The sequence below is a fragment of the Cavia porcellus genome, unplaced genomic scaffold, assembly GCF_034190915.1.
Source record: "Cavia porcellus strain 051 isolate PalLab524CR breed Dunkin Hartley unplaced genomic scaffold, mCavPor4.1 scaffold_6, whole genome shotgun sequence".
NCBI classification, from domain to species: Eukaryota; Metazoa; Chordata; class Mammalia; order Rodentia; family Caviidae; genus Cavia; species Cavia porcellus.
This window is the reverse complement of record NW_026947489.1, coordinates 77,015,582-77,072,500: the sequence shown is the minus strand read 5'-3', so window position 1 is coordinate 77,072,500 and position 56,919 is coordinate 77,015,582. Positions and strand designations below refer to the sequence as shown.

The window sequence follows — 56,919 nt, the reverse complement described above, 5'->3', positions numbered from 1 at the left end:
AGTTAGTTGATGAAGTTCAGTTGGGTAGAAAAGTAATAAACCCAAAAAGGGATCTGAACAGAAAATACTAGCTTGCCATTATTTTGGCCCATACTTCGTAGCCAAAGCAGCCTCCTCATGGACTGAGGAATTGAACACAGGACTGAGAGAGGACTGTGGCTCCTACAAACAATGCTTTCCCATAGCTGGAAATACAAAAGCAGCAGTCTAGGGCCCAGGGGAGAAGCTGAATGATGAAGATGAAAGTTGATGGTAAACCCAGGAGAAAGTCAGGGGAAAGAAAGTCCACAGCGGGAGGACTGAGAGAAGAGCAGATGAAGAAGGCTCAAGGCACTCACAGGCAAGAGGCCAGAAAAGCCAGGAAAGAAAGAGCTTCAAGGGAAGGAAGTCTGCCAGGGTGCCCCAGGGGGGTCATGGTAGCCCACGCCTGTAATCCTAGCACTCTGAGAGGCAGAGGCAAGAAGATTACAACTGTGAGTCTAGCCAGAGCAATTTAGTGACTTAGTAAGACTTTGTCTCAAAAATAAAACATTTATTTTTATTTTATTTTATTTATTTTTTTTTGCGGAACCGGGGATTGAACTCATGACCTTGTGGTTGCCAGGCAGGCACTTATGCCATGGAGCTAAATCCCCAGCCCATGTCTCAAAATAAAACATTTAAAAGAAAGGAAGAAAAAAAAAAACCTAGCTAGGCGTGGTGACCCATACCTGTTATCCCAGCACTTGGGAGGCTGCGGCAAGATGATAGCCTTGAATTTGAGGCCAGCCTGCATAACAAGACCACCAAAAAACCCCAAAATCAATGAAGAAGAAGGAGGAGGAAGAAGAAAGGAAGAATTTTCTTAATTTTTTTTTGCGGTACCACGGATTGAACTCACGACCTCGCACTTGCCAGGCAGGCGCTTATGCCACTGAGTTAAATCCCCAGCCCAAAAAGGAAGAATTTCCAACCTACAAGCACAAATTCAGAAAAGTAAGAGAAAGAAGACTTAGGACTGAAACATCTCGCCTCAGCCTCCCAACTGCTGGTTGCAAGTTCGAGATCAGCCTCGGCTACAAAGTGAGCTCAAGGCCAGCCTGAACTGCATAGAGAGGTCCTGTCTCAAAAAGATAGAAGAAGAAGAAGACGAAGACGAAGACGAAGACGAAGAAGAAGAAGAAGAAGAAGAAGAGGAAGAAGAAAGAAGAAAAAGAAGAAGAAGAAGAAGTAGAAGAAGAAGAAGAAGAAGAAGAAGAAGAAGAAGAAGAAGAAAGAAGAAGAAGAAGAAGAAGAAGAAGAAGAAGAAGAAGAAGAAGAAGAAGAAGAAAGAAGAAAAAGAAGAAGAAGAAGAAGGAAGAAGAAGAAGAAGAAGAAGAAGAAGAAGAAGAAGAAGAAGAAGAAGAGGAAGAAAGGCAAGAATCTGGATCACAACAAAAGGATTAAGAGCAACTGCTGAGGAGAAAGCTAGAATACAATCAAAGCGCACACAGCCTGAAGACTTCTCCAAAGACTGAATTTGCACCTCCAGGTGCCTGGCTTTACCAAGGTGCCAGGCTTTACCAAGATGCCAGAGTTCAGAGGAGCACAAACCAAACCTAGACTGCCTACTGGGAGTTTATGTTCTGGATGGGGAGATGGACACTAAAAAACCAGTCCACTCAAAGGACTCATGCTTTTAGTTTCAGTTTCTACAAAGTTATTTGGTCTCTTGGTACAAAGATTTGTTACCAAGAACAGCAGCCTAGAGATTCTTCCATTTCTCCATCCTCAAAAGAAACCATTTTCACTAATTTTAGAAAACTATTTTGGCACTTATTTTTACATCCTATTTCCATATTTGTATATTATTTCTAAATAATAACTGAGTATTGCTACTTGTTGACTTTTCACTTTTAGGATTAATCTGTTCATCTTGCACAACAGAAATAGAGCTCCAGCCCTCCTCCCCCCCTTCCCATGCATAGGTGCTCTCAATCCGCTTAACCTCTTCTAACATGATGAAAATATGGATGGGATTAATAATCAGTTTGCTAACTGTAATTGCAGACACTGACTCTGTGTTAGGCACTGACCTAAGGAGCTACACATCTTGATTCATTTCATCCATGCAATGATACTGTTACCATCATTGCATTGAACAAATCAGAGTGCTGGAACACAGTTGCAGTAACTTCCTGTAATGATTGATACATTGTCTCAAATTCAGAAGTTTAGATTAAGTGATTTAGGGTTCTACCTTCCCTACTGCCAGATGTTTAGGACCAGAATGTTGTAAGGGTTGATTCCTTGTGTCAATTTGAGAAGTCTAGAAGTTTATCTAAGTGACTCAGTGGGGGGGCCAGGGTCCTCACTTTGTAAACTCCTGAACCTGTCTAAGAGGAGGGCATGGAGGTGACTTGAGTGCTTCACCAGCCCTAGGGCGGGCAGCCTGCGTACAGTGTGGGAGGAAAAGAGGTCTGCTTTCCCTTTTTTGCTTTTGTTACTTTGGGTGTCTTCTGCTGCTATGAACTGTTGCCTCTCTGCCACACCACCTGGCCTCAGAGCCAACTGTTTACAGACTGAAACCTCTACAAACTGCGAGCTAAATAAAATTTTTCCTCTTTAATTTTGGGTATTTTGTCTCAACAGTGAGGGAAAAGCAACCAAGACATTTCCCCAAGACTACCTAGCTAGTAAGTGGTAAAGCTGGGATTTAAATCTCAGTGGTCCGGTTCTAGGAGTCATTCTCTTAACCACTTTATTATGTCTCCCTATGCAATTGGTATTGATGAGTATAAAACTCATTAATATAATAAATGATCACTTCTCCTTTCCTAAACAACTGTTTGCTTAATAAGTGTATTTACTTGGTTTTCTATGGACTCATCGCCAATCCCTCATGTTTCTTGAACAGGTTGTTTTGTTTGTTTGTTGTTGTTTTTACCCTTTCTTCCTTCTTGAGACAGAGTCTCACTCTGCAGTTCAGACTGGCCTTGAACTCACTTTGCAGTCCAGACTGACCTCAGCTCACAGCAGTTCTGCTGCCTCAGTCTCCCAAGTGCTGGGATTCCAGGCATACACCATCATATTTGGTTTGAGTAGTGTTTAATTCTCTGAGTTCAGAATCATGAGGTGGTCTCTCTTCCCTACCCCTCACCAAAAAGCAGTCTCTCCCAGCACCAGCATAAGCACAGCACCATTTGCCAGTTTTCTCCTTGCTTGGTACACAGTTTTCTTCCTGTAATTCTCCCTCACTCATCTCTTGGGAGGCCCCTTTCTTTCCTTCCGTGTTGAATCTCCTGATTTCTGTATCCATGTCTTCCTCTATTTTGGGGGAATTCTCTCATTCTAGTGGAGTGTATCCTCCAGGAACTTTCTGAGAAGGGTGCATGGAAGATAAATTTGTTTGAAACTTTGCCTATCTAATAATATCTTTACTCAGCCTTCATGATTGATAGATAGTATCCTATTCTAGTTTGAAATAAGTTTTCTTCTTGAATAATTATTCTTCTCCAATACTTTTTTGGTGGCATTAATCTACTACTTTTTAGTTTGTAGAACTGAAGAGGTGATGCTGAGAAGCCCAGAGTTATTTTGATACCAGGTATGTATATTTAACTTCTCCTTCCTCACTGGGACATTAATTTCAACTTTCTAAAGTTTCAATATGATTTTTTATGTGGATCTGTTTTCTTTCATTGTTCCGGACATTCCATAAACAGTTCAATGTAGCAACTCATGTCATTTGAGTTGAGTCTTTTTGTTTGTTTTTGTGTTGGAGATCAAACCCAAGGTCGGTTCCGTCAGTACATCCCTAAATCTTTTTTTTTTTGTACTGGAGATTGAACTCACGACCTCACGCTTGCCAGGCAGGCGCTTATGCCACTGAGCTAAATTCCCAGCCCATCCCTAAATCTTTTTATTTTAGACAGAGGCTCCCTAAGTCATTAAAGTGTCCCAACTGGGCTCAAGCTCAGTATCCTCCTGCCTCAGCCTCCCAGAGCACTGAGATAACAGTCATGTGTCACCATATCTGGTAGTTTAAGTCATTTTATTTCATTGGTGATTTACCTCTTTTTTCTGTTTTCTCTTTCTGGTCTTGCATTAATTTGATATTTGGGCCCTTAGTCTGATCCTATGATTGTGTCAACTTTTCTATCTCTATCATTTGATTCTCCTTCTGGGAGATTGCCTCAACTTGCTTTTCCATTCTTCTATGAAATTTTTATTTCCAACATCAGGCTCTTAATTCCCAAGGACCCCTGTTAGTTCTTTCTCAATACTTCTTTTGGCAGTATCATGTCACATTATCATAGTTACAACACATTACCCTGTCACTCTGAAGGACATAGTATGAGGTGTTTTTTTTTTTGATGTTTTATCTTCTATGCATGATTTATCTTTTTATTTTTCCCTTTTCCCCTATACATTTCTTTTTTTTTTTTTTTTTTTTTGTCTTTTTCGTTTTCATCGGTACCAGGGATCGAACTCACGACTGCCTGCTTGCAAGGCAGGCGCTTATGCCGCTGAGCTAAATCTCCAGCCCCAAATAAATACTTTTTTTTTTTTTTTTTTTTTTTTTTTTACTGGTACCAGGGATCAAACTCACAACCATGTGCTTGCAAGGCAGGTGCTTATGCCGCTGAGCTAAATCCCCAGCCCCTCCCCTATACATTTCTTATTAAAGATTTTCTACAAATGCACATAATTGGTTATTTATATTTTTATTTATTTATCTATTATTATTATTTGTACTGGAAATCTAACTCAGGGCCTCACACTTGCCAGGCAGGTGCTATGCCACTGAGCTACTTCCTCTGTCTTTGGTTATTTAATTAAAATTGTAGGGTCAAGGATATAGCTCAGCAGCACAGTGAGCTATACCTAGCAAGCACAAGGTGCTGAGTTCGATTCCCGGTACCAAAAAATAAATAAAGTCATAATAAATGCTTCCAATAAGAATTACTATTGTGGGAGAGTTATGGAAGGTTCTTTAGAAAAAACAGTGTTGGGAATCAACCCTGAATAATGAAAATATGTAAGATAAAATGAGTGGATGAGGTGGAGGGGAGCCAGAAAGATGGAAATGGAAGAGAAATAGAAAGCCTACTGCCCACCTGAGTTTCTGTGAAAGGAGGGAGCATGTGGTGTGTTTAACAAACTAAAGAAAACACCAAGAATGGAGCAGAAGTGGGGCAAAGTGGCATGTGCTAGGGGCAGTTGTGCAGGCGCCATCACAGTCTGGTCATGTCTGTGAGCGCACATTTCAGGCAATTTTTAAAAATTCCTTAAGTTTATTGGTACATTTTAGGTACACACAATGATCATATTATCATAGGGAATTTGTACCTGTGTACAATGCGTCTTGATTCTTTTTTCTCATTCCCCTCCCCTCCCTTCAACCTTCCTTCACCTCCTTATTCACCATCAGGGATCTGGCCTAGGTCCCCAAGCTCCCAAACAAGTGTACAGTGAAGGCTTAAATCAGTGAGGTAAATGATATGGCTTTAGGGCTCCAGGAGGAATGATCCCTCTGCACAGTTCAGGGACTCTGTGGCTAACACAGGGGACGTCTCTGGGCAGCCTGTGTTTATTAGTTTTTTCAAACAACGGAGGAAACTGAACAGACCTTAGGAATGGTTCAAGGGCTTTGCAAGGAATAAATTACGTTAACAAGGAGAAATATCTTAAGAGAAGATCTCCATGTTGGATTTCACTACAGGAGCGGAATGCCTGAGGCTACAGTCTTTAGTTAACTGGAGTTGGAGCCAGGTGTCCTCAGCCATTGCCTATTTTGCCCTGGCCATGCAGTAACTCTGCATGTGTGTTCAATTTCCAGTTTCAAAGGCTCCCAACAATTTACAAAAGCTTTGTTTCCATTTTATCAATTTTTTCCTCATTTGTTTTCTTTTCCCTTCCTTCCTTTTTTCCTCCCCCATCCCTAGTTCCTCTTCCTATTTTGGGCAATTATTATACATTTCCCAGGTCAACAGTTTTGTTGCAGGTGTCTGATTCTTTTTTTAAAGATTATTTGTGTAGGGGCTGGGGATTTAGTTCAGCGGCATAAGCGCCTGCTTCGCAAGCGCATGGTCGTGAGTTCGATCCCCGGTACCGATGTATAAAAAAAAGAGATTATTTGTGTAATGACCGATAACCTGACTATGAAAAATAGTGGCTTGCAGGCATGGAGTGCACACCTGTAACCGCAGCACTCAGGAGGCTGAGGCATAGGATTGCTGTGAGGCTGAGGCCAGTCTACAAAATAGGAAGTTCAAGGCCAGCTTGGAACACAGCAAAATCCTATTTTGATTTTCTTCAAAACTCTATCTTAAAAAAAAAAAAAAAAAGATAGTGACTGTGAATCCCAGCTACAGCTACTCAGGAGACTTAAGCAGGAGAATTACAAGTTGAAGGCCATTTTGGTCAATTTAGTGAGACTTTGTCTCAAAATATAAAATAAAAAAAAAGGGTAGGGATGTAGCTAAGTGGTAGGGCACCCTTGAGTTCAATTTTTTGAACTGGGAGTTGGGTGTTGAAGAAGGAAGTACCACAAGTCTGAAAAATAGACAAAGGAAAGCCATTTGGAACCCTACAAGCCATATAGTGAAATTTGTCTTTAGCAGGAGAAGCCACTGACCAGATGGAATAAAGCAGAGACATGGACTTCAGCACTCACCGACTGGCTACCGTGAGCAGCACAGCCATCACTGGATCACCAAGGCTAGATGCTGCTGCTCAGACCAGGATGATACAGCAGAATGGAAAGAAATGGATGGATGGAAAAGCCACTCTGCACTTGTTGAGTAAGAATCTGTGTGTACGGGGGTGGAGACGGGAGATGATTTAAGGGTAATTCTTACGATTCTGTCTTACACAATGTGTCTGTGGTGGTTCTCCACACAGCCTGGGAGAACGCTGGAAAGTGCAGGTTTAGGAGAAATAACCTAAGTTAGGTACTGGACAACTCCTTGGAAGTTAAAGTTGATCTGCCAGTTCTCTCTATGTTCATTCTCAAATTCTAGAACACGCTCTCATTCTGTAGTTCAGTTTGGCATTGAACTTGCAGCAATCCTCTTGCCTCAGCTAGGATGATAGATGAGTCACCACGCCTGTTTTTTTTTTTTTTTTCCCTTTTTTTGAGACAGGATCTGACTATGATGTAGCCTAGGCTGATTCTGAATTTATTGCTTAGCCCAGGCCAGCCTCAGATTCATCGTATTTTTGCCTTAACCTCCTAGTCAGGCTGTGGGTCTTTGAGGGAGCTGTCTCTGTATCCATCACCTCTGGTTTTCCTCCCTTAGGTGACTTGTATTTCCCAATTTTCCACTTTGACATAGTCCTGATTGCAGGCTCCCTAAGGCCAGGGATCTGACTCACTTATTTGCTGTTATATCTTGTGCTGTGTGCTTGGGACATAGTATGTCCTTCATAAATATTTTTTGAAAAGACAATAAGGAAAAGTAAAGCTTACTAGTGATACTTGGAAGCACAGAACAAAAGAATAACTCTTCCTTAGATTGCAATACTGACAATTTTGCTAGACATTCTGGAAAATTTTTTAAAATCAATATTACAACTTTTAAATCTTTTTTTTTTTTTTTTGTCTTTCTCATTTTTATCGGTACCGGGGATCAGACTCACAACCACCTGCTTGCAAGGCAGGTGCTTATGCCACTGAGCTAAATCCCCAGCCCCTACAACTTTTAAATCATTTAAAATGGAATTGTATTTATTTATTTATCTTAGGTACTGAGAGTTGAACTCATGACCTTGTGCTTTTGAGCCAGGTGCCTATGCTGCTGAGCTAAATCCCCAGTCTCAAATGAAATTTTATATAAAGCTGATAGGGAAAGTCTTTGAAGCAAAATACAAAGTACAAAGTCATATGAATTTTAAACTTTTTTTGGTATCAGGGATTAAACTCATGACCTCACACCTGCCTGGTAGGCACTGTGCCACTAAGCTACATCCCTGGCCACCTCATATGAATTTTAAAGACTTGGTATCTATCAAGGAAACAATAGCATGCCTGCTTTAGAGCTTGCCCTGCTTTCCCTCCCTCATTTCCCAGGTTCCTAGCATCCCATCTGTGATTGCTCTGCATTGGGATGAACAATTGGATTCTTCTGATATGATTTGGAGTTGGCACCAAGTGTGGTGGTGCACACCCATAATCCTATCAGGCAGGAGGCTGAAGCAGGAAGATTGTGAATTTTTTTGATAATTTTTCTTTTATTTACATAATTATTACATGCAATATTGTAATGTGAAGTAGAATTTAAAACTACAATACTGTATGATACAGTACAACTGTAGCAGAAAATTCCCCTACCCCAGCACGTCAGTTTTTCTGTTGCCCAGGTAAGAGTTCCAGTTCCTGGGGCTGGGGATTTAGCTCAGCGGCATAAGCACCTGCCTTGCTAGCAGGTGGTCGTGAGTTCGATCCCCGGTTCTGATAAAAATGAAAAAGACAAAAAAAAAAAAAAAAAAAAAAAAGAGTTCCAGTTCCTGTTACTTTTCTTTCTTTCTTTCTTTCTTTTTTAAAGAAAAAAACAAGACAAAACAGAAAAAAGCATAGAAACAATACAGAATTTCAAAAAATATTGACACTAAGAAATCACTAGTTGATAAATTACATATTGTCATCTTAGAAATAGTTGTGCAAGTTACAAAATTGAAACATAAAAAGTGGACAGGCAGTCAGACATTGACAGTGCAAACCACTCTGCTCAATGATCCAACAAAAACTTAGTATATGGTCATTATCTTATACACTATACATACAGTTATATCCTTTAGAGCACTTTCCTTCCCTTTCATTTTAACAATATCCAAAATTATACATTTTGGATCTTATTACTTTCAGTTTTTATTATTTTTATACTAGAGAAACAATGTGATACTTACAAATGTGAGTCTTATTTATTTCACTTATGAGGATATTCTCAAGTTGCCTCCATTTACCAATAAAGGCCTCAAGACCATCCTTTTTTATAGCTGAGTAATATTCCATTGTATAAAAATACCACATCTCTTTCATCCACTCTGTGGTTTATGGGCATTTTAGTTGTTTCCAGGATTTAGCTATTACAAATTGTGCTGCTATAAATATGGGTGCACATACATCACTGTGACATGGTCTTTTCAATTTTGGGGGGAAAGTACCCAAGAAGGGAATAGTTGGGTTGAACAGAACTTCTAGTCTTAATGAATCTGAGGCCAACCTGAGCTACATAGTGAGTTCAAAACCAGCCTGAAATACACAGTGAGACCCTGTCTCAAACAAACAAACAAAAACACCAAACAATCAAAAGCTTTGGGATTAGAAAAGGAAGGGCTGGAGTTTGGGGGAAATTTTGTTCAGACAGTGCTAAGGAGAGCTGGGTGTGGTGGCTTATGCCTGCAATCCCAGTACTCAGGAGGCTGAGGCAGGAGGATTGTTGCAAGTTCGAGACCAGCCTAGGCTAACAAAGTAAGCTCAAGGCCAGCCTGAACTGCATAGTGAGACCTTGTCTTAAAAAGACCAAAAAAAAAAAAAAAAATGTGCTAAGGAGAAGCAGGTGGCAGTGCTGGCCTGGACTGGCATATGTGGCACTCCAGTTTTGCTGGCTTCACTGTCCTCCCTGACTTTGGATCTATGGCAGGGATTCACCATGCAAGTCTATCCACTTTCGGGATCAGCGGTGATAACCAGTGAAAAAGAGATGAAAGAGTTCCCTCAAGAGGGGCTGGGGATTTAGCTCAGCAGCATAAGCGCCTGCCTTGCAAGCAGGCAGCCGTGAGTTCGGTCCCTGGTACCGATAAAAATGAAAAAGACAAAAAAAAAAAAAAAGCTGACTCAAGAGTTCCCTCAAGGGCACAGGGCGGGCAGGACAGAGCGGGAGGGCAAAGCTAGCCCTACGAAATTGTTAACTGTCCCTGGGGTATCAGATGCTATTCCAGGGTCTGTGTGTTTGTTGGTGGTAAACAGGGAACACTTTCTTGTCATGCTACATGAATGACCTGTTATTCTTCTACTTCCAAAGCCCACATGGCTTGCATTCTTATCTCTGCAGAAAGTGCCCCCCTAGTCTGAGTGGCACTTTTGTGTACAGGTCCTGCAGAAAGTGTGGCCGGTAAAGTGCCGACTTTGCCAGATCAGAGGCAGATACTGTTCCACAATACCAAGCTAAGTGCAGGAAAGCTGAAATGAACCTCTGCCCTGCACAATTACTGCTTTCTTGAAAAGCACAGAAATCAATATTCGGTGAATAGAAGTCTGGTCTTCAAACCTCCTGACTTATTTTAAACACTACTTTAGAGGCAATTTAGCTGACTTGATTGATCTGTAGTTGTTAGCAGGATCCTACAGTCCCGCCTTGAAGTTTCTGTACTCATCAGCCTTTCTATAGAGGTAGAGACAAGCTGGAATTCATGAATGATGTCCGTGTCTATTCAAAGATCTGGATTCTAATTCTGGCTGGGCAGTGGACAACTCGATGTGCTAGGCTAAGTCAGGTAACTTCTCTAAGCATCAGTCCTCTGCGAAAGGCAACAGTAAGACTAGATAGCCCTTTTTATTTTTGTTTTGGTACTGGAGATTGATCCCAGGGCCTTTGTACTGAGCTACAATTCCTATCCCTTTTTTATTTTGAGACAGGGTGTTGGCCTGTTTCCTGGAGTGCTGGGATCCCAGGTGGGTGTCCTGCCCATCAGGAAAGCTTCTTTTTTCTTTCTTTCTTTTTTTTTTTTTTTAATCTTTTTATCAGTACCGGGGATCGAACTCACAACCGCCTGCTTGCAAGGCAGGTACTTATGCCGTTGAGCTAAATCCCCAGCCCCTTCTTTCTTTTTTACTAGGAATCGAACTCAGGACTTTGTACTTGTCAGGTAGGCACTTGTGCCACTGAGCTATATCCCCTGCTCCAGGAAAGTTTAAACTCATACTCATGTAAGCAAATCTGAGAGATGTTGGTGCCGTCATTGTGCTGTTTTGTTCTTTCTGAATTGAGATTCTCTTTTCCAGGGTCCCAAATGACCATTTTTCTTTGACTCAATTCATCTTTATCACACTTCAGTTGATTCTACTCCTGCCTATTCAATTACACTCACAATTCAGGCTAATCTACTTAAAATGTGCTAGAAATCTCTGTCCATATAGTGAATTATCTTTTTCTGTGGTGGCTTCATGCTTAGGAAGTTTCTCTTGCATCCTAACTTGGCAAGTTCGACACATTTTAGTAAAAACTCCTAGCCAAGGATTTAGCTTGGCGGCATAAGCGCCTGCTGGCAAGTGCAAGGTCCTGAGTTCAATTCTTGGTATAATAAATAAATAAGTCCTAGCCAAAACCAGCATTGTGGGGGCATGCCTATAACCCCGGTGTTCAGGAGGCTGAGGCAGGAGGAATTTAGGCCCTATCACTAACTGCTCAATCAGCAGATAAACCTAACAGCTCAATCTCTCTGAGCCTCTTTTCTTTTTCTTTTTTTTTTATTTCATATAAAATTGATAGGTGAATCTGTGCTGCGCTGTGTGGGATTGAATGGGGCAATGTATAAAAGGTGCTTAATGTGTGGGAGAAGCACAACAAAAAACTCAGCCAGGGATACTGTGTCTTTAGTTAATGGTCCTAAGAAAACATTTCCTCTCAACACAGGTACTTTCTTAAAAGAGTAATTTCCCTTTGATTGTCTTTTGCAGAATGAGGACTCCCAATTTTTAGCCTGACAAATACGTATTTTGTTTATACATGATAATTTTTTTTTTTTTTGTCTTTTTGAGACAGGGTCTTGCTATGCAGTTCAGGCTGGCCTTGAGCTCACTTTGTAGCCCAGGCTGGTCTCGAACTTGCAAGGATCCTCTTACCTCAGCCTCCCGAGTGCTGGGATTACAGGCATGAGCCACCACACCCGGCTCTACATGATAAAATTTTGATGTCAGTTGCTGATACTTCTGTTCAAATTTCTCAACAAATAAAGATTATTTTGGCTAAATGATTTTTTAGAGGTGATAGTAGGGAGGAGTTGAACCAAGGACATTCAGAGCCTTTGCATTAGTACTGAGCTATATTCCCAGCCCTTTTCTAAGATAAAAGTTTGCTAAATTGCTACATTGCCAAATTTAGACTTGCAATCCTCCTGTTTCAGCCTCCCAGAGGTCTGGATTACAGGTGTGCACCACCATACCTGACTGGTTCTTCGGTTTTGTGCTCTTGGCACTAAGGATATACTCTACCATTAAGATAACTCTGTCCCCCTGAAAATCATTCTAAACTGCCTGATTCAATAGTCTTTTTTTTTAAACATTCTATTTGTGCTTTTTAATTTTATTGCTATATTGTAGATATACATAATGATAACATTCATCATAGAGATTTTGTACCTGTACATGACCTATCATGTTGCTTTTTTTCCCATTCCCCTCCCCTCCCTTCGACCTGAATCAATTTGATTTCTTTTTTTAAATCAGTTTCTTGCTCAGAGTCCATGCTACTAAATTTTTTTTTTTTTTTTTTGTGGTACTGGGGATTGAACTCACGACCTTGCACTTGCCAGGCATGCCTTTATGCCACTGAGCTAAATCCCCAGCCCTTGGTTTGCTTTTAATAGTAGAGGGTCTTAGAATACTTTAGAATTCTGTAGGTCAAAGAGCTGAAGCTAAGAGGAAACCTTTCTACAGCAAAACCTCTACAACCCAACATTTTATGACATCAGGACATCATTTGATTTTGTTGTTTTGTTGTTGTTTCAAGACAGGGTCTCACTGTGCACTCTAGGCTGGCCTTGAATTCACAGTGATCCTCCCGCCTCAACATCCTAAGTACTGGGATTACAGAAGTCCACCACTACACCCAGCAGGACACTCTTTGAGCCAGGACAAGTAACTCAAAGCAACCACGTTCACAATGGACTAAAATTTCATTATTCATTTTTTGCTTAGTTGATCTTTTTGTGACAGTGAGGTACTGAGATCTCCCAATATAGTTTTCCTAGAGCTTGAGATTTTTCATGCCTGTTAGTAATTGTTTTATACAGTCGCGTGCACTTGTATTTGTTGCATATATATTGATGATCAATATCTCTTTCTCTGGGATTGTTTTCCTTACTAGAATGTAGTAACTCTTTATCTCTCTTAATCAGTCTTGGCTTGAAATGCAGTTTGTTTGCAAACAGAATAGGTATTCCTGCTTTTTTCTGGGTTATTGTTATGTAGAGTATTTTTTCCATCCTTTGACTTCCAGTCTATAAATTTCTTTTTGAGTTCAATGTGTTTCTTGTATGTAGCATATTACTGGATCTTGCTTCTTGATCCATTCTGCCAGTCTGTGTCTTTTGATTGGTGTATTGGGACCATTAACATTGATGGTTATTACTGATACATATTGACTTATCTTTGTCATGTTATTTTGTTGCTGTTGGCTCCACCATTTTTTCTCTCCCTCTTAATTGTTTGCCTTCCCTGGCGAATTCCTTCTGTTGAGGTTCATGGAGATTTAGTCCTTTTATCTTTCTTTTTTTTTTTTTGGTACTGGGATCGAACTCATGACGTCATGCTTCCCAGGCAGGTGCTTGTGCCACTGAGCCAAATCCCCAGCCCATTATCTCTTTCTAGAAAGTCCTGCAGAATATTTTGGAGTGCTGGCTTGGTGGTCATAAGTTTCCTCAGATGTTCTTTGTCATGGAAGTGTCTTCACTTGTCCATCAATTTTGAAAGATAGCTTTGTGGGGTATATCAATCTGGGTTGGGAGCTGTTTTTCTTCAGAACTTGGAGTGCTTCACTCCAAGCTCTGCTTGACTTGAGAATTTGTGCTGAGAAATCAGCTGTGATTCTGATGGACTTTCCTTTAGAGGTGATTTGTTTTAACAGCTTTTAAGATTCTTATGTTGAATTTCTGGAATCTTGACCATGATATGTCTGGTTGTAGATTTGTTTTTGATCATGGTTATTTGGAGTTCTATATGCTTCATTTATCTGTGTTTTTCTCTATCAGGAAAGTTTTCTCCCACAATGTCTGTGAATTTTTTTAATGTTATTTGTAGTGTTTCCTGCTTTTTGATTGACTTCAATCAATCTTGTTATTCTTCTTTGTGTCATCTAGCAGCTGTGGGATTGATTTCTCATGGTCCCTTGCTAGTTTTCTTTTTTCTTTTTTCTTTTTTTTTTTTTTTTGTCTTTTTCATTTTTATCGGTACCAGGGATCGAACTCACAACTGCCTGCTTGCAAGGCAGGCGCTTATGCCACTGAGCTAAATCCCCAGCCCCTAGTTTTCAGAAATCTTTCTTTTCCTGGTCACTAACTGCAAGCCTGTCTTCAATAACTGAGATCCATTGGCCTAATCTGCTTTTAAATACTTTCAGTGGAGTTTTTACTCTCCTAGATATCTGCTTGAATCTGCTTTATGTATTCCATTTCTTTCCTGTGCTGAGCTGCCATAATTTTCTTAAATTCATCTATTTGTGTATGTGTGTGTGTGTCATTAAGCATGATGCGTATTTTGGTGGTCTCAGTAGTTTCTGGGAGATTATTTCTGGTTTCATTTTTTCCAGAGCCTCATTCAATTGATTTGTTGTTACTACTTCAGAGAGGCCTGGTGGGAGCTTTCAGATTGTCCCACTCATTGCCCCCTGGACTTGCCTTTTGTGAACCAGATGTGTGGGGTTGCATTTTGCTTGAGTGTCTTTTAATTTTTTCTATTTTTTTTTAGTTTAATTTCGGGAGTGATACTTGTATGTGCCTATGGTGGGTTGGTCTACCGCTAGTATTTAGGACTCTTAGGTGATGACTACTTCTCTAAGGTACCTTCCAGGTATAGCTGGTTTTTGGGTTTGACTCTTCAGTTTGTTGGAGATGAGAAGGTGCTTGTTTGGCTTAGTCCCTGGCTCTTTGGCACTGTGCCACAGTATTTCCTGTGACCCTTAATCAATCTCAGCCATGAAAACCAGGACCAAAAGCTGCATAGAAAAATTATGTCAATTTTTGCAGTAGTGGTACCAATAGCATCAAACACATCTGAGAAAATGACAGTGTGCTAACCCTTAATTTGCCATTTTTAAATGCATGGACTAGATTTGTGATTATACAACAAAATGGGAAACAAACCAGAAAATTATATACAGTATACAGGTCTTTAATGTGTCAGTTTTACCTTTGGAGGTTAAAATGTAAAATGGATTGGGGGCCGGGGATTTAGCTCAGCGGCATAAGCGCTTGCTTGGCACATGTGAGGTCATGAGTTTGATCTCCAATACAAAAAAAAAATTAAATGGATTAAGGAGGAAATAGAGAATTGAAGAAGAGGAAGAGATTAGAAGCAAGGAGGACAAAGGGGAATCACACCAGCTTTGGGAGACTGGTGCAGAAGACTGAAGGAAAAGAGAGATGGAAGAGATCAAAGGAAGAATAGAACAGAACCTCCACCTCCACAAAGAGGCTAAGAACCACATTCACACTCAAAAAACAATGTAGGAGTAGGAGAAAAAAACAAAAGAGAGAGAGAGAAAGAGAGAGAGAGAGAAACAGTCTACCCCCAGGATTCTCTCTGATTCTACTAGTAGACAGCCTGTGGAGACAGAGTCCCAAATCATGCTGATCTGTCCCAGCAAGCTGGCAGTAGCTTTTTGTCAGGGTAGTGGATAATTTCAACAGGCCTGCCCTGAAATCAGACACACTGGGTTTACCACTCTTGAGCAATTTCTGCAGGTCTGAGCCCAGCTGAGATCTGATAGAGGGAACCAGCAGGAGTTCTGGGTTCTGAGCTCAGTCAGCCCATCTCCAAGATGGCTCCCGGCCAGTTGCTTTCTCTTGTCAGAGAACTGAGTCCTCTGCACTCACTCAGCCAGTGCAGTCCTCCTCGTCCACTGCTCCCCTCCACTGCCGTGTCTCTCTGCAGTGGTCTCTGGGGTCACCAGGTATCACCGTCACGATGGGTTTGCAGGCTCAAACCACTCCTCTTGTACAGTGCGCCTCATCTCAGGGAGAAGGTGCTGCTGGCTACCTCCTTCTCTGCTGAAGTTATTCTCTTCACTTTCTCTGTGGGCTTCAATTTGCACTTGAGTGTCTTCCTGGCTCCAGGGGCCCACTGCCCTCCTTCTTGTCTTCCTCATGATGCTGTATTCCAGCATCTGGATGGTGATTCTCAGAGAGGCTGTTTTCTCTGCTGCTTACTGCTCTGACATCTTGGTCTGCACTTCCCTACTGCTTCTTTGCAAACTCAAGATAGACAATATTTTTGTCAATCAAGATATTCAGTTAAAATAGTGAGCTGGGCACAGTGGTGCTCACCTGTAATTTCAGCTTCTTGGGTGGCTAAAGCAAGAGGATAGCAAGAGAGAGACCAGATTTGGCAGTTTAGTGAGACACTAGCAAAATTAAAAATAAAAAGGGCAGGGAGTGAGCCAGGCATGGTGTCAATTGGCTGTAGTCCTAGTGCTCAGGAGGCTGAGGCAGGAGAATCATTGCAAGTTCGAGACCAGCCTGGGCTACAAGGTGAGCTTGAGATCAGCCTGAACTGCATAGAGACCCTGTCTCAAAAAGACCAAAACAAAACAAAACAAAAGGCTGGGCCTAGAGTTCAATGTCAGTTCATCTCCATCGCCACGTACATACATACAGAGAGACTTCTATCAAAGATAAATTGTCTAACAGAGTTCTACCTGGCAAGCAGCTGTATTCCCAGCTATTCAGAAGACTGAGGCAGGAGGACCATGGGAGCCAGGGAGCTCCCAATCAGACCCAGGAACACAGTGAGTTTCAGTTTAAAAAAAAAAAAAGCCCTATTTCCTATGCCCTTGCTTCTCAAGTTTTAGTCTTCTGACATTTAAACCCTTTGATCTGATTTTCTGCCTGTGTTTATCTACTGTGACAGTTTTTCCTTGGTCTCTGTTATTTTGCCCCTTTGCATCTCAGTTTCTACGGGACATGAGGTGGAGAACTCACACAACTTCCCTCCCAGATCCCCCCAGTTCTTCCTTTCCTGGAAGTCTCAGTATATGGCCCAGGCTGGCTGTGGCAATATTATCCTTTCTAAACCTCCCATGTACCTGGGATTATAGGCAGGAACCACTGGGCCTACCATCTCTCTGTCTCTGCCCTCTATCTCTGATTGAACACCCAGGGCCTTTGCACTGAGCTACATCCCTAGCCCATTTTTATATTTTTCTTTTGAGATGGGTTTTTACTAACTCACTGTATTATCCAGGCGGAGCTGGAACTGTGATTCTCTTACCTCAGCCTCCCAAATTGCTGGTCACTTTTTCTTTTACCCCTCTGCAGCCTAGGGGAGCCTCCCCTCACTGCTCATTCTTCCATAAAACATGAAGCTGAGAAAGCCCTACACTGGGGACCTAGATTGGGTGCTTGAGTCCCTTCTATGCTTTCAGTGCCATTTTTAAGAAGATAGACCCAGCCCTGTGATATTCATCTAAGAGTCTACATTTTCTTTGGAAAGGTCAGAAGACATTGAAAAACATTTAAAAGGTTGGATACAGTAAGACTAGCATTAAATACAAACTCAGGGGCCAGGGATTTAGCTCAGCAGCATAAGTGCCTGCCTGGCAAGCATGAGGTCATGAGTTTGATCCCTGGTACAAAAAAACAAAAAAAATAAAAAAAAAAAAACAAGAAACAACCCTTAGTACCTGCAGTGCAGCTATGGGAACCAGAAACATCAGCAACAATTGCAATAACAGGCATTCTTCTGTCATTAGACAACTGTCATGCCCATGTCTACTGGTAACAGAGTGTATGTCTCTGTCTCTCTCATTCATTCATTCTTTCTTTCTGAGACAGTCTCACTATGTAGTGAAGGCTGGCCTTGAACTCACTTATGTAGCCCAGGCTGACCTCAAACTCACAGACATTCTCCTGCCTCAGCCTACCAAGTGCTGGGATTACAGATGTGCACCACTATGCCTGGCCAGACCATCTCTCTGTCTTTTTGTATCTGTCTCTCCCTCTGTCTGTCTCTCTCTTTTTCTTTTTCCTTTTTTTTTTTTGGTACCGGGGATAGAACTCATGAACTTGTACTTGCCAGGCTGCTGCTGTGCCACTGAGCTATATCTACAGCCCCTAGATCGCATCTCTTGCACCCTATTGTCCACTGCCAAAATCTGGTCATAAATGAGGTCTCTTTTCCCCACTGACTCTGTCCCCTCCACGCCAGATCTCTCTGATCCTCATCTGTCTCTGTGCTGGAGCAAAGGTTTCTGTGGTCACTGGCAGTTTTTTCCAGCTTCACACCTCCTGCTATGCTTTATGAAGGCTCTGCCTGTACCTCCTGAGCTCTTGTTCTGGAAAAGGCGGTCATATGATGATAGATTTTAGTGAACAGTAATCCGAGTTCCTACCCAGCCACCAATGTCAGCGTGTCTTCTTAGCTCCTAAGAAGCGGGTAGAAAAAAAAGATAGAAGAGGACCTGAGATACTGACAATCTGGTCCAGCCATTCATCCCATGAGAGATAGATAGTGGAGACCACCATCTTCTAGTCCACCCAACAGGGTTGGCAGAGGGCAAATCTGCCCCTTCTCTCTAGTTTTTCAAGTTCAGAGTGGACCCATCCCTAACAATAGGCTCATCGCAATATGTCCTGGTTCTTCTGGTCTCCTTGCGTTTAAGGACAGACGGGTGGGGCTGGGGCTGAAGAACATCACGGATCAAAACTTGGAGACCTATTTTGATGGAAATGGCACCCACAGTGACCAGCCCAATTCCACTAAGAATGATCAGAGCAGGAGGGATCTGGTGGTGCTGTCGGAGAATCCAGAGACTCAGCCATCCCAGTGGTACCAGACGGAAGAGGACCAGAGTAGTCAGGGAGGCCAAACTGGTCACACTGAAGGCCATGGAGGGGACTTGATGAGAATTCAGCAGCAGGATTCGCAGATGCAAGCAGACGGAGTTCACTTCCACCAGCAGAGATATCACGGAGAAGCCCACATAGTGGCCAGACAGGATAACAAAACCGAAGCAGCACACCACCTAGGGGAAGGGGTCAAAGTCAAAAGACTTCTCTGACATGCGCCTATTATGTATCAATTTCTCAGTCTTTATTCAAGGGGCTCCTAAGAATTTTGTAGGTCTACCTCCAAAACGTGAACTTTATGTTAACTTTGTTTTGTTTGAGACATACCTCACTATGCAATCTAGGATGGCCTTGAAGTCTCTGTGTAGTCCTTGCTGGCCTGGAACTCTGAATTTTCCTGCCTTAAATGCTGGGATTCAAGCTGTGCCACTATACTCAACTTATTGTTATCTTGGCCCAGGAGTTCTCAACTCTGGGCTTTTCTGCAACTCAAGGGCTTTTATGTTCTTGTCTGGCAACATCTGCACAGTACCTCCCAACTTCCACTCCTAGACTTTGTGCTGCATCCCCACATCCTATGCCAGGGCTCCTCCTTCTCAGAAAAGCTCCATACTCAATTTTTCTATGATTAGCTGGACGTTTGCAGGGGAGCCAAGCCCTGGCTCTGATTCCCAGCTGTGGCTGGCAGTCAATCCCTTCCCCTTGTTCAGCCTAAGATTGGGAGGATCAGGCACCAAGAGTCAGAGAATCTGGAAAATCAGAGGACAGAAAACTGAAGTGGTAGCATGGTGGCTCATCCTGTAATCCCAGCACTCAGAAAGCTGAGGCAAGAGGATTGCTATGAGTTCAGGACCAGCATGGGCATAGCAAGTTCAAGGCCCGTCTAAATTACACAGTGACAGTCTATCTCAAACAAACAAACAAGAAAACTGAAAAGAGGCTGGGGACTCCAGGCTGGGCATGCCTCCATTTCTTGGCCTTTCTTTTTTTATTCCTTTTTCTTTTCTCTTTCTTCTTTCTTTCTTTTCTTTTTCTTTTTTCTTTTTCTTTTCTTTTTTTCTTTTTTTTTGTGCCTGGGATCTAACTCACAACCTTGTGTTTGCCAAGCAGGCACTTACACAGCTGAGCTAAATCCCTGGCCCTTTGGCCTTTCTTTTCAGAATCTCACCACTAGATGATGACAGAGAAGGTCCCAAGTCTGGCCCAAGGTTTGGTTCCACAGCAGATCAGCGCTATCAGCCAGGAAATACCCTATGAACACAGGGAAGGGGTGTCAGGCTCCCCCAGATCTGGTGCACAGCCGGGAGAGGGGCTTCAGCCTTGTTTTCCCCAGCTCTTTAGTTTGCCTCAGGAAAAAGCCAGAAACGTTTTATTCCTATCGAAGTGGGGAAAGGAGTCCCGGAATTCCGGGTCTTAAGTTGCCCTCACTGACCCAGCCTTTCCTGAAGACTTACCGGCAGACACTGCCACCAGCACCAGGGCCCAAAATGGGTGACCATGAATTGGGTCTGAGGTCATCTGAGGGTACAGTGACAGCCTGGGGGAAGACAAGGGAGTCGGGTCCGTCTCTGCATGACCCTGACCCACTCTTTGGTGCGTATGCCCTCCAGTCCAGTCACACCGGACTCCAGTCTCAGACTCTGAAGGTCTCACTCAGCCTTCCGACCCCTCCTCCTCACGCCCTTGCCTCTGCAACCCGCGAGCTCCGCACCCCAGCAGCGACCCGGCAGCGGTGAGCAGGCTGTGCATCAGGGAGACACAGTGGTTCCGCCACTTCCAGCGGTCGTGAGCCGTAGATCCCGGCGTGGGCAACAGCTTCAGCCCCCAGTGTAGACCCCGGAACGCAGCAAAAGAGGCGCCGGTGGCCAGGAGCTCCGTGGGCGCCATGGCCTGGTGAGTGAGCCGGGTCTGGATGGTCTCCTCGGCCCCGAGCCCTGGGCGAACACCCGCGCGGAGTCGGGGACCTGCTTCGCAGGCGGGGGTGGATCCTTAGGCTCCCGCGCCCAGCTGCCTCCGGCATCTGCTGTATCTTTGCTGGCTTGTCCACGCCCCCGTCCTCAGCTGGGCAGTGATTGGAGCAGCCGTGGGGCCACCGCCCATGGAGCCACGACAACCGATCAAGGCCGGCCCCAGCTGGTGATAGTGGCTTGGGGGCTCTAGGGCACCACCAAGCCGTGTAACCAGGATCCTTCTGGGATGTCAGTAGGGATTTTCTCCAACGCCATGGGTCCCAAGCCCGGGGGAATTCCAGAGATGGTCGCCGACACTTCTGGGGCCCCGCCCCGCCAACTTTCACCTTCTCCTGCCTGCTTCGCGGTCTCTCACCTATTGGTTATCTCTCGCTACTCGCCTACTCAGTGCCTTGGCAACCCTGGAGCCTGAACCTAGCCACCGCAGGGCCTCGCCTTTCACTTACTGTCATCCGTAAGGGCACCTCACCTTTTGGAGACACCCTTTCGCCTTTCAGGAGTCCTGCATAGCTCCTTCCAAAAGGAACGCCTTTCAGGAGTCCTACATAGTTCCTTCCAAAAGGAACAGCAGCTCCCATGTTGGAGATACAATCCTCAGGACCCCCACCCCTTTTTTTCTTGTTTTGATACAGGTATGGAACTCACCACCTCGCACTTGCCAGGCACTGAGCTAAATCCCCGCAACGGAAACATCCCTTTTTCAACGCCCCCCCCCCAACGGTGATCCTTAGTAGGGAGGGGAGGGGTAAGAGAAGCTACTGACTAGTCTTGAAAAACCACTTTCCCTTAAGGTTTTGTACCTGTTGGGTGAATCAAATACCTCCTCCTCCTTACCCAATAAGGGTAAGAAGTGACACAGGGTCACCTCAAGTCTGGGGCAGAGCCAGAAGTGAAAACAAGGACCTGTAGTGTTCTCAGCAGCACGACTGTTGGGGCTCTAAACTCTTCAGCCTTGGAGAGGAAAACCCTCCCCAATCCCTCATCCTTTGAATGGTGACAGGTTTTTACTCTTTTCCTTCCTTCTTAATCCACTCCACAGTTCTCCAGTTGCCCCACAACCAGCAAGAGCTGCTTGCTTTCTGTATATTGCGACAGATCATGGCCACTCCTGATGAAGTGCACAGTTCTTTAGTCCTGGCAGCAGAAGGGAGTATCGTTTGGTCAACACTGTATTAATATAGTGAACCCCGCCTTCCTACAGGAAATGTGGCTTCTCTGCCAAGCACAAGGTGAAGTGTAACTGGGATGCCAGGGCTACAGTAGGAAGCACCATCAGGACTGGGTGAATAAGGCCCCTTAAAAATGGGGCATCACAGATTCATGCCTGGGCCCTGGGAAGAAGTGACACCTAGACCCAAGAGAGCAGCTGTTGCAACATCCAGCTCATCTTGAGAATTTCAATGAGTAGTCACAGTAACTATGTTGATTTTAAAAGGAGAGAGAGAGAGAGAGAGAGGAGAGAGAGAATGAGACGAGAGAGAAAGACGTTCACAGGGTCAGGGATACAGCCCAGTGGTACAGTACTTGCTTCGCCTTTCAGGAGTCCTGCTGCCTTACATAGCTCCTTCCAAAAGGAACAGCAGCTCCCATGTTGGAGATGCAACCCCCAGAATCCCCACCCACTTTTTTTCTTGTTTTGGTTCCAAGCACCAAATCAAACCAAACCAAAAACATTTTTGGTTAGCACCCCAGCCAAACATTCTCACCAAGGGCTAGATGCATCCTTCCTTCTATACCCACCTACCCAAAGGATTGAAACATTACACTGACACTTTACATTTATTGTATAGGACCAATATACAATCAATGTAGAAAATTTGGAAATTACAGAAAAACTAAAGCAAGAAACTATCATGGTTTTATTTCGGCATCCAAAGAAAACCATAATGACACTTTAAATTTTTACTTACTTATTTTGAGACAGAATCTTATTGTGTAGTTCAGGCTGGCTCTGAACTACTTTTGTAGCCCAGGCTGGCCTTGAACTTGCAGTGATCCTCCTGCCTCAGCCTTCCAAGCGCTCCACGCCTGGTTTAATGACACGTTTTAGTAAATCTTCAGCTTGTTTTAAAATCTATTCGGTATATACAAGTAGTCAAGTCATTTTTTAAAAGGCAAATTTTGTTTAAAAACTGGATCACATAATACAAACTATTTTTATAGCCTCTTTAATATTCAAAGAGCAATTTTCTTTCAAGTCTTCTCCATGGCTGTGCAGTACTCCACCATCTGGATAGCTATACAGTAATTTACTTAAGCAATCCCCCATTGCAAATTTTCATTACAGCAGAAAAGAAATGAATTCCCAACCAAACAGTTGTTTTCCATTTTTCTCTGTTGCAATCCAGGAATAAACATTTTACAACTAAATTCTTCATTTTTTTTAAGGATGAATTCCCAAACACAGAATTACTAGGCCAAAGGACATGGAACCTTTTGGCACATTTAATATGTATTGCTGAACCTCCATCCAAAAGGCTGTAGCAGTTTATATTCCCATACGCAATGCATGACAGTGCTCTTTTTTCAACACTGAGTATTATTTCAGGTACAGGCTGCTAAGGGAGACATCAGTGGTATCTGCTTTCTTTTAATTACTAATGAAGAATATGGTTTGTTTAACAGTTTCACCCACTGAAACTTTTTAAATGAAGCTGTTGTGTATGTCCTTTCACATCTGGCTCATGTTCTTTGAGGCTGCTGATATAAAAATTACACAGTAGCTAGGGAAGAGGTGGAAGGAGGGTGAAAGATGTTGGACACTTCGCTCTGATCTCAAATCCCTGAATTAGGCGGGACTGGAGAGAAATGGTGAGTGGAGCAGCAGGTCACTGGAAGCTCATCTCTGATGGGGGCTGGCTGTTCTCTCTCCTCCTGGGGTGCCTCAGGCCTTTATGGGCCCGTCTCTGCATGCACAGAGCGGGCCCTGTGCTCCCAGGCCTGGTCCTTTCCTGGTCTTCTGCCTGCTTCTGTGCTGCAGGTTGACTTCCTCATCTCTGCTCCATGAAGGGTGAAGATGGCAGAGCCACATAATCAGGGCTGGAGAGACACCCTGTGGCCAGTGAAGCAGGGAGGGGAAGAAAGGACGGAGGCGATGTCCAAGGACACAGCAATCTTTGTTGCAACCGATGAGTAGACTCCATTTACCCACCTCCCTCTACCACAGTTCCACACACATCCTACCCTTGGCTCAGGCTGCAGGAAGGCTGCATTCAATGATCTTTTTTTCCCCCTACTTTCCTCTATGGCTTTCAGGTTCTCATAAGTGGAGAATGGGATACAGCTCCCTGCAACATCTCCCATCAGAGGTAACAGCTTCCTATAGCCCCTGAACTTGGTCACCATTTATTATGGAGACTGAGATAAGACCAAATCACACCATGTCAAGAGTGAGAATGGATCTCAAGCTGGAGGTGGTTTATACTGCTCGGTGTCCAAAAGGAGGTCACATTCCACAACACATCTCCCTTGGTTGCTGAAAGGGAGAATTTCCTGCCTGTCCAAACCTGAGCTGAGTCTCACACACTTCCCTGAAAAGCAAAGTAAAAGGAAAAAACAGAAGTGGTACCTAGAACTCTACCAGAGGCTATAGTACTACTTTGAATGGCAGTAGAAGCCTTGGGTCACCCTTGGCCAATGGGAAGTCACTGTTGAGACTGAGCCTCTATTGGCCTTTTAATTTTTATTGATTGATTGAGACAGGGCTTCACAGTGTAGTTCAGGCTGACCTTGAGCTCACTATGTAGCTGGGGCTGGCCTTGAACTCACAGGACCCTCCTTCCTCAGCCTCCTGAGTCCTGGGATAACAGCTGTGTATCATCATACCTGGCTCCTACTTGCTTCTCACATTGCTCTCACTCTAGCCCCACCCTCCAACTGCTCCTCCTCAGCCCCAATAACTTATGTGAAAAGCTGCATTGTTCCCACCCACAAGGGAAGGAGATCAGCATAAGACGGACCTCTGATTCTCTCCTGTGTATTTATCTGTGAGATTCCTCATTTCACGGGTGGATAGTCAGAGAGGTATAACTATCCCCTACAGATAAGTACCCCTAAATCTAGAATCTTCTTAACTCTTAAGAAAATACAGGTTAAAAAAAAAAAAAAAAAAAGGATGACTAGTCAGACTTGAGTTTCAGTGTTATCCTTCCCCTAAAGATTAAACTTATTTTTTAATCTCACTGGGAAAGATTTTTAGGGGAGAATTGGAAATATGGAAGGTCAATGATGAAACCTAGCTAAAGGGGTAGACAGACTTTCCTTCTCTTGTGTTTTCCTAGTGATACACAAATACCAACTAACCTTGGGTAGTCTGAGCCACCTCATCCCCAGTTCAACCAGTGTCTCTAGTCTAAAACTGCTCTCTTGCTGAACCAATCTGGGTGAAGTTTCTTCAACTGAGCAGAGTTCCCTTTCCCAAAAGCTCTCATCACCTCTGCCTTCAGACCTTCCCAGCCCCAGTTCCATCACCTTCTCTTCCTCCTGATAAAGGGAAAGCAGCTCCTCCTTCTCTTCCTCCTCGAAGCCAGGGGCAGAGGGCAACAGTTCTTCAACTGGCAGCTTTAGCTGGGTCAGGACATAAAGCTTGCCACTGAAGAACTACTGCGGCTCAGCCAGGTGAGGATATATGGGAGGTACAGGCTCCTAGGAAGAAGAGAAAAAAGGACAGATCTGAAAAGGGCTGTCAAACTCTATTAGACTTGTAACCTTCTAATGAGAAGTGCTTGGCTTTACCCTGTAACTATAGGAGCTTAGTGAGAAGCAAAAGGCAACTCTAAACTTCCCCTTATCCCACTTTACATATGGGAAACTACAGGAACCCATGGCGATGGGGAGGGCAAGGTCTAACATCCTGGACACACCCCATCAATAACTCACAGGACTTCAGGTTCAGAACTGAGTTTAGTAATCAGCCCAACTGACTTGTTCCCAGGGAATTCAGGCGGAAAAAGAATGAGGGGGAGGGCGCCTACATTGGGGAACAGTGTGGAAGGGAGCTGGTTTAGAGTCTGGAAGTTCAGCAGCAACTCTGGGGACTCTAAGGGAAAGGACAGCAGACCCAAGGCTGGTGGGGAGGGAGGTATGGGCAGAGTGGCCAGGCAGCTTCCTCAGAACTCTCAAATGCCAGGCATTCCGCTTGCACATTCCGGGTACATCTGGTATGAATTCCAGGCTGTCTGCCGGCCCCTCCACGTCTGAACTTTGTTCCAAGTTCCAAGCCCCGCCCCCACGGTTCCAACGCATGAATCAGCAGGAAAAGCCAGGCCCTGCAGCAAGGCCCGGGGAGGGGGCTGGGGGTGTGGCAGGCTTGAGGGCTCTGAGCTGGGGAGGGCAGGTTTACCGTGACACTGACCAAAAGCATGGCCCGCACTATATTTTAGGGGTCCAAGGCAATTTTGCCTTTAAATTTTTATATACAGAGAGTAAAAACACTGGGGTGGGGGTAAGGGTTTAAAGCCTTTCTGAAAACCTTTTGGGAGGCAAGAACTTTGCAGTGTCTATCTCTTCCCCTATGTGACAGTCCAACTCTGTCCAACTCCCCTCCGTCTGAGGTTACTCCGTTCAGTTCTCAGCCTTCGGTGGCTACTGAGAGTTTGTGCCAAGCAGGTGCCCTTGGCTGCAGGGCGGGGTGGGCCCAGGGCACTGACCCTCTGACCAGCTGCTCCATCAACCCTCTGGCACCCTGACAGCTTCTAGGCCAGTGTGACAGCCAGTGTGACAGGCCAGATGAGTTGAAGGCTGGAACTAGGGCCAGAGGGAGGTGGGGGCGATAGCCTAGCAGAGGCCATGGGGAGGGGCCAAGAGTTGGCTGGGAGGTGGGGAGAGAAGGAGCCCAGCGATGACTAACCCAGCGCCCCACCCAACCAGCCGGCTTCCCAGGCGCTTGGGGCCTGGCCTGGGCTAGGGGCCTCAGGACCAACAGGCTGAGGGGAGGTGCAGAGGTGACCTTCTCTCCGCCCAAGACGCCCAGTTAGGCTGAGGGGGGTAAGAGTTTCCAGGCCCTCCTCCGGTCTGTTTCCTCCCCCCACCCCAACCCCCGCCCAACCGCGGTGAAACCCTAACCTTTGGGTTGCATAAGGCACCCGCACTGCCGCCCCCTACTCCCTTCCCCTCCCCCCTTACATAACATCCCCGAAGGGAACAAGAGGAGGGGCCGGCCCGCCCAGCGACCCCTTCCCTGCCAGGGAACTGAACTGGCCCCGACCCAATGAGCGCCGATAGAGGAAAGCACCTCCCTGCTATTGCTGGTCCAGATCCTCTCCAGCCTAGATGGTGGGCTCCCTTATCCCGGGACCAGAAGGCGCCAGGGGTAGCCGCCCCCGGTCCTCCGGCCCCTCATATTCCTCTCAACTACTGTCAGACCTTCCGTCACGACTCGCGTCTCGGACTTTTTCTACAAACCTCCTGATACACAACTATACTCAGTTCAGCCTCTCTCCCCGGGAGTGCCCCTGCCCCGTCGCCCCCTCTCGCCTCCCCCGGAAGGGCAGGGTGTGGCCGCCAGGACCCTACTTTCCACCATTACCCTGCTACATTCCCCTCAGTGACCGGGTCCCCTGATCACACCCACCTGGTGCTGGGTGTGGGGGCTGCTGAGGTTGGGAAGCATATCACTGCGTCCGCTCCTCACGCCCGGCGTAGCTGTCTCTCTCCAGCGCCCAGCACACACCGGCTCCAGTCTCCGATCAGCTGGCGGCGTCGTGACGCACAAGCCGTGATCGCACCGCCCAGGGCCAATCACCGCCCACTGCTGGGCAACGTGACCACACCCACTCGGGGGCGCCCGCACTTCTCCCTGGTCCCGCCTCCCCAGTCATTTTGGCTCGATTGGCAAGGAGGCCACCCCTTTGCCTAGCGGAGCTGCGATAAGCCACGCCCACCAACTCGAGAGCTAGCCAATAGATGAAAAGGCGTGGCTCAACCCTTGCCTAAGGGATTTGGTTAGAGGAGCGCTACGTCAAACCAGAGTCCAAAGAGCAAGAAGTAAAGGAGTGTGTGTTTGCAGTGCATACTGGTATAGGTAGTTCTCGGCTTGACATTCTCGTTCCCAGAATGCAACGCACTCTGTGAGTTGGCATTTTTAAACTGATCGCTGAATCCATCTCAGGGAAATCCTTAAAGGGTTACAGCCCTTCCTTTTTCAAAGTCGTGAGTGCTTCTTTTAAACATCCCCGAGAATGATTCACTGGCCACTACAGGAGGTTATAGCTCTCTAAAGAAAGGTAGAACAGGCGAAGCAGCAGAAATGCGCAGAGCTGAAGATGGAAATCGGTCTCCGGGGCAGCAGAGATCCTCGTAGAACTCTCGAGGGCTTTTGGAGGTGGAAAGGATCGCTTACCTCGCCAGCCCCTGCTGGAGATATATAGTCCACCCCTCCTGGGAGCCCTTTTTAACCAGAGGAGCCTTTTCTTGTAAATGTCTTGTCCGGGTCGCAGAACAGCCTCAGAATCTCTCAAAGAGATTCTTCCTAGGAAGACTTTTAGGGGACGAATGAAAAAGAAAGAAAAAACACAAAGAAATTTGGGGAAAAGCTGTACCAAAGTGCCACGGGCCAGAAACTCCAATCTTTGATTAGTCCCCATTCCGTCCCGCCCTCCAAAGCTCTTCACTGACTCAGGCCTACTTAGGGAAGAGATTTCCAAGGTTGAGACCAATGAGGAAGCTGTTCCTCCCCCAGGGGCCAATCAGAGTCTAGAGGGCGGGGGATGGGCAAAAACTGAAATGAACCCAATGACTTGGCAAAAGCTGCCGAGTCGCTTGTTTAAAGGGGTAAGCCTGAGACCCAGTGCGATCCATCACTTGCCTACGCAACCATCATCACCAAAGAGGTACACGCAGATAGGGATCCATGTCTTCCATAAGCTGCATATTGAGGGTGAGGGTAACTGAATCTCAGAGATGAGCTTGGTGGGATAGTTGCTTCTGTGTTAAATATAGATTTCAGCAGGTGATTGCCATGGTACCTCGCAATTCCAGACTTCCAAGTCTGTGTTCAGAACATTGTGCCTTTAAGGAGACTTCCTGCTTTCCGCCCCAGTAACAGCTGATTGTTGGAAAGTGTGACCTCAGGGGACAAATCAGCTGTTACCACATCCTCCACCTAGTCCCCTTATCCACCTACCATGGGTAGTAAGTAAGGGAAGAAAATGGAGCCCCAAATATAGGGTACATAATTGTGTGATCTTTCCCCCATCACTCCAGCCCTCCTCCCCCAGTTAGTTTTTTGGGTTCTGAGCTTGGAATGAGAAGTATTTCCTGTCCGGACCAGCAGCTCTGGCCCGCCCTCATGGTCTAGTGTGGAGGCCACAATTGGGAATCCCTGAATGCTGGGTGGCTGGATGTGTGGGTTTTCCATTAGGCTACTGGGGCCCAAACCTAAGGGAATTGAAAGCTGTAGAAAGCAAGCTGTGGGGTCAGAGCGCCCTGTTCCCCAGGCCAGCTGCCCACAACTCTCTCCTCAGGTTATACTATTCTGTCCCAGACAGGGACCTACTCAGGGGACTCTACTGGCTTCCCCCATTCACCTCCTCCTAACTTCTACTGTGCCACCTGGCTCCCTGGCTGCTCCTTTCTTTTACTTTCTGTGGTACCCTCTGCTACTTCCCACCCTGCATAACAAGGGTACTGACTTGGAGATGCCATGGGACTGCAGGTGAAAAACACCAGCCTCAGCTGTAGGAAGACCTACAGAAAGACTGAACTAAATATTTTGCCCTAACCTGGAGCTGGAAGTCAGGGTCAGTACAGGACAAGCTTAGTGTGAAGTCCCAGGACTGACTTGGCAAGGTTAGAAGAAATTGAGCAGGGTCCTGGCCAAGCTTGGAAGAAAAACCTCACCAGCTGTCCCATTCTCTGTTATCCTTAACTTAGCAATCCCATCCCTTTGCTACTCAGGGCTGTTGAGGTGGCCCTTTTACATTTTGTTCTGCTCCCTAATCTTTTCCCACCTCCTCCAGGTCAAAAGCACAGGCAATGACTCTGGGGTTTCTCAAACTCAGCACTGTTGACATTTTGAACCAGATAATTTCTTGGTATGTGCATGAGAAGCTATGCCAACAGAAAGTTTAATACCATCCCTGGTCTCTACCCTAGATGTTAATGACAACTTCCAGTTGTAAAACTCAAAGAGCATCCACACATTACCAAAAGTCCTCCAGGAGCCAAAATCAACTCTAGTTGAGAACTCCTGAGTTAGGCAAACTTGAATTCAAATTCCAGCTCCTTACCTCATCTATAAAAAAGGGGTAAATAATGAACATTCATTCATGATTTGTTGTAGGAATCTAAAATTTATTTGAAGCTAGGCACAGTGACATATACCCTTAATCCCAGCTACTTGGAAAGTTGAGATAGGAAGATCACAATTTAGTCAGACCCTGTCTCAAAGTAAAAAAAATTACAAAGGTTGTCAATGTAGCTCAGTGGTGGTGAGCCCATAGGTTCAATGCCTAGTATCATGAACAAGAGAGACAGAGTTTGAAAACACTAAGCACAGTTGGCATAATGACCTACAATTGGTGCATTAAATGTTAGCTTCCATGGCTGGGGATTTAGCTCAGTGGCATAAGCACCTGTCCGGCAAGTGTGAAAGGTCATGAGTTTGATCCCTGGTACCAGAAAAATAAAAATAAATGTTAGCCTTCCTTCATTTTGCTCCCTGCCAGATCAGCCAGAGCTGATTTTGCTAAGCAGAGGCTAACAACTGGGGCAGCTGCAGTCTCCCTCTTTGACTATCTGAGATGTAACCTTCTTGAAACCCAATAATGAGGTTGACAAAGGGAGGTGACTAATTTGCTCTTAGATTCCCCAGAGCCTATGGGTGCTTGAGTTGGGATTCAGAGAGAGGACTTCTTTGGTGAGAGAGATTACAATTTGGAAGTAGAAATATTATAGAAATATAATAATAATAATGTTATTATTGGTTCTGGAGATTGAACCTAGGGCCTTGTATATTCTAAGCAGTCTACCACTGAGCTGTAAAAAGATGTGTCCCAAATATTACTATATCAAAATTACCTATGATGCTTTTTAAAAATTCAGTACCTGCCTAGTGTCTTACTTTTCTCACTGCTGAGACAAAATACCCAACACCCAATGTTAAAAAAAGAAAGGCTTATTATAGCTCATGGTTTGTAGAGGTTTCAGTTCATAGTTCAATGGTTCCAAGGCAGGGTGGCATGACAGAGGGGCATGACAGAGCAGGCGAGTAGGCAGGCAGGGAGCAGTGGCAAGCAGCAGGCAACAGGCAACAGGCAACAACAGCAGCCCTCTTCCTGTCTCTCACACTTTATCCGGGTTATTCTCTCTTAGGGCTGCTGCACTGACACCCTTAATCCTGGCATCTCATTGTGAATCAATCCCAGCATCACATCCTGGATCCCACATCACACACCCTAGATACAACCACCTCTGAAAAGCCCCACCTCTGACCAGTTGGGGCTTTGGAGGACATCTAGATACAGGTTATAATAGCTGGGGATACAGCTCAATGGCACAACACTTGTCCAGCATGCATGAAGGCCTGAGTTCTATCCCCAGTATCACCATCTGTCTGTCTATCTGTCTCCTTGTTTTCACATCAGACTCCTGCACTGCTACAGTTTGGAAACGACTTCTCTCTGTGCTGAGGATGTAGTTCAGTGGTAGAACACTTGCTTAGCATGCATGAGGTCCTGGATTTGATCTTCAGCATTGCAAAAATATAGACAAAATCAGTTCTTTATGGCTCAGATGAGGGAAGCTGTGATGTCCAGGAATCTAAGTGCTGCAGGGTCTGGCTTTGATTGCAAGACCATCTGAATTTTAAGTAGGGAAATGAGGACTGCAAGATTAGGTACCCTCAAGGTCACTACTACCAATATCATAAATCCAGCAGCACTAGGGGGCAGCACATACACAGATTTGCAAAAAAGGAAAAAAACTGGCTACTCTAGGTAGATTTAGTTTTATTCATACTGAGTTTGGGACACTACTTCCTGACCATCAAAACAGAGCTTCTCTTAGGTTTCTTCCCCAGCACCAAGAAAAAAAAATCAAAAGAAATTGGGGGTATATCCCAGTAGTAGACAGCGTGAAGTAGGCCAATAGGGTTGATTTAATTAATAACTAAATTTAAATTTAAAAATTAAAACAGGCAGAGTGGCTCACATCTGTAATCCCAGAATTTGGGAGACTGAGGCAGGCAGATCACTCAATCTCCAGGCCAGCCTGAACTACAAATGGAGATCCCATCACAAAAAACAAAAACAACCAAAAAATTAAAAATTAACAAACCAAACTGGACGTGGTGGCTCATGCCTGTAATCCCAGCACTTGGGAGGCTGAGGCAGGAGGATTATTGCGAGTTTGAAATCAGCCTGGGCTACAAAGCGAGGTCAAGGCCAGCCTGAACTGCATAGCAAGACCCTGTCTCAAAAAGACAAAAAACAAAACAAAACAAAAAAACCCAGACAGACAACCCCCCATATTCTGGTACTCATGTCAAAGTTGGGGATGAGGAATTGTCAAGGACACTTCATTACTCCATTAACCTGGTGAAAAAATTATAGTGAACAGTTAAAAAGTACAAAGAACTCTTGTTTTAGAATAAGCGAGGCATAGCTGGGGGCTTAGTTCAACGGTGTTAAGTACCTGCCTGACAAGTATAAGGTCATGAGTTCAATCCTTGGTACAAAAAAAAAAAAAAAAAAAAACAAGAAGAAAGAATGAGATAGGTCTGGGTTTGAATCCTAGTTCAATTTTTTTTTTCCCGGTGTTTTTGAGACAGGATCTTGATTTGTAGTTTAGGCTCACCTCGATGATCTCAAAGTGATCCTCCTGCCTTAACCTTCCAAATTGCTGGAATTATAGACCTGTGCCACCATTCTCAATTTTCAACTTTTATTTAGCTTTTTATGTGACCTTGAGCAGGTTTACAAATGCTTCCTCATCCTAAAATGTGTATAAAAATAATTTTTAAGGGGTAGTGGTGATGATTAAACAAAGTATGTTAAGTGCTTTGCAGGTGACCAGCTTCTGGTAAATGCCCCATAAATGGGTGACTCTACGTAATTACTGCCCACAGTCGTGGGACCAAGCACATCAGTGGCTCCAGCTGTCCCTCAAGTAGGAGGAGGTGGATGGAATCTGTCATGGCAGAGCCATTCCTGTCTTCTCATTTGCTTGTCAGGTCGCCTCTTTAAAGTACCTTGAAGGGGCTCCTACCTCTATCCAAACCCTTACAAAAACGACTCAAACAATAACTACACCAGATCCAGGACACTGCAGACACATGAGCCCAACCAAAGACCCCCTCGAAGGAGTCATGCAGCTCTGGTTTCTGTTCCCTCTTCTGTGCCCAACCTCCTGCCACAGTAGTGTGTGCAAGCCTCCGACCACACTGGCTGGCTCTGTGGCACCCAGAGGCAGATCATTAACAGGAAGTCTTGGGGGACTATTTCCCCTCAAGAATCTGGGCCTCTAGGCCTGGGCCACTTCTCTCTCTATAGCTCCCAAAAATAAAACAGAAAGAGAAAGAAAGAAAGCAAGCAAGAAAGGAAAAAAAAAAAAAAAAAAAAAAGACAACACCGGAGTGGACTGTGAAGAGGGAGGGTTCCAGGTCTGAAAGAAGTCTACACGCCAGATTCTGGAGTCCACCCTCCCCTAGCCACTTGGGCATATCTTGGTTGTCGCCTGGTAAACATGTAATAGTAACTCTGCCCTCTACTTCACAGGGCGTTGTAGTTAGGGCCGAGGAAATTGTTACTGACCAAGTGCTTCCAAAAATTAAAAAGATGCTTGGTTTGGAAGGCAGCACCGAGGCGCTGAGGGGTCTTCATGCCCAAAGCCCCAGCTCATCACTGACACTTTGCTTAAAGGCTGGCATGATCTGTGTGCAGGAGAAAGCGCGGAGAGAAGCCCAAGGCCGGGTCAGGATCGCCCTCTCCTGCCAACCGCCGCAATAGATTGCGTAGCAGGCCCAGCAAAAATGCAAAGCCAGGACTGAGCCTGAGGGGCAAGAAGGTGAGGCCCGCATCAGGAGGCGGGGTCTCTCCCACCCTTGTGAGCCACGTGCAGTTGTTTCCGTGCCGGAGTGATCACATGACCCGCGTCAGCTGACCCGTCACGGTGCAACTCAGGGCTGGCGCCCAGCATCCTGGCGGCCCGCGTCCGGAGCGCAGGACCTTGTGAAGGGGTAAGAGCTTCCCCGCCCCGTCCTCTCCTCTTCTGTCGCCAGTTTACCCCAGCCACCTGCGTCTGAGTCTCTGGCCCTCGCCCATCTCAACCTTCCCGGCCTGGCACCCCGGAAGCCAGCTCCAAGAGGGCCGGGGTTAGGCTTAGCCCCGCGCTGCCCCCAGGCGGCCAAGAGGAGATGGCCAAAGGGAGCACGGGGCGGGAAGTGGCTCTTACCAACCCGGCTGAGGGCTGGTCCCCACCCCCTAGCCCGGACATGGAAGAGCTGCTCAAGTGCGTGGAGAGGGACCTGAACATCGATGCCCGGCAGTTAGCTCCCGCCCCGGAGGGCACCCACGTGGTGGCCCTAGTGCCCGCGCGCTGGCTGGCCAGCCTCCGCGAGCGCCGGCCGGGTCCCAGCCCCCGTGCAGAGGGCCTGGGCGAAGCGGAAGTCAGGACTCTGTTGCAGCGTTCAGTACAGAGGCTGCCCCCGGGCTGGACGCGCGTGGAGGTGCATGGGCTGCGGAAACGGCGACTGACCTACCCGCTGAATGGGGGCCTGACCCTTGAGGAGGGGTCCTCCAGTCCTGAGACCCTCATTCGCTTCATGCAAGAAGTGGCTGGCCAGAATTACCGCAACCTGTGGCGCCATGCCTACCGCACTTACGGGCAGCCCTATAACCACAGTCCTGCCCCCTCAGCCCTCCCTGCCCTGGACTCAGTAAGACAGGCTCTGCAGAGGGTCTATGGTTGCTCCTTCCTGCCAGTGGGTGAAACCACTCAGTGCTCATCATATACCAGAGATGGTCCCTCTCCTTCTCAGGGTACCCTGGCCTGTCCCAGCCTTTTGCGAGCGGAGGCCCTGTTGGAGTCACCAGAGATGCTGTATGTGGTGCACCCTTACGTACAGTTCACCCTGCATGATGTAGTTACCTTTAGCCCTGCCAAGCTGACCAATAGCCAAGCCAAGGTCCTTTTCATTCTCTTCCGTGTGCTGCGAGCCATGGATGCCTGTCACCGCCAAGGCCTGGCCTGCGGAGCTCTGTCTTTACATCATATCGCTATTGATGAGAAGCTTTGCAGTGAGCTACGGCTGGACCTGAGTGCTTATGAGATGCCCATGAAGGATGATAACGAGGAGACCCCTCTAGTGAGGGACAGAACAGGCGTTAAATCTAACGAGGAGGCAGGGAGACCTGGGTGTCCCACCTGCAAGGAGGAGCTGAGGGGCCTTGTGCTAGACTGGGTCCATGGCAGAATAAGCAACTTCCACTATCTCATGCAGCTGAATAGGTTGGCAGGTAGGCGGCAAGGAGATCCCAACTATCACCCAGTGCTACCCTGGGTGGTGGACTTCACAACACCTCACGGGCGCTTCCGAGACCTGCGCAAGTCCAAGTTCCGCCTCAACAAGGGGGATAAACAACTGGACTTCACTTATGAGATGACCCGGCAGGCGTTTGTAGCAGGTGGTGCGGGCAGTGGGGAGCCACCTCATGTTCCTCACCACATCTCAGATGTGCTCTCTGACATCACATACTACGTGTACAAGGCTCGGCGCACACCCCGCTCAGTACTCTGTGAACATGTCCGAGCACAGTGGGAGCCCCACGAGTACCCTGCCAGCATGGAGCGGATGCAGGCCTGGACACCCGATGAGTGCATCCCTGAGTTCTATACTGACCCCTCTATCTTTTGCTCCATCCACCCTGATATGCCTGACCTGGATGTGCCAGCCTGGTGCAGCTCCAGCCAGGAGTTTGTGGCTGCCCACCAGGCACTGCTGGAGAGCCGCGAGGTGTCCCAGGACCTGCACCACTGGATTGATCTTACATTTGGCTATAAACTCCAGGGCAAGGAGGCTGTGAAGGAGAAGAATGTGTGTCTGCACCTGGTAGATGCCCACACCCATCTCACCAGCTATGGTGTGGTGCAGCTCTTCGATCAGCCGCATCCCCAGCGCCTGGCTGGGGTGCCCGCTCGTGGCCCTGAGCCTCCAGTCATCCCTCGGCTGTTGGTCCAGGCCATCCAGGAGACCACAGGCAGGGAAGACCTCGCACGACCACTCACAAATGGCGTAGGCAGATTGGTTTTAGAGGCCACTCCGTGTGAGGCTGGTTGGACCAGAGACAGGCCCATGGCAGGGGAAGATGACTTAGAGCAGGCCACAGAAGCTCTGGATTCTATCTCCCTCCCTGGGAAAACAGGTGACCAACTGGGCTTCTCCTCCAGTCAAGCCCCTGGTGGTCACCTCTCTTTCTCAGCAGCTTCTGCCTCTCGACTCAGCCGCAGGAGCAAAGCCACTGGGGCAGACCTTGGGGAAGGTGAGGAGGGGAAGATCCTTCTTCCTGAGGGTTTCAGTCCTTTGCAGGCCCTGGAGGAGCTGGAGAAAATGGGCAACTTCCTGGCAAAAGGACTAGGGGGCCAGCTGGAGGTACCTCAGCAGCCTCAGGTCCAGGCGCCTGTGCAGCTGCAGGACCTCTTTCAAAGGGACATGCAGGCACTGGGTGTCCTGTTGGCTGAGATGGTATTTGCCACTAGAGTCCGGACACTGCACTGTGATGCCCCCTTGTATGTACGCTTCGAGGCCATCCGGGGACTGTGCGCGTGCCACCCCAGAGAGGTCCCTGTGTCTTTGCAGCCCGTGCTGGACACACTTCTGCAGCTGAGTAGATCTGAAGGCTCTGTGGTAGCAAGGAGAGGCAAGCTGGACCCGCTGTTTGAGTACAAACCTGTCTCCCAGGGATTACCGCCGCCCAGCCCAGCCCAGCTTCTCAGCCCCTTCAACTCTGTGGTTCCCTTCCCGCCCTACTTCCCAGCGCTACACAGATTCATCCTCCTGTACCAGGCGAGGCATGTGGAGGATGAGGCCCAGGGGCGGGAGCTGGTGTTTGCTCTGTGGCAGCAGCTGGGCACAGTGCTAAATGACATCACTCCCGAGGGCCTGGAGATCCTGCTCCCCTTTGTGCTGTCACTCATGTCTGAGGAGCACACAGCAGTGTACACAGCCTGGTACCTGTTTGAACCTGTTGCTAAGGCACTGGGTCCCAGAAATGCCAATAAGTACCTTCTGAAGCCTCTCATTGGTGCCTACGAGAGCCCCTGCCGGCTGCATGGCCGCTTCTATCTGTACACTGACTGCTTTGTGGCTCAGCTGATGGTACGGCTGGGCTTGCAGGCCTTTCTGGGCCACCTGCTGCCTCATGTCCTGCAGGTGCTGGCTGGTGTGGAGGCCTCGCAGGAGGAGAGCAAAGGCCTTGTGGGGGCCACTGAGGATGAGGAAAGTGGGCTCCCAGGGACCGGGCCCACCTCTTGTGCTTTTGGGGAGGAGATGCAAATGGAAGAGGAGCCAGGTGCCGCCTCGGGCCTGGGGCTCCCAGACTACACATCTGGTGTTAGCTTTCATGACCAGGCTGACCTCCCTGAGACGGAGGACTTCCAAGCTGGCCTCTATGTAGCTGAGTCTCCGCAGCCCCAGGAGGCTGAGGCTGTGAGCCTGGGTCGGCTGAGTGACAAGAGCAGTGCCAGCGAAACCTCCCTGGGGGAGGAGCGGCCTGCAGATGATGGAGGTGCCCCAGGGGACAAGAATAGCCTCAAGTCAGGTGACAGCAGCCAGGATTTGAAGCAAAGTGAAGGCTCTGAGGAGGAAGAGGAGGAGGAGGAAGGCTGTGTAGTCCTGGAGGAAGAGGAAGGGGAGCAAGAGGAGGTCACTGGGGCATCTGAGCTCATGCTGTCCGACACGGTGCTATCCATGGAGACAGTTGTGGGCAGCGGCACCAGAAGAGACAGAGAGGAGGAAGAGGAGTCCCTCACAGAGCAGTCAGAAGGGAAAGAGCAGAAGATCCTCCTTGGTAAGCCCTCAGATCTGGGGGGTATTGTGGGGCCTTCCCCCTGATTTTCCCTTAGCTAACTCTGCCAAGCAGTGGGTCCAGCCAGATCCATATACAGCATGGCTGTAACCTGCCTTGGTGGGCTTCACATCTACCACAGATGATGCCGAGAAGGAGACAGTCTTATGTAGATGAACCTGTCAGTGCCATGATTGAGTGAAATGGGACTTAGATCCAGTTTTAGGGGTCAGAGAAGCATTGCTTGAAAGCAGGGACATGGGGCTGGGGATGGAGCTTAGTGGTAGAGTGCTTGCCTTGAATGCAAGGGGGCTCTGAGTTTAAGCCCAGCCTAGAGGGTGGGAGAGAGGAAGATGAAGAAGATAGGGATAATCGAGGTTCAGAGAAGTGTGAAATAGCCATAAATGGTAGGGTGGGAGTTGGGAGGAACAGTCTAGGCTGAGGCTGTTGTGGTTCCATCACAGAAATAGTGAAAGGCCTCCGTGGTTAGACAGCATAGAAAAGAGGCCAGAGGGGATATGCCCAGGGCCAGGCTGGACCTCGCTTCATTCAGGGACCTGGAAGATTCACTGGAAGGGTTACCTTCTGGCAGGTCATGCTTAAGGAGAGAACTTGCTCGCAGTTAGTGGGCCAGGACCAGGCACTTGTGCCCCTGCCCTTGGAGGGGTTGTGTGCTGTCATCAGACTTAGGCTGGGCTCAGTAAGAGAGCAGCTGCCAAAGTTGGGTAGATGGGGTGTGGCGCAGTGGGGTGGCCTGGGAGGGGTGCTGAGCACCGCTATCTGACAAGCTCAGGGCCTGCTCCTGCCCTGCAGATACAGCCTGCAAGATGGTCCGCTGGCTGTCTGCCAAGCTTGGCCCCACAGTGGCCTCGAGGCACGTGGCCCGGAACCTGCTGCGCCTGCTGACATCTTGTTATGTTGGTAAGCCTGTGCTCAGTGCAGACACTGGGTTTCCTTCCAAGCCCCTGCCCATCTTTAGCCCTTTCTAGAGAATCCTTCCCACGCCCCCTGGACAGATCCTGGGTTCCAATCTGTTGGTGCCTTCCTTCCTTGGCCAGGGCCAGGACAGAATCCACATGAGAGGGAGCGAGAGTAGCTTTCCTCCGCCTTTCGCTAGATGCTCAAGGCTGCTGGGCCTTCCTTGGCAGGGCCCACTCGGCAGCAGTTCATGGTCAGCAGTGGTGAGAACCCTCCGTTGAGTGCCGGCAACATCTACCAGAAGAGGCCAGTCCTGGGCGACGTAGTTTCGGGGCCTGTGCTCAGCTGCCTCCTCCACATTGCCCACCTGTACGGGGAGCCCGTCCTCACCTACCAGTACCTGCCCTACATCAGCTACCTGGTCAGTTGCTGGTCTTTCTGGCTCCAAGTGAGGAGTCTGAGGACCTACAGATTGGTCCAGGCTCTGGGGTAGTAGGAGGTTGGCGACTCATCAGTAGCCTGGTTCTTACCAACTCTGGGCCCCCAGGTGGCTCCAGGTAGCAGCTCAAGCCCCAGCCGACTGAACAGTCGAAAGGAGGCAGGACTGCTGGCGGCAGTGACCCTGACTCAGAAGATCATCGTATACCTGTCAGACACGACCCTCATGGATATCCTACCCCGGATCAGCCACGAGGTCCTGCTGCCTGTGCTCAGCTTCCTCACCTCCCTCGTCACAGGGTAGGCCCCTGTCCCAGCTCTGTGAAGGGAGCTACCTAGCTGAGGGGACTGGGGAGTTTCAAGGAGAGGAAATGACACAGGGCTGGGTTCCAAGAATCCTGATTCTGGGCCAGGGGTGTAGGTCAGTAGTCGAGAAGTTGGCTAACATTAATGGGGCACTAAATTCAGTCCCCAGCACTGAAGAAAAGAAGAGTGCTGGGCAACCCACTCGGGACCCCTTCTGTCTCTCTCTCTCAGACAGAAGCTTGCTTTCTCTCAATAAATATATTCTACATAAAAAAAAAAAAAGAAAGAAAGAAAAAGAAGAAAAGAGTGCTGGTTCTGATCCCTGGCACCCTCAGCAAGCCATACTGTTTTCCAGTGCCTCCATCTTGTCATTTTGCTTAGACAAATTGGTCTTGGAGCTCCTTTCCTTTAAAGCTCCCATAGACTGGTTGAGTCTTACGAAGTAGGATCTAGAGCTCATGAGTTTTGTTTCTAGGTTTCCAGGTGGGGCCCAGGCTCGGACTGTCCTGTGTGTGAAGACCATCAGTCTCATCGCCCTCATCTGTCTGCGCATTGGACAGGAGATGGTCCAGCAGCACCTGAGCGAGCCTGTGGCTACCTTTTTTCAAGTCTTCTCTCAGCTGCATGAACTTCGGCAGCAGGTGGGCCAAGTTGCCAGACTGAGACAGGCTATGCCTGGACCATGGACTTGCTGACCTCTGCGCTTCCCACCCACAGGATCTGCAGCTGGACCCTGAGGGATGCGAAGAGGGCCAGCTGCCTGAGGCAGTCTTCTCCGATGGGCAGCGGCGGCCAGTGGACCCCAGCCTGTTGGATGAGCTGCAGAAGGTGTTCACCCTGGAGATGGCATACACAATCTACGTGCCCTTCTCCTGCTTGTTGGGTACTACGCTCTCATGTCCCTTTACCCAGCCTTCTGGCTATGTTTTCCCAGGGAAAGGCCCCATGCTCCACCCCCACAGTCATCTGAAGGTTTTAAGTACAGTTTTTTGGGATTTTGCTTTAGACCCCAAGTCCCAAGGCGACATATAAACAAGGACTGGCATGAGCCCTAAAGACAGGCTCAGAGGATGGCCTGGGGAAGGAAGGGGTGGGAGATGAATGTACTGATGGTCTTCCTAAGCTGTGTGCAAAGTGGTGTGTGGCCTACCATTTTTGTACCTTTTGCTATGGGCCAAGCACTATGCTGGGTATTTCCATATTTTATCTCCCTAGTTGTGTTATTACTCCCTACTGAATTTTAAGCCCTAGGAAGACAGGGTACCACCTGTCTGGTTACCATTCTATTTCCAATGCCCAGCATGATACCTACCTTGTGGAGATGGCACATACATATATGTATTAAGTGAGTAGCTCTATCTTTTATTTGGAAGAAAACCAAGGTCAGAGATGAGGAGACTTCTTAGAGTTGTACAGTCAGTGCCGTTCCTGTTTTCTGTGGTTTCTAAGTCCTTGGATGGGTGGTGGCAGCCACTTGCCATCTTCCCTGATTTTAGGACCTCTCTCACTCCCATCCAGGTGACATCATCTGGAAAATCGTCCCCAACCACGAGCTGGTTGGGGAGCTGGCGGGGCTGTACCTGGAAAGCATGAACCCAAGCAGTCACAACCCTGCCAGTGTGGAACCCACTGTGCCCAGAACTGCCCCTGAGTGGGACTCCCAGGGTGGGGGCTCCTCCCAGGATGATGGCCACTCAGGGACCTTTGGGAGTGTCCTCATTGGGAACCGAATCCAGATCCCCAGTGACTCTCAGCCTGAGAGCCCTGGCCCGCTGGGCCCCATCTCTGGAGTGGGTGGTGGGGACCTTGGCTGTGGGAATGAAGACAACGCCCTGAAGCGAGAGCTGCCTCGGAGTGCCCACGGGCTGAGCGGGAACTGGCTGGCATATTGGCAGTACGAGATCGGTGTGAGCCAGCAGGATGCCCACTTCCACTTCCACCAGATCCGCCTTCAGAGCTTCCCTGGCCACTCGGGGGCGGTCAAGTGTGTGGCGCCCCTGAGCAGCGAGGACTTCTTCCTGAGCGGCAGCAAGGATCGTACTGTGCGCCTCTGGCCACTTTATAACTATGGGGATGGCACCAGCGAAACAGCCCCCCGCCTCATCTATGCCCAGCACCGCAAGAGTGTCTTCTATGTGGGCCAACTTGAGGCCCCGCAGTATGTGGTGAGCTGTGACGGGGCTGTGCACGTCTGGGACCCCTTCACAGGTGAGCGGGCCCAGGTGAGGCCTGTTCTGGTGCTGCTATACCAGGCCCCAACGGGCCACTGGGAATGGGGGCCTGCTGGGGTGTGCAGAATGATAAGTTGTAGAAGGAAACCCAAGGAGGCCAGAAAGAGGAGCATTTAGAGTGCAGATATGTGTTTCAGTTTGCTCTGCCAATTAACCTGCTGTGTGAACTTGAGCAATTGCTTGGCTGCTGAAGGCATCCAATTTTGCATCTATAAAATGAGAATCTGGAAATCTGGTTTAGAAGATTGAACACCTAGGAGTTTGGCTTCATGTGTAGGGTGTAGTACGTAGTTGACTAATGGTTGCTTGATAGCTTTTTGGCATCGTAGGGAGCGATATGATTGTAAAGAGGGAGGGGATGGAATGAGACGCAAGGAGTAGACACGGGCAGATCCAGAGAGGTGCCATTTATCGGAGGGTACTGTGTGAAGAAAGAGGTTGCTCTGGGAATCAAAACCCACCTTGCCATGGAAGGAGGAAGGTGGGAAAAGTCCAGAAACATCTTTAGCACTTTATGAGGATCCCTGGGGGATGGGAGTTGGGTGTGGGGTAAGCCAAGGGGCTTTTTCATTGGCCACTGGGACCCCAGATACACCAGGCCTTTCCTTTCCAGGCAAGACCCTTCGCACAGTGGAGCCGTCAGACAGCCGGGGACCCCTGACTGCTGTGGCCGTTGTACCTGCCCCCCACACCAGCATCACCATGGCGAGCTCCGACTCCACCCTGCGCTTTGTGGACTGCAGGAAGCCTGGCCTACAGGTCAGAGGGTGTCCCTTTCCTGGTTCTCTGGGGCCCTGGCAGGAGAAGACTCACACAGAGAGAGCCAGCTGCTATCCTGGGGTACTTGTGAATTTCTCTTTGGAGATAGACGGGCCTGTCTCTCACAGCAAACACTCTGTGGACCGACAGGACGCTGGCCTGGGTTTTGAGATTTTTCTTCCCCTAGATGGAGCTTAAAGCCCAGGCTTTTCAGCCACGTGGGGCTTGGGTGATGAGCAGGACCTCAGGGGAAGCGGCTGCAGTGGGTGGCAGCACCTCAGCACAATCTCTCTCTGCCTGCAGCACGAGTTCCGCCTGGGTGGTGGGCTGAATCCTGGGCTCGTCCGATCCCTGGCAGTCAGCCCCAGTGGCCGTAGTGTCGTGGCTGGCTTCTCCTCAGGCTTTATGGTGCTATTGGATACCCGTACGGGCCTGGTTCTGCGAGGCTGGCCAGCCCATGAGGGAGACATTCTGCAGATAAAGGTAATGACAGCTTGGTCCCCTTCCCCTTCTCATGCTGGCCTCCAGCCCCTAACCTGTCCTTAAGGCCTGCGCAGGGACAGGCTCAGGATGTCCCTTAAGTTCAGCAGCACCCCAGTAGGAGGCAGGCTCTGGGGGTGGGAACCCAGGGCAGAGCTAACCCTGCTGCACCAAGGAGATGTTCTAATGAGTAACCCTTGTCCATATTTATCTTGCTTGGAGGATCAGGGGTCAGGCCCTGTCCGTGACCCAGTTCAGGTTAAATAAAGCTCAGCTGGGATGCTGTTTACTGCCCCCAGACCACTGAGCAGAGTCCATGCCCCTGGCTGGGCTGTCCCGGTGAGGGCAGGAGTATGCTTGGGCTTGGGGATCCTGCTCTGCCCCCTGCCCCAGCACCCCATTCTAAATCACAGGGAACTGCTCAGCAAGGTCTGTGAGGGAGGAACAGAGGTGAGAGAATTTCTCCAAACAACTGAGACTGTCCTGTCCAGCTTGGGTTGCCAGTGGACTAGCATTGCTGTTGTTAAAGGCAGGTTCCTGCTGTGTTCCAGGCATCCCTAAACATTCCAAGAAAGTGTGAGGAGAGCTCCAGGCAGTTTTGGTGTTAGTCCTGGCTCTGCCACTCTCTAGCTTCGTGACCTTGATAGGATTACTTTCTCTTTTTTTTTTTCTTTCTTGTTTTTTTCTTTTCTTTTTTTCTTTCTTTCTTTTTTCTTTCTTTCTTTTTTTTTTTTTTTCTGGCACTGGGAGTGGAACCCAGGGCTCACATGTTCACATGTGCTGAGCAAGCTCTGTACTACCAAGCTGCATCCCCTCGGAATGATGCCTTCTCTGAATCTGTGTCCTTCCCCCCACCTCAAAAATGGAGGTCATGGCATCATCTGCACCATAGACTTGGTTTTTGCTGTTTCTGTTTTGTTTTGTTTTGCTTTGTTCTCTGGTGGTGGTGGTTGTTTGGGGTTTTTTTGCAACAGGGTCTCACTTTGTAGTGCAGGCTGGGCTTGACCTAACTGTGTAGCCCAGGATGGCCACAAATTCATGGTGATCTTTTTGCCTCAGCCTCTGAATTACAGGCACCATAAGCTTGTTTTTTTGTTTTGTTTTTGGTATCAGGGATCGAATTCACAATTTCACGATTGCCAGGCAGGGGCATATGCCGCTAAGCTAAATCCCTGACCCTCATAGGCCTGTTTTTAAGGTTAAATGTGGTATTGGGGCATGCCTGGTACAAAGCCTACACGTGATAAATTCTCAAATGACAGTGACGGCTAGGTTAATTACACAATGTATTATTGTTAACTGTGGATGACCACATTATATGTTTATATGGTGTATCAGGGTGGCAACCTGCCACCTTTTGGGATGGCCTGTCTTCCCAGTGTGTTGTGAGAGGAAATTCGAAGACCTTGGGGCCAGGAAGGTGTACAGGAGGCCTCAGGCCCCCATTAAGTCTCTCTGCTCCCCTGGCAGGCAGTGGAGGGCAGTGTCTTGATCAGCTCTTCCTCCGATCACTCCTTGACTGTCTGGAAGGAGCTGGAACAGAAGCCTACGCACCACTACAAGTCAGCTTCGGACCCCATCCACACCTTTGATGTGTATGGCAGTGAGGTAGTCACCGGCACTGTGGCCAACAAGATTGGCGTTTGCTCCCTGCTTGAGCCGCCATCCCAGGCCACCACAAAGCTCAGTTCCGAGAACTTCCGTGGCACACTCACCAGCTTGGCCTTGCTGCCCACGAAACGCCACCTCCTGCTGGGCTCAGACAATGGCGTCATCCGTCTCCTGGCATAGGCTCATGGGGGAGCTGGCTGGGCTTGAAGGGGGCTAATATTCCCTGGGAGTTCAGCTCTTCACACTTATCCCACCAGACAAGCCAGGGCTCATGCTGTTCCAACTAAGGCCTCTGCCTGGGGAGCAGCTCCTGAATCCCCAGTGCCATTAGGGCTGCCAGAAGGAGTCTCACTCAAGGCTTGGGGAGTTGCTACTTCCTGCCAGCAGATAGTAAGGCAAGCAAGGGAAATTTATCTCTTTCCTCTAGGTCCACATGGCGACGAGGGAGGTCCAGGAAGGGCGAGGGAGACTGGATTTGCCCAGTCAGTGTCTAGCCAAGCTCCCCTCAACCCTTGCCTTTACTGGGCTTTCTCTGCCCCTGTCCCCAGGGACAAGAAGCTGTCCTAGTCTAGGACAATGATGGTGCTTGGACTCGAGCCTAAGGAGAGCTGGCCGTGACCCAGGAGTTAAGGGCTGGGGTTTGAGGTTTAACTGTCCGCCCAGGCCCTACTCCATGTGGGACCAGGAAGTGAAGCAAGAAGACAGGAGCAGGGGAGAAAGGGTGGGCTGGGCCAGCCGGCGTCTGCCAGGAGTGACCGGGCTTTGCCTCCACCTCCTCACCACAGTGTGTGTGCCTTGAGCTGAGGAGGCAACTGCTGGGTCCAGAGCCCCTGGGGGGTGAGAGAAGAGGTGGGAAGAATCATCTCTGCATCTCAGGTCTCTCCGAGGGGCAGGAAGACCCAGACGTCTCTGGGTCTTCATCTGGTGCAGAGCTGAGGTCTGAGCTTGGCCCCTACTGCCTCTTCACTATTTGCAATAGATGTAAATATGATCAATAAATCCTTTGGAAGAGCCATGGAGTGAGGCTTGATTTGTTTTTCCTTCTCTGGGACGTGGTGTTATTATTTTACCTGGGCCGGGATTTTGCAAGTATGCCGGTACATTGGGGTTATGACTTACCTTGATAGTGGTGACACAATGGGGAAACTTGAGACTCAGTAGCGTCCAGGACAACAAAGAAGGGGTGAGGAGTAGGACAGTAAGACGGGGAGGCAACCTGATGGCCACTTTTTTTTTTCTTTGAGACAGGATCTCACTATGTAGTTCAGGCTGCTGTCTTGGACTGTAGCCCAGGCTGGGCTCAAACTTGTGGTGATCCTCCTGCTTCAGCCTTCCAAATGCTGGGACTATAGGCCTGTACCACCACACCTGGATGGTTGCTCTTTTGGAGGTACAAAATGCAGAGTTTCTGGTTTGTCTAGCCCTGGGCCACTTCCTAGAGCCTCATCGCTCAAGCATTGCTCCTGAAAAGATGGGGTGCTGAGAGGAGTTGTATCCTTTAGCATCTCTGCTCTTGCCACCACTTATCTTCTGGCCCCTGCTGATAACAAGTTTGTTATTCACACTTTTTTTTTTCTTGGTACTGGGAATCAAACTCATGACCTCGCACTTGCCAGGCAGGTGCTGTGCTGCTGAGCTAAATCCCTGGCCCTGATAGTTTTATAAGGTGGGGGAGGCAGCTCTGGAGGTGGAGAGGACATTAGAAATAGGAATCGGTGTCACTCTGGGCCCTGCTCTGTGGCCTTGGTCAGGTCACGTAGCCTCTCTGAGCCTATCAGGGATAATCCCCATTTTGTGGGGTCACTAGAAGATTTACTATAGAGTCAGGCCCAGCCTCTTCCACTGTCTCCTCTGAACTTCATTTTTTCCAGGCTCAGGTGGGATCCTGATCCATAGAGGCCTTGGTGTCTGTCTCAGAATTAGATGCCCTAGTGGGAAAGGGGCTTCTGGCTTCTTTATCAATGTTTAACCGGATATGCAGGTCAATATTTACCAGAGAGAAGCAAGCTGAGCAGGGGTTGGCTAAGAGCAAAGGTCCTGGTGGGAGGGCAGACCTAGGCCAGGCTGGCTGGAGTGTGGGGAGCACCTGGGTAGAGCCAGAGGAACATTGTGTGCAGCAGCGAGAGGCCAGCAGAGGTAGGACGGAGGGGTGGCTTGGCTTCTCCTTGGGTTGGGGACCAGCGGGGAGCTGCCTACTTGGCTGAGGTGCCTGTGCTTTCACAGCCTCCTAGTGTGTTGAGGAGCCAAGACTGAGGCATCAGGAGGACTCCTGAGACTTAAAAAATGAAGCGTTTTCTTACTAAAAAGATTGAAGCACCCAGGTTTGAGATCAGGCCCTGGCAAGGGCCCTCAGTGGGATGGGGTGATGGAAGGATCCTCTGGAAGGGTCGGCCTAGGTTGGAGCAGGGTGTAGTGGTGGTGGGGAATGAGACCCTTAAGGCCAAGGCCAGGACTTATTTATCCTGCCCAGCCCTACCTGCTGGCCTGGCTTTCCCAGACCAGCCTGGGGCAGTGTAGGGGTGGCAGTGGTGAGGCCTATGATTCCTGTATGTCATTTATTCAAAGGTGGTGGGGCCAGAGTCATTCATTGAGCTGTGCTACTAGGTCAGCAAGGGAGCTGTCTGGCCATGCCACCACCTCTGCTGAGCCTTCAGGGCCTCATGGGCCTGTCTGTGCTTTTGAGAAAGTCCTAGCCAGCCTCAGAAAGGCTGGCCCAATGGACAGCAGGTTGGCTAGGAGCAGTGGGGTGGGAACCCTTCTGAGAGGCTTGGGGCAGGCTTCCCAGAAGTGTGTGTTGGGAGCTAGGCTGATGCCTGCTGTCCTCTGAGTGCCAGGCATTGTACGCAGCATTTACAAAGAATGTCTTATTTTGGTCCTCACAATCTGCGTGGAATTGTGGCCCAATCCCTAGGGACTCCTGCCACCACTTTCCAGGATAAGGCAAAGCCTAAATGTGGTTAAGGGAGTGCCCAAGGTTCTCTGGGTGAAAGGCAGAGCCTGGATTCAAACCCAGGTCTGATTTACAATACAAGGCCGGGAAGAAAGAAGTTCCTACCAAACCCCTATAAACCTAAATACCATCAGCGCATGAAACGTGAAAACCCACAAACTTTTCACAGAGGGGAGCAGGTCAAGGGGGGAAATCCCAGCCTTAAGACAGAAAACCAGTGCGTGTCCTGGTCGGTAACCTGGCAGCAGCAGTGACACAGGTAGGGTCTGCTGCCTGGCGTGGGAGTCTGAGATGGGCACTGAGCCACCCTATCCCTGACCCAGGAACATGGTGCTGCTGCGGGGGATCCTGGTGCTTGGCCTGTCCTGCCTTCTGCATCCCTGCTCTGTGGTGAGGTTCACTGAGGACGTGTGGGACGGGATATGCAAGTTGAATATGACATTGATAGGTGTGGGGGTGGAAGAGGGCGGAGGGGCTGAAGGAAGAAGAGGGGAGCTCAGGTCCAAGGAGGGCTTGGCTGTAAGGAGCTCCCTCTTCTACCCTCACCCCTTCCTCGACAGCTCTCTCCCGTGAGCGCCATGGAGCCCTCGGCCAGTGAGGTGAGCATGAGAGGCGGGGGCTCCAAGGCCTCTAGCCTGTGCTTGTACTAAGTGGAGGGACTTCTGGGGAGGGTCATTGTTCATCAGCTTCCTCCTTTTGCAGATAGGTAGTGGGCCAGCCCAGGAGAAGCTGTCTCCCCTTGTTCTCCTCAAATTGGACAATCAGGTACAACCAGGTGGGGCTGGGGAAGAGTGGACAAGACCAGCGGGATGGGGGTTGACTAGCAAGAGTGAGGGACTTGAGGGGAGCGGCCATGAGACAGAAGCTGAAGCTGGAAGAAAGGGGTGGGAAGGACCCCCAATGTGACCCTCCTTCTCGCTTGGATCTGGGACAAGGTCCACCACCCTTGGGCAGAGAGGCTACGATAGAGATATTCCATATGTAACCTGAAGCTGACCTCCTGACCTCACTGATCCCTGCCTGACCTCCCTGCCTGACCTGTCCTGGTAGGAGCCTGTTGACCAGACTGCCTTGAAGAAGTCCCCAGGAGACTGCAAAAACCCCCCAACCCCAGAGGAGATCCACAGGCTTGCCCAGGCCATGATGACTTTCAGTGCTGACCTATTCTCTGTGGTATCCCAAACGTCCACCAGCCCCAACCTCATCCTGTCACCCCTGAGTGTGGCCTTGGCACTGTCTCACCTGGCACTAGGTACTGTGGTGGCATCTGTCCAGGCCAGTGGAACTGGGAGGCCAGTAGGAGGATCTCTACTCCAGAGGTTACCAACAAGTGCTTTTCCATCAGGGTCATTTAAACATTTGGTAAAAATGCAGATTCCTGGGCCCTTTCAGGTCTCTGTGAATCAGATTCCCAGGTGCTGGGCTGGAGAATATGATTTTTATGCTAGAATTTGATAGCTACAATATCTCCCATTCGGCTTAAGAGTCTTAGTGTGGGGTTTGTAGAGGGGAGGGACCCTGAGTGAGGCTTGCCCTCGGCCTGGCAGCAACAGAGTTAAAAGTAGAACCCGAGAGTCCTGTCAGTCGGTAGGCGTGGGAGGAGAGCGTGTGGTCCCTTCGGCATGTTCGTCATGGGTCTCTCAGAGGGCTGCAGTGGGTGGTAGGGTTGGAAAGGACCCATAGCCCAGGCCTCAGCCCACACGGTCCCCTCCAGGGGCTCAGAACCAAACACTTCGGAGCTTGCAAAAGGTCCTGCACGCAGACTTGGGGCCCTGCCTTCCCCATCTGCTAAGCCACATGTGCCAGCACCTGGGCCCTGGGACGTTCCGCATGGCTGCCAGGATGTACCTGCAGAAAGGTAAGTGCTGACAGCAGGAAACACCTACAGGGTGGCCTGTGGTGGACCAAGGGTTCGGGAGATGGGCTTGGCCTCAGGTAGCCAATTGGAGACCAGGTGGTTGTGGAGCCCTGGGCCCAGTGAACACCTTGCACCCTTTGTGCACAGGATTTCCCATCAAAGAAGAATTCCTGGAACAGTCAGAACAGCTTTTTGGCGCAAAGCCTGTGAACCTGATGGGAAGGCAGGAAGATGATGTGGCAAACATCAATCAATGGGTGAAGGAGGTCACAGAAGGGAAGATTGAGAATTTCCTCTCAGAGCTGTCGGAAGACACCGTGTTGCTTCTTCTCAATGCCATCCACTTCCAGAGTATGCCCCTCCTCTCCCAAGTCCCCTGCTAGGCAGCTCTGTCCTCACCCTGGAGGCTGAGCAGAGCTAAGTGGGCCCTGTTCTGAGGGCTTTGCTTGCAATGCAGGCCAGGCCATGAGGCAGGACATGGTCTGGGTATGGTGGGGTGGGGGCCTGGAACAGGACCACCCTGGGAAAAATGGGCCACAAAGACTCGGGTGGGCTCCTGGCGGTGTTGCAGGGAATGGAGAAAACAGAAGCCCAGATTTCAAAAATGCTTCAGAGAAGAAACCTTGGATCGAGCAGTTCCATCCTGCACTGCCTCTCCTGGGGCTTGGCCTACACCTCTCTTCCTCTGGGTGGGTTTGAGGTGGGATGGAGAGAGGCTGGCCCCAGTCTACATGGCCTCGTGCCCTCCCTGGCTGCAGGTTTCTGGAGGAACAAGTTTGACCCGAGCCTCACTCAGCAAGAACCCTTTCACCTGGATGAGCAGTTCACAGTCCCCGTGGACATGATGCAAGCCCATGCGTACCCTCTGCGATGGTTCCTGCTGGAGCAGCCTGAGATACAGGTCACCCCTCGTCGCCCAGCAGGCAGCGTCTGAGTGCTGAAAGGCAGGGAAGGGCGGGACAGACTATGGGGCAGCCACAGGGCTATGATGGGTGCCCCATCTTCCTTGTAGTCATATTTGGGGGACAGGCAGCTGTGAAAGGTCCCACTATAACCCCAGAGAAGCAGACCAAGGTGCCAGGCTCTTTGAGGTTCATTCATTTGGTGAAAATATATTGGATGGTATGCCGGGTACTGTTCCAGGCACTGGGTTTTTTTGTTTTGTTTTGTTTTTTGTCTTTTTCCTTTGTATTGGTACCAGGGATCGAACTCACAACTGCACACTTGCAAGGCAGGCGCTTATGTCACTGAGCTAAACCCCCAGCCCCAAGGCACTGGGGTTTAATGGGACCCCAAGGGGAACCAGGGCCCTGCCTTAAGAGTGAAGATACACAGTATAGGAGCAAACATAAATCCTCTCATTTTAGAGAGAGGTAAGTGCTATGAAGGAAAGAAAAAGATCCTCTGTTAATGATTGCTTTCTTTCTTTCTTTCGATGGGCTCTTGCTGTATCACCCAGGCTGGCCTTGAACTCTTGGCCTCAGGTGATCCTCCTTCCTCAGTCTCCCGAGTGGCTGAGACTATAGGCTCACAGCACCATGTCCAGTTCGGGAGAAGGTATTTTAGAGAGCACGGTCAAGGAGAATTCTTTGAGCTGAGACTCAAGGGACTTTCAGCAATAAGAGTTTATGTTTTGTTTTTTGGTTTCTGTGGTCTTGGGGATCCAATCTAGAGCCTCATACATGCTACACAAGCACCGTATGGCTGAGCTGTACCCTCATCCTCGTGATGAAGGTTCCTTATGAGGGTTGTAAGGCAGCAGAGGGACCATCTCAGCAGCTGTGTAACCAATCAGGATCTCAGCAACACAAGCCTGACTTGATCTGAGCTCTCACCCAGTGCTTAGAGAATCTAATGCTGTTACATTTCTCAGCATTGGGCATAGAACATTCTGTCTGGATAGCTTTGTGCCAACCTGCCTCAGGCATGCCCTGCCTGGTTTTTGGCTTAAATGTGCTCCATTTGACAGAGTATTCATTCCTGGACCAATCAGCTGTGGCTGAGACAGCAGCGTTAGTTGGTTTTGAAAGGTGACCACGACACAGAGCATAATCAATGCTTCAGGAAGGAACTGTTGGGGAGACCGGCAGTGTCTGTAAGCAGGGCAAGTGCGCCCTGCATCCAGGTCCCAGTTTCTGTCCTGCTCATCCCAAAGTGACAGTCTGACAAGCTTCCCCACAGGCTTTCTTCCTGTTGCTTCTTCCCTGTGGGCTGTGTCTGCCCTCTCCCTTCACCCTTTATCTCCGTCTCTCCATCTCACGACCTTCCCTTCCTGTAGTCCCTCCGCAGAAGGCCTGATGCTGTCCCCCAGCAGGGAGCCTGTGCACAGGGTGCTACGGTGGAATTCAGGGAGTCGTGGCCACAAAAGACACTCAAGCTGAGTGGTTTGTGCGCTCCTTAGCTGTAGGGGTCCCTTCAGATAAGATCTTTTTTGTTTTGGCTTGATTTTTGGTTTTTGGTTTGAAGCAGGGTTTCACTATGCAGTGTGGGCGGCCTTGAATTTGTTTATATAGCCCAGGCTAACCTTGAACTCATGGTGATTCTCCCACCTCAGCCTCCCAAGTCCTGGGATTACAGGTGTGTGCCACCACACCTGGTTCAGATAAGATCTGACTCAATAGCTCAATAATGCACACAGCTGGTAAATCACTTTGTGAGGGTAAAAAGGAGTAGAGAGGATACTGAGCTTTGTGATGGCTCCTCCTTAGAATGCTAGTTGGAAACTAGTGACCCATACATTGCAGAGAAACAGAGGCAGAGCAGTTTCTCAGCCTGTTCACACAGCTAGCTAGAAAGTGAGAACCCTACCATTCACCAAGCATGGCTTGGCAGATGCAGATGCTGCTGGAAGGTTTAAAAGCACGATCAGATTTACTCACCTGGCAACGTGAGGCAGATGGTGTCACTCCAGCAGGAAAAAGGGAAGGCATGGGGAGGTCAAGCACACAGCTGATCGGGGTAGACTGAGCTGCGTAGCCCATCCATCTCAGGAGCGTGGTACTGGCTCAGACACCAGCTAGGTTTGGATGCTTTCTGGGCCTCATGCTCCCCACTTCCCTTATCTGCAGGTGGCTCATTTCCCCTTTAAGAACAACATGAGTTTCGTGGTCATGGTGCCCACTCATTTTAAGTGGAACGTGTCCCAGGTACTGGCCAACCTGACCTGGGACACCCTGAACCAGCCCTCCTTGCGAGAGAGGCCCACCAAGGTGTGGCTGCCTAAGCTGCATCTGAAACACCAGCTGGATCTGGTGTCCACCCTCAGCCAACTGGGTAAGGAGGCTATGCATGGGCAACCTCTGGGTGGGACTGGGCGGTGTGTATGGAAAGAGGCCTCTGGCTGACCCTGGGACTGAGTCACAGCTGGCCTGTGTCCTGGACTTTTCCGTAGCTAAAAGAAGGTGAGAAGGTTTGATATGAATCCCTGGTGTTTCTGCCTTGGGGAGGGCTGGACGTTCCAGGGGAGGGAGACCAATTCTGATCCCTGAGACCGAGAACTGCAAAGAATGCTGGGTAGAGAGCCCAGCGTGGCATCTGAGCCTCTGTAAGAGGAAGGAGATGTGTTAAAGTGACACATCTTCCCAGCAGCTGTTTGCTACACAACTTTTCTATTCCAGGCATTTTCTTAGGCACTGGGAGCATACAAAATGCCCAGTTTAACGGGTGGGCACCTGAGGAATTAGTCCTAACAATTCAGCCTAAGTGATCTCTCCTGCTCACTGGGGAGAATACTGAAGAGGGACTTAATCCAGGGATGGCTTCCTACAGGAAGTGACACTTACGCTAGATATAAAGGTTAAACAGAAGCCAAGTAGAAGGCTGAGTATGAGGTGTTCCCTGGCTAGGGTACCAGCAGCTCCAGGCAGACTGCTGGGCGGTGGGCAGTGTTGATCAGCCATCTCTGCCCTGGCCAGGCCTGCAGGAGCTGTTCCAGGCCCCAGACCTGCGTGGGATCTCTGACCAGAGACTGGTGGTGTCCAGTGTGCAGCATCAGTCCACCTTGGAGCTCAGTGAGGTTGGCGTGGAGGCAGCTGCGGCCACCAGCACGGCCATGTCCCGCATGTCCCTCTCCTCCTTCAGTGTGAATCGCCCCTTTCTCTTCTTCATCCTTGAAGATACCACAGGCCTGCCCCTATTTGTGGGCAGCGTGAGGAACCCCAACCCTAGCGCACAGCCCCAACTCCAGGAGCAGCAGGATTCCCCGGACACCAAGGACTTGATCTACAGACAGAAAGGCTTCCCCTATTGGGACAAGTCCTTCAGCCCTGACTTGAAATTTGAACCCCCTTCAGAGGATGATTACCCCCATATTATCATCCCCAAGTGAGGGGCTGTGGCCACCAGAATCCCGAGTCCCCTACCTGGACCATCCTTTCAATTTGTGACTTTTTCCAACCAGCTTTGTGGGACGGGACAGGCTGGGAGAAGCAGGGAGAGGACCTGCTGTCTCCTGGCTTTTCCCGGGATGTCTAGGGTGGGTGGGCAGGCCGGAGGGCAGGCATCAGGGAATTGTTGGCGGGATCCCACTTCATTTCCTCTAACGTGGCTCGAAGGGTATCCTTTCTGGGGTCTGGGTGGTAGGGCAGCTGCAGTCTGGTTTTGTCAGGAGGTGGTTGGGTCAGTCCTCAAATCATCGGGGGCACTTGTAAGCACAAGAGCCAGAGTCTGCCTTTGGACAGGTCTCTAACATGCTGCCTAGGGAGAGGAGAGCTATGGTGGGACCTTGGGGGGCAGGGTATCATCCTAGGATCAGACAGCTTCCTGTGGGCCTCTGCTCCTCAGGGGGCCTTGTGCCTGTTTCTGTAAGGTAGAAGGTGGTATAACTGGCCGGCCAGGCCAGCCTCCGCCTGCTCCCAATGCCCAGCCACCCCAGTCTCCCTGCTGGTCCTCAGATATGCTGACCCTGCTAGGACTCCTTCCTTCCTCTTTCTGGTCTCCCTCCTGTGCCCAGAAGCTCAGGGATGTAGGCAGGGAAGGGCCCCGTTAGCTCCCTGAGGCTCTTTTGTAAAGTTTTTATAGTGATTTTTATGCCACCTGAATAAAGATTGAATGGGCCCGGCTTGTTTGATGTCATAGTTCTGAGCAAGGGCGGAAGCAAGTTGTGGGGGAGGGGAGGCAGGGAGGCGGCCACAGAGCAGACAGTTCTGAGCCCTCTCCGTGCCAGGGTGCCACGTTTGGTCTCTGGCCATGTTCCAGCCCTCTCCAGGGCCACCTCCATGTCAGCCTGGCCCTGGTCTCTGCCTGTTTCTCTTTACATGCCTCAGGACAGCAACGGGGATGGCTCAGAATAGTACCAGCCTCCCAGTTTTTGAGAAGAACTGGCAATTAGGGAGCTTTCAAAGTTTTAATTACACACTGGCCCCTCTGCCAGGAACTGGTGCCTGCCAGCCTGGGGGAAGGCTGATGGCTGGAGGCTGCCAGTACCAGAGGATTTGGGGGATGCAGTTATGGGTACCTCAGGCCAGGATTGACAAATTGCTCCATGAGAGCCCACAAGCTGGAGGTATCCCTGGTGGCCTTGTGGGTGTTCCAAGGTGTCTGTAGATGGGTGCACCTCCCTGCTAGCCCCTTGTCCGAGTGCAGGGTGTTCATGTGGCTGCAGGTTCCTGAAGCCTAAAAGCAAATGCCTTGGGTCAGAGAGATCTGGCGTGGAATCTAGCTGCTGAGAAGCTAGCAGTGTGGTGGGTGGTAAATGAACCAGGGGAGCACACAGTGTGCCGGAGGGTGAGCTTCCAGAAGAGTGGGAGAACACAAAACGGAGAGAGGGCACAAATGGAGAAGAAAGGCATCGTTGGAGCCAGGGCTGAGGGAGGTGAGGGAGAGCACAAGGAAGTCTCAGGAGGGAGCCGCTGGCAGAGGGACACGGAATGCAGAGGTCTGGGGCTGGGAGGATGTTCAGAAGGCCAGGCCAGGAGGAAAGAGGCTGGGGAGGAGGAAGCAAGGTGGACAAGGAAGAGGAAGAGGCAGCAGACAGTTGGTGGGCCGGATCAGTCAGGCTCTGGGCCATGGTGAGAACTGGGATTTTATCTTGGGAGAGGCCCGGAAGTCCCAGAAGGTTAACTTTGTCCGCCAACTCTGTTTCTGCCCTCTCCTCTTCTCCGGCAGTGCCCAGCACCCAGGTCTCAGTCCTAGGGCACTGCTGTTGCCTCTGAGCCTCTGACACTGGTCTGGCTGCTTCAACAGCATCCTTTCTCCTGAAGCATCTAGTGGGTGCCCAGCAGTATATCAGTCTCTGGGAAAGTGACAGAACACAGAAAACAAGACGCCTTTCCCCTGGGGGCCTGAGCTTGGTGGGGGAATGGTCCAGATAACAAAAGCATAAAGATGAAGCGCTGGAATAAGTGCCAGACACAGCTTCCAAATCGTTCCTTGTTACCTGCTTTCTGGGAAGGAAACAAAACAAAATACAGTACACAGAATGAAAAATGCCATAAAAGACCTGATCATTTAGAAGATCAAGGAAAGCATTTAGGAGGGAGTGATGTCCAGGACAAAGACCCTGGGGCAGAAGAGGACCTAGATCATTGGAGAAACAAAGAAGGCAACTGTGGCAAAGCCAAAGAAAAGAATGGAAAGCAGACGCTACAGTCTGGCCTGGAGTCAGATCCTGGAATCCTTGCCGGCTGCTGGAGCAGGGGATTGGAGCTTTATTCTAAGCACAAGGGAAAACTGAGTAAGGGTCATTTGCTTTAAAATTTTTAGTTAATATATAACTGGGCACAGGGGTGCGTGCTTATGCTCCCAGCACTCTGAGAGGCTAACAAGTTTGAGTCCAGCAAGGGCAACTTAGCAAGACCTCGTCTCAAAATAAAAACTAAAATACAGTTGGGGCTACAGCTCGTTGGGAAAGCCCTGGGTTCAATCCTCAGTACTTAAAAAAAGATGTGAGATATATAATCATGGCTACACATAGGCTTCATTAAAATTGTCACAAATCAGATACTCCTGTGCATCTAACACCCAGAACAGGATCTCACTCTTTTTTTTTTTTTTTTTTTTGTCTTTTTCCTTTTTATCAGTACCAGGGATTGAACTCACGACTGCCTGCTTGCAAGGCAGGCGCTTATGCCGCTGAGCTAAATCCCCAGCCCCAGGAGCTCACTCTTGAGCCCTTTGGTGACACTGATGAGCATTTCCTCGACATTGTATAAAGGGCTTATCAGTCTATACTTTCGTGTCTGTTTGGCTTCTTTCCTGAGCCTTAGGTTGGTGATATTCATCTGTGTTACTGCCAATGGCAGGATTCCTTCACTGTGGAATGCTTTTAATTGTGGGATGCCGTGATCTGAGTTAGGCCCTGAGTTAGCCTGCTGAGCTGAAACAGACTGGAGCGGACAAGGGTGGGAGGAGGAAAACCAGTAACGGGCAAGAGTCTGAAGTTGGTTGGCCCAGGGTGCTTGCTGTGGAAAAGGGGGGACACAGTTAGGATCCACAAGCAATCTGCCATCAGTGTTATGGAATTCATGGAGAGATCATGTGGAAGATGAGATAAAGGAAAGAACTGAGGGTGACAGGGTTCCCCGCTGGGACTCCTAGGTTTTTGTTTTTAGGAAATGGGTAGGCAGCGGTGCCTTTTACCTGGATGGAGGGAAGTGGAGGGAGGGACATATTACAGGGCAGACTGGAGATTTCCACTTTGAATGTGTTATGGTGG

At 48.8% G+C, this 56,919-nt stretch overlaps 3 protein-coding genes and 1 long non-coding RNA gene across 7 annotated transcripts; 2 read left to right on the top strand and 2 right to left on the bottom strand.

Annotated features, from left to right (window-relative positions):
• Positions 1-15,049: 15,049 nt before the first annotated feature.
• Tlcd2 (TLC domain containing 2) lies at positions 15,050-28,323 on the bottom strand. 2 transcript variants are annotated; one of them, XM_063251062.1, is made up of 6 exons: positions 27,286-28,323; positions 25,185-25,358; positions 20,456-24,244; positions 20,199-20,281; positions 19,913-19,995; positions 15,050-18,920 (listed from the first exon to the last, which is right to left on the bottom strand). In XM_063251062.1, exons 3-6 carry the CDS (start codon positions 20,629-20,631, stop codon positions 18,471-18,473), a joined length of 792 nt encoding a protein of 263 aa, XP_063107132.1. In that variant the 5' UTR covers positions 20,632-24,244; positions 25,185-25,358; positions 27,286-28,323; the 3' UTR covers positions 15,050-18,470. The 2 variants fall into 2 exon arrangements, with proteins under 2 accessions (XP_063107132.1, XP_003469726.1); XM_003469678.4 differs by having other exon boundaries at positions 20,456-23,766.
• A 5,462-nt stretch (positions 28,324-33,785) lies between these two features.
• On the top strand, positions 33,786-45,472 carry Wdr81 (WD repeat domain 81). Of its 2 annotated transcripts, XM_003469677.5 has the most exons (10): positions 33,788-37,717; positions 38,528-38,635; positions 38,863-39,053; positions 39,180-39,370; positions 39,852-40,017; positions 40,094-40,259; positions 40,895-41,584; positions 42,221-42,366; positions 42,670-42,849; positions 44,317-45,472. In XM_003469677.5, the coding sequence occupies exons 1-10, from the start codon at positions 34,066-34,068 to the stop codon at positions 44,635-44,637; spliced, it is 5,811 nt and encodes a 1,936-aa protein (XP_003469725.1). In that variant the 5' UTR covers positions 33,788-34,065; the 3' UTR covers positions 44,638-45,472. The 2 variants fall into 2 exon arrangements, 1 of the variants encoding a protein (XP_003469725.1); XR_010048205.1 differs by lacking the exon at positions 44,317-45,472 and having other exon boundaries at positions 33,786-37,717; positions 40,895-41,598.
• Positions 40,722-52,335, bottom strand: LOC134476500 (uncharacterized). The gene is made up of 2 exons (XR_010048206.1): positions 52,145-52,335; positions 40,722-40,956 (listed from the first exon to the last, which is right to left on the bottom strand). It is a non-coding gene; the product is annotated as an uncharacterized LOC134476500 (long non-coding RNA).
• On the top strand, positions 46,459-54,324 carry Serpinf2 (serpin family F member 2). Of its 2 annotated transcripts, XM_013152359.3 has the most exons (11): positions 46,563-46,593; positions 46,681-46,778; positions 47,731-47,797; positions 47,968-48,006; positions 48,110-48,172; positions 48,458-48,659; positions 49,122-49,265; positions 49,413-49,616; positions 50,024-50,166; positions 52,334-52,538; positions 53,180-54,324. In XM_013152359.3, exons 2-11 carry the CDS (start codon positions 46,741-46,743, stop codon positions 53,590-53,592), a joined length of 1,518 nt encoding a protein of 505 aa, XP_013007813.1. In that variant the 5' UTR covers positions 46,563-46,593; positions 46,681-46,740; the 3' UTR covers positions 53,593-54,324. The 2 variants fall into 2 exon arrangements, with proteins under 2 accessions (XP_003469587.1, XP_013007813.1); XM_003469539.4 differs by lacking the exon at positions 46,681-46,778 and having other exon boundaries at positions 46,459-46,593.
• The last annotated feature ends 2,595 nt before the right edge of the window (positions 54,325-56,919 follow it).

Excerpts from the sequence above, each read along its gene's own strand:
- Tlcd2 (XM_063251062.1), bottom strand. The coding sequence starts at position 20,631 with ATGGCGCCCACGGAGCTCCTGGCCACCGGCGCCTCTTTTGCTGCGTTC. Across the intron at positions 20,282-20,455 it reads GCTGCCGGGTCGCTGCTGGG|GCTGTCACTGTACCCTCAGA; the intron begins GTGCGGAGCTCG and ends GTCTTCCCCCAG. Across the intron at positions 18,921-19,912 it reads TTCTCTGTCATCATCTAGTG|GTGGTGTGCTGCTTCGGTTT; the intron begins GTGAGATTCTGA and ends CCCTTCCCCTAG.
- Wdr81 (XM_003469677.5), top strand. The coding sequence starts at position 34,066 with ATGGCCAAAGGGAGCACGGGGCGGGAAGTGGCTCTTACCAACCCGGCT. Across the intron at positions 41,585-42,220 it reads CGTCTGGGACCCCTTCACAG|GCAAGACCCTTCGCACAGTG; the intron begins GTGAGCGGGCCC and ends TTTCCTTTCCAG. Across the intron at positions 42,850-44,316 it reads GAGACATTCTGCAGATAAAG|GCAGTGGAGGGCAGTGTCTT; the intron begins GTAATGACAGCT and ends CTCCCCTGGCAG.
- Serpinf2 (XM_013152359.3), top strand. The coding sequence starts at position 46,741 with ATGAAGCGTTTTCTTACTAAAAAGATTGAAGCACCCAG. Across the intron at positions 46,779-47,730 it reads AAAAAGATTGAAGCACCCAG|GAACATGGTGCTGCTGCGGG; the intron begins GTTTGAGATCAG and ends TCCCTGACCCAG. Across the intron at positions 47,798-47,967 it reads TTCTGCATCCCTGCTCTGTG|CTCTCTCCCGTGAGCGCCAT; the intron begins GTGAGGTTCACT and ends CTTCCTCGACAG.